The sequence below is a fragment of the Procambarus clarkii genome, chromosome 37 (genome assembly GCF_040958095.1).
Source record: "Procambarus clarkii isolate CNS0578487 chromosome 37, FALCON_Pclarkii_2.0, whole genome shotgun sequence".
NCBI classification, from domain to species: domain Eukaryota; kingdom Metazoa; phylum Arthropoda; class Malacostraca; order Decapoda; family Cambaridae; genus Procambarus; species Procambarus clarkii.
This window is the reverse complement of record NC_091186.1, coordinates 36575827-36635826: the sequence shown is the minus strand read 5'-3', so window position 1 is coordinate 36635826 and position 60000 is coordinate 36575827. Positions and strand designations below refer to the sequence as shown.

General features: G+C 40.0%; 1 protein-coding gene across 2 annotated transcripts; it reads right to left on the bottom strand.

Annotated features, from left to right (window-relative positions):
- Positions 1-28311: 28311 nt before the first annotated feature.
- Positions 28312-36929, bottom strand: LOC123748724 (uncharacterized). 2 transcript variants are annotated; one of them, XR_011230718.1, is made up of 7 exons: positions 36413-36929; positions 32306-34315; positions 31857-31946; positions 31634-31751; positions 31126-31268; positions 30919-31034; positions 30300-30322 (listed from the first exon to the last, which is right to left on the bottom strand). XR_011230718.1 is itself a non-coding variant. In XM_069337392.1 (5 exons), exons 1-5 carry the CDS (start codon positions 31070-31072, stop codon positions 28842-28844), a joined length of 735 nt encoding a protein of 244 aa, XP_069193493.1. In that variant the 5' UTR covers positions 31073-31120; the 3' UTR covers positions 28312-28841. The 2 variants fall into 2 exon arrangements, 1 of the variants encoding a protein (XP_069193493.1); XM_069337392.1 differs by lacking the exons at positions 31126-31268; positions 31634-31751; positions 31857-31946; positions 32306-34315; positions 36413-36929 and adding exons at positions 28312-29128; positions 29454-29573; positions 30017-30103 and having other exon boundaries at positions 30236-30322; positions 30919-31120.
- Positions 36930-60000: the final 23071 nt, after the last annotated feature.

The window sequence follows — 60000 nt, the reverse complement described above, 5'->3', positions numbered from 1 at the left end:
GGCCTATTAGGCAAATTGGGCCTTGCATAGTAAGCCGAGAAGTACGTTCTGGCTACTAGGTGCGACATATGTTTATATATATGTGTATATATATATATATATACTGTCTCCACTCGACTATCTGGACTATATGGGAAGGACCCCCAGCCGGATTATCACATGTTCCGGATAATAGTACTTTTTCACCTCGAGTCCAAAAGGGACCCTTTTTCACCTCGAGTCCAAAAGGGACCATTTCCGACAATTTTTATACCACACGCATGATTTGAATTGACACACTAATTAGTGTGTGGGGCTGGTGCATGGGTGGTTAGCTGCCTAGCTGGTAGGTTGGCAGGGAAAGTGGGTGGGCCGGCAGGTGGGTTTTGGATGAGTGGATGGCAGGTAGATGGGCTTGGTGGGTGAACAGGTTCGAGCAGGCAGGTGGGTGGGTGAGCAGGAAGGTGGGTGAATAGGTGGGTGGGTGAGCAGGCAGGTGGGTGAATAGGTGGGTGGGTGAGCAGGCAGGTGGGTGAATAGGTGGGTGGGTGAGCAGGCAGGTGGGTGAGTGGGCAAGCAGGCAGGTGGGTGGGTGCATTGACAGATGGGTAAGTGGGCGTGCAGGCATGTGGGTAAACAGGTGGGTGGGCAGGGAAGTGGGTGAACAGGTGGGTGGGTGGGTTAAGTAGGCAGGTGGGTGTGCAGGTAGGTGGGTGAACAGGTGGGTGGATGGATTGGTAGGTGAGTAAGAGGGTAAACAGGTGGGTGGGCAGGGAAGTGGGTGAACAGGTGGGTAAGTGGGCATGCAGGCAGGTGGGTGGGCAGGGAAGTGGGTAAATAGGTGGGTGGGTGAACAGGTGGGTAAATTGGTGTGCAGGCACGTGGGTAAACAGGTGGGTGGGCAGGGAAGTGGGTGAACAGGTGGGTGGGCAGGGAAGTGGGTGAACAGGTGGGTAAGTGGGCATGCAGGCAGGTGGGTGGGCAGGGAAGTGGGTGAACAGGTGGGTAAGTGGGTGTGCAGGCAGGTGGGTGAGCTGGAACAAAGACAGATGACACTGTGATCTGCCTGGTCAACCCCCTCCCCCACCTCACGCCCGCCTTCCAGTCTCCCCTCCACATGTGTTGACAGACACCTGGGTGTTGACACGCTGTACGATGACTTAACATATGCGTTCTGTTAAATCCCATTTTATTTTATTGTAAATATTTAAATGAATAAATAGCAAACCAAATACTGTACTGTACTGTTCATCTATTATAGTGTTATTTAATTAATATTTGTAACTAGCTCTCCATAGCAATAAAAAAAACAATATAATTCTTACAACACCGCCAACGCCGGTCTTCCTTCGTTAGGCTTAAGTGAGTCCCATACACACCACAATAGTTTTTCCTCCTTCCGTGACCAACTCCCTTCCTCCCTTCCTGACCAACTCCCTTCCTCCCTTCCTGACCAACTCCCTTCCTCCCTTCCTGACCAACCCACTTCCTCCCTTCCTGACCAACTCCCTTCCTCCCTTCCTGACCAACTCCCTCCCTCCCTCCCTGACCAACTCCCTTCCTCCCTCCCTCCCTGACCAACTCCCTTCCTCCCTCCCTCCCTCCCTGACCAACTCCCTTCCTCCCTCCCTGACCAACTCCCTTCCTCCCTCCCTCCCTCCCTGACCAACTCCCTTCCTCCCTTCCTGACCAACTCCCTCCCTCCCTCCCTGACCAACTCCCTTCCTCCCTCCGTCCCTGACCAACTCCCTTCCTCCCTCCGTCCCTGACCAACTCCCTTCCTCCCTCCCTCCCTCCCTGACCAACTCCCTTCCTCCCTCCCTCCCTCCCTGACCAACTCCCTTCCTCCCTCCCTGACCAACTCCCTTCCTCCCTCCCTGACCAATTCGCTTCCTCCCTGACCAACTCCCTTCCTCCCTACCTCCCTGACCAACTCCCTTCCTCCCTCCCTGACCAACTCCCTCCCTCCCTTCCTGACCAACTCCCTCCCTCCCTTCCTGACCAACTCCCTCCCTCCCTGACCAACTCCCCTCCTGACCAACTCCCTCCCTCCCTCCCTGACCAACTCCCTTCCTCCCTCCCTCCCTGACCAACTCCCTTCCTCCCTCCCTCCCTGACCAACTCCCTTCCTCCCTCCCTCCCTCCCTGACCAACTCCCTTCCTCCCTCCCTCCCTCCCTGACCAACTCCCTTCCTCCCTCCCTGACCAACTGCCTTTCTCCCTCCCTCCCTCCCTCCCTGACCAACTCTTTTCCTCCCTCCCTCCCTCCCTCCCTGACCAACTCCCTTCCTGACCAACTCCCTTCCTCCCTTCCTGACCAACTCCCTCCCTCCCTTCCTGACCAACTCCCTTCCTCCCTCCCTGACCAACTCCCTTCCTCCCTGACCAACTCCCTTCCTCCCTGACCAACTCCCTTCCTGACCAACTCCCTCCCTCCCTTCCTGACCAACTCCCTTCCTCCATCCCTGACCAACTCCCTCCCTCCGTTCCTGACCGTATTCCCCCATGTGGTCCCTCCCAACGCTCCCCCCTCTCCCGACACCACCCACCCACCCTACCCCCTCCAACACCATGGCCTTGAGCCACAGCTGTACGGGATTAATAGGTACGGCCTACCGGCTCAGATTTTTAACCGGCCAAACCGGCTTTTATCCGGCTCCCATGGACATTTTGGCCGGATATTGAGATAACTTTATCCGTTCACGATTTTGGCCGTATAAGGGCGTTTTCCGGATGTTTGAATCCCGGATAATCGCGGGGTTACAGTATATATATATATATATATATATATATATATATATATATATATATATATATATATATGTATGTATGTATGTATGTTAAATATGACCGAAAAAGTGAGATTAATAATTCTAACACCAATTTTCTCAGTTGTGTGTGTAAACTAAAGTCTTTGAAAATGTAATAAGTTATTACGAAACGCGTTCAAGTGTCGCGTCAGACTAGAAATAAAAAGGAATTTTGGAGAATTGATTTTTCCAATTACCATCAACAGTAAAAAGAAACATTAGAAATATTGAGAAAATTCGTGTTAGAATTATTAATCTCACTTTTTCGGTCATATTTAACAACATATGTTTACAAGAAAGATTGCTACAAATGTATACTTATATATTATATATATATATATATATATATATATATATATATATATATATATATATATATATATATATAATATATATATATGCGAGCAAGCCTCAATGGTCCCCAGGCATATATCCATCCGAAAACTCACACCACAGAAGTGACTCGATCCCATACTGACAGGAGCACTATGCATCTGGTGTACAGGACACCTTAACCACTCAACCATCACGACCGTTCAAAAGATGATGGTAGCCGAAGCTATTTACCCCACCTTCCCAACTGTGTCCAATGGATATATGGGACACCGATACACCAAAATAAATACATATATATATATATATATATATATATATATATATATATATATATATATATATATTGTGATGGGAAAGTGTTGGAGTGTTGATGTTCGGCAGTCCTCCAATGGCAGGTGTCAAAGCCTGGTCACACTTTAAACAAATTATAGACTGCTTGCCTGTTGTCTGTGATAAGTTAGAGGGAGGAACACGTAAAACACAAAATATGAACAATGAAACTTTAATATATTTAAACATAAATGAAAATAAAGAGAAATCTCGGGAAGTTAAATTACAGTTAAATAATAAAGAAAATGTAAAGACAATGTGAAATACAAAATACAATGTTAAAATGGTGCTGAGAATATCGGCTATGGCTGAAACCTCCCTTCGTATACGAGCTAATGAGCGAGTATGCCAGAGAGAGATGTCAACCTTAAGAGCACAAGGAATATTCTGAAGTGGGTTGCTGGTCAGGCTCAGACGTCGATTCGTGTAGAGGGCGCTGAGGTGCTGTGTGCAGGTGCGCGGCTCGCGAGTCGCCAATCAGAAGCAGGCAAGCTGGTGAAGGGTAGTTAGCTGGTTTGATGACGAGCCGGCGCGTGGAGGGTGTGTGGAGTAGGGGGATCTTGGATACGTTTTGCCTCCTGGTCAAAACGTTTTGTGCTACTGGTGACGTATCTTGAATGTAGCATCTTATACTTGTGTTTTTTGCGTAACTTAAAGTAGGGAAGAGCAGGCTCAATCTCTCTAGAAAGAGATTACCGTCACAATATATATATATATATATATATATATATATATATATATATATATATATATATATATATAGTTATATATATATATATATATATATATATATATATATATATATATATATATATATAGTTATATATATATATATATATATATATATATATATATATATATATATATATATATATATAGTTATATATATATATATATATATATATATATATATATATATATATATATATATATATATAGTTATATATATATATATATATATATATATATATATATATATATGCAAACAAGCCTGAATGGTCCCCAGGACTATATACAACTGAAAACTCACACCCCAGAAGTGACTCGAACCCATACTCCCACAACTGGTATGTACAGGGACGCCTTAATCCGCTTGACCATCACGACCGGACATAAGGAAGTGATAGCCGAGGCTATATGAACCACTTCCCCGCCGGCACTCGGATGGTAATCTTGGGCATAGCATTTTATCAAATCACCTCATTCTTTGGGGCACACGTGAGGAACACAAATGCAAACAAGCCTGAATGGTCCCCAGGACTATATACAACTGAAAACTCACACCCCAGAAGTGACTCGAACCCATACTCCCACAACTGGTATGTACAGGGACGCCTTAATCCGCTTGACCATCACGACCGGACATAAGGAAGTGATAGCCGAGGCTATATGAACCACTTCCCCGCCGGCACTCGGATGGTAATCTTGGGCATAGCATTTTATCAAATCACCTCATTCTTTGGGGCACACGTGAGGAACACAAATGCAAACAAGCCTGAATGGTCCCCAGGACTATATACAACTGAAAACTCACACCCCAGAAGTGACTCGAACCCATACTCCCACAACTGGTATGTACAGGGACGCCTTAATCCGCTTGACCATCACGACCGGACATAAGGAAGTGATAGCCGAGGCTATATGAACCACTTCCCCGCCGGCACTCGGATGGTAATCTTGGGCATAGCATTTTATCAAATCACCTCATTCTTTGGGGCACACGTGAGGAACACAAATGCAAACAAGCCTGAATGGTCCCCAGGACTATATACAACTGAAAACTCACACCCCAGAAGTGACTCGAACCCATACTCCCACAACTGTGCCCCAAAGAATGAGGTGATTTGATAAAATGCTATGCCCAAGATTACCATCCGAGTGCCGGCGGGGAAGTGGTTCATATAGCCTCGGCTATCACTTCCTTATGTCCGGTCGTGATGGTCAAGCGGATTAAGGCGTCCCTGTACATACCAGTTGTGGGAGTATGGGTTCGAGTCACTTCTGGGGTGTGAGTTTTCAGTTGTATATAGTCCTGGGGACCATTCAGGCTTGTTTGCATTTGTGTTCCTCACGTGTGCCCCAAAGAATGAGGTGATTTGATAAAATGCTATGCCCAAGATTACCATCCGAGTGCCGGCGGGGAAGTGGTTCATATAGCCTCGGCTATCACTTCCTTATGTCCGGTCGTGATGGTCAAGCGGATTAAGGCGTCCCTGTACATACCAGTTGTGGGAGTATGGGTTCGAGTCACTTCTGGGGTGTGAGTTTTCAGTTGTATATAGTCCTGGGGACCATTCAGGCTTGTTTGCATTTGTGTTCCTCACGTGTGCCCCAAAGAATGAGGTGATTTGATAAAATGCTATGCCCAAGATTACCATCCGAGTGCCGGCGGGGAAGTGGTTCATATAGCCTCGGCTATCACTTCCTTATGTCCGGTCGTGATGGTCAAGCGGATTAAGGCGTCCCTGTACATACCAGTTGTGGGAGTATGGGTTCGAGTCACTTCTGGGGTGTGAGTTTTCAGTTGTATATAGTCCTGGGGACCATTCAGGCTTGTTTGCATTTGTGTTCCTCACGTGTGCCCCAAAGAATGAGGTGATTTGATAAAATGCTATGCCCAAGATTACCATCCGAGTGCCGGCGGGGAAGTGGTTCATATAGCCTCGGCTATCACTTCCTTATGTCCGGTCGTGATGGTCAAGCGGATTAAGGCGTCCCTGTACATACCAGTTGTGGGAGTATGGGTTCGAGTCACTTCTGGGGTGTGAGTTTTCAGTTATATATATATATATATATATATATATATATATATATATATATATATATATAGTTATATATATATATATATATATATATATATATATATATATATATATATGCGAACAAGCCTGAATGGTCCCCAGGACATCTTGGGCATAGCATTTTACCAAGTTTTCAGTTGCATATTGTCCTGGGGACCATTCAGGCTTGTTCGCATTTGTGTTCCTCACGTGTGCCCCAAAGAATGAGGTGATTTGGTAAAATGCTATGCCCAAGATTACTATCCGAGTGCCGGCGGTGGGGTGGTTCAAATAGCCTCGGCTATCACCTCATTATGTCCGGTCGTGATGGTCAAGTGGATTAAGGCGTCTTGTACATACCAGTTGCGTTGCTCCTAGGAGTATGGGTTCGAGTCACTTCTGGGGTGTGAGTTTTCAGTTTTATATATATATATATATATATATATATATATATATATATATATATATATATATATATATATATATATATATATATATATATATATATATATATATATTGCCCTCTGCAATTACATCCATTCTTTCCTTCAATACCCATTATTTCGTGTTCTGGCTTGTGTTGAAAGTTTGTTTTCACCTCATCCAAAACTGTTGTAACATATCACCTCACCCAAATGCAGGTATAAAAAATCGAAGATGTTTAAGCTCTAAACAAGCCCGGTCAAAGTTCATGCAAACAGACTCCTAGAATGCCCAAATGTCACAACGGCGGAAAGATGCAAGCACAACAATATCGAAACGAGACAGGTTCTTGTAACAATAAAAGGACCTCACATCAACACTCTGAGTGCTGGAATCTATGGTCAATTCAGGCTGAGACTGTACAACCCAGAACCCATGCGCTGTTACAGGTGTCAGCGCTTTGGCCACCACAAAGATGGCTGCAGAGGCCTGGAACGATGTGTATGTAGCGAGCTCCATAATGCCGACATATGCAAGAATCTGCACAAAGAAGGCAGACAAACGAAAGCAAAATGCCCGAACTATGCCCGAAACGCATTGCGTAATAGTGGCTTTAGGCATTGTATGTACTAGCTCTATCTATATATCAATCCATTAATGTAACATCACTTGTATGTATGTACCTTACCTGAATAAACATATTTATTTATTATTTTATTTAACTGCGGGGATACACATCACGCCTGGAACAAACGATGTCCAGAAAGGGTAAAAATAATACTAGCTTTCGGATCAACCCAGCAACCCAAAGTAACAACTTCGAGACCCCAATCGACCAGACCCTCGGTAAAAAGCCAGTGGTACACCCCTCGGCAAGTCCGAATAAATGAAGATCAGCAACAGTCTGGCGCGCCGGGTCCTTCTGGTCTGGGCAAGGACGGGGCCTCCAACAACTGGAGGGGGCAGGGGGGCGCTGCTCCACTGGGAGACAGCAACAGAATGGATCGGGGCGGCAGGACGAACATACCTGCCGTTGCCTCCAAGCCCTCCCAAGCAGAAATGATGATCCCTACATCAAATGCCCCAGTAGCTGGATGTAGCAAAGACGCTTCAACCCAACCAAGAGTCTCCTCACCCACCAAGAAGAAAGTCTCCACTCCAGCCAAGAAGACACAAACGGTCGGGAAAACCAGTACTATAAAAACCATGGACTCAATGATTCCACTATAACGGAAAAATGGACAATCTCAAAATTATACAATGGAATATTCAAGGATTCAAAAGCAAAGCACAAACACTCAGAGCAGTGCTTCTCAAGGATAGCATTGATATTGTTCTACTCCAAGAAACAATCACCAGGACTGGCAGATTAATCAATATTCCAGAATATCAAGGATTCCACTGCCCCATGGCACAAGGTGGCACCAGAGGCATTTCAATTCTGGTAAGAAATCATATCAATGCCACGGCAATCACAGACCTGCCCAACTGTGGCGAGAACGTCGAAATTATGGGAGTCAAGCTCACTATGAGGAACTCAACGCTGTCCATCTTCAATGTATACAAGAGCCAGAGAGAACATGACATGGATCTCTCAACAATCTTTGAAATAGCAGTCACTACACTTACTATCATCTCTGGTGACTTCAACGCTCATAGTGACTTACTTCTTGATTCACCAAGAACCGACGCCAACGGAAGACATATTGAACATCTTTTGGATGAAGTGCCAGAAATCAGTCTGCTTAATTCGACGGAACCAACCCACACTGGTGGGGGAAAGTTGGATCTCACGTTTGTTTCCACCAGTATTTATGAGTTGTGTCATTGGTCAGTGGATCATGTTCTGACTAGTGACCACTGTGCTACAAAAACAGTTATTAATATAGCACTACCTCCTAGACCTCCAGCTCCCGAGCCCGGATGGGACTTTATCAAGGCAGATTGGACGAAGTTTCAGGAAGCTCTCGAAACTTTGCACCAAAACTACACTCCTCCTGACAACATGGAAGAAATGGAAAAAAAATTAGTAAATGCAATACATAGAGCAGCAAATCACGCCATCCCCAAGAGGAAAACAATTACTCAACAACACAAGGACCATTGGTATTACTGTGATAGGATCAAAGAGCTATATAACAGACTAAATCGTGCACGAAAGAATTTCAGAAGAGATAGAACCGAAGCTAATCTAGGACTTCTTAGAGCTGTCCGAGATCATGTGCACGAAGAAACAGCAAAAATCAGAGAAGAAAAATGGCTCGAGTGGTGTGCCAAGCTAAATCGGCATACGTCGATGTGGGCGACATCTGGAGGCAGATCAACAAGGCCAAAGGAAAATCGCCTCCTGCTCCGCCGCACCATGTTCATCCAGAGCAAGAAGCAGAAAGGCTAGCAAATCTGTTTGCTTCAAGAGCCAGTTCCACTCAACTTCCTCAAGCAACTCTGACTCACCAACAAAGACTTCAAGCAGCAAGATGGAAAAAAATAGATGATGCTTTAGCCTTACCTGTCGAACTAGACCAACCTTTCAATCTGAAAGAACTCAGAAGTTCTACAAAGAAAACTAAAAATACAGCTCCAGGCGAGGACAAAATCACTTACAACATGCTAGCCAAGCTAGGAGAAAAGGGTGAAGAAGCCTTCTTGAATCTCATCAACAGAGTATGGGTGACAAGAACCCGACCACTCTGTTGGAACAGTGCAATTATAGTTCCCATTCCAAAACCTAAAGACCCAGGAAATCCAAGACAACATCTCATTAACAAGCTGTCTGGCCAAAACTGCAGAAAGAATGGCCCTTAATCGAATTGAATGGAAAGCCAATCCACTACACCAAAATATGTTTGCTTACAGAAAAGGTGTTGGAACCACAGAATGTCTTACCTCCCTCCTGGATCAAATCAATGACAAACCTGGAATCCTTATTTTTCTAGACCTTGAAAAAGCCTTCGAGTTAGCCAGTGCTCCAGCTACACTGAGCTGCCTCGTGGATAAAGAAATCAAAGGACACGCTCTTGCCTTTGCCAAAGGAAGCCTGCTTAACCGAGAAGCTAAAGTCGAATTCCAAGGAAAAACATCGACTTCAAAGAGGCTGGAAAATGGAACTCCGCAGGGAGGAATACTAAGCCCCTTCCTCTTCAACTGTCTCATGGAACAATTCATGAAGCTCAAGCTACCAAAAGCCAAACTTCTTAACTATGCAGACGACTTTGTGGTCATCATCAGTGGCAAAGGTGCAAGGAACCATGCACAAAAATGCCTAGATATTATCAGCAGGGAAGCGGAACGCATAGCAGTGAAAATAAACAGCAATAAAACAAAAGCAATGGCCGTTAAAATGAGAACTCAAGACATCAGACTGGCAATACAAGGACAAGAAATTGAGTGGGTTACCTCTTTTCAATACCTAGGAGTCATAATAGACAACAAGTTGAAATTCACTCAAGAAATTGAATATCTTCGGCAACGCTGTAAAGCCAGAAACTCAGCTTTGCGCTCTCTGACCAGTCTTAGAGAGGGTGCATCTCTACCAGTACTCAAAATGTACTACGTTCAAGCAGTTAGGTCACTCATCGACTATGCTGCTCCTGCTCTTACATCCCTCAGTGATAACCAATGGGAGAAACTGGAAGTGTCTCAAAATGATACTCTGAGAACAATGCTTGGAGCACCTATATGGACGCATAGAGAGAACCTTAGAATGGAAACAAATTTAGCAGCATTAGAAAACAGGATGAAACAAAGGATAGCCACCATAATAGGAAAACTTACTGGAACAACCGCCAGGCTGTCAATCAAAGAGAGCATACAGAGATCCTTTCAGAAAAACCTACAGTATAGAACAAGCTCATGGATGGATAATGTGGTCAAGATTTTAGAGAAAATGGACCTGAAATGGACCATTAAAAACAAAGGGGAAGATAGACCATATCAACACTTTCGAAAACCTCCTCCATGGGAAGAATCAAATCTAAAGATAATCATTGAAAGATTACCAGTTAAAAAATCAGCATGTGACCCGCAGAGGCTCAAGGAAGTAATAGAACAACAAATGGAAACTATCTCTAGACCTACAACGACTCACATCTTCACAGACGGATCAGTTGATCAAGAAAGAGGTTCTGCTGAGGCAGCAGTTTACACTACCAACCATGAAGCTTACTGGAGCATGAATAGTGGGTGCTCAACATTGCAAACAGAATTATATGCCCTGAAGGAGGCAATAAACTATGCAATTGAGAATAATTTACATGATGTCATCATTCATACAGACTCTAAATCTTCGCTCCAGGCGTTGTTATCCAGTCAGCACAGAGATAATATACAACTCCTCACAGAAATTCAACGTATGGGAAAAGATGCCCATAACCGAGGGCTGTCAATCACCCTAAACTGGATACCAAGTCACATTGGCATAGATGGTAATGAAAAGGCAGACTCACTAGCAAAAACTGCCACTGCTCTACCTGTTGTACAGGTTCAAATACCTCCAAGTTTCTCACAGATTAAGGAGCAAATCATGAAGAAAATATTCTCAGCCATCAAGAGTCGCCACAGAGCCAAAGTAGCGAAAGGAAGATCCACTGCGATATGGTACGAACAAGCCACTGGTTACTCTTTCAAGCATGGCAAAAAGATATCCAGAGACATTGCAGTAGCCATACACAGACTCAGACTTGGTTACAAGTGCTGCTGGGAGGTAATGAACCCAATAGTTAAAGAGTGTCACATCTGTGAAACTGAGGCAGAGGCGCCACTATTGCACTACTTACTGGAATGTGAAGGCACTGAAGCCCTGCGCATCAAACTCAACATTAATCCAACGACAGCAGCTGCATTAGATGCACATTCCACCGCGACTACAATGATTAGAAAAGCTGTTGAGGAATGGGACTCATTAGTGAACATTCTGCATCTACATCCGCCACCAAGATAATGTTAATAAAACAAGATTAAAACCAGTGCACTAAAACATAAGCGATAAATAAGCAGGGAAAAAGGAGAAGTCCTCTCCTCCATTTTAAACTTAGACCCAAATATCACAGGAAAAAGGTTATCATGTATAACCAAACTCAATTACGGGCTCACCATAGCCCGTGCTACATGGACACTTCGTCTTGAGTAGCTAAATCTTTAACAACAACAACAACCTTACCTTACCTTACCTTACCTGACCTTACCTCACCTCACCTTACCTTACCTTACCTTACCTTACCTTACCTTACCTTACCTTACCTTACCTTATGTTACCTCACTTTACCTTACCTTACCTCACCTCACCTTACCTTACGTTACCTCACCTTACCTTACCTTACCTTACCTTACCTTACCTTACCTTACCTTACCTTACCTCACCTTACCTTACGTTACCTCACCTTACCTTACCTCACCTCACCTTACCTTACCTCACCTTACCTTACCTTACCTTACCTTACCTTACCTCACCTCACCTTACCTCACCTTACCTTACATTACCTCACCTCACCTTACCTTACCTTACCTTACCTTACCTTACCTTACCTTACCTCACCTCACCTTACCTTATCTTACGTTACCTCACCTTACCTTACCTTACCTCACCTCACCTTACCTTACCTTACCTTACCTTACCTTACCTTACCTTACCTTACCTTACCTTACTTTACCTCACCTTACCTGACCTTACCTCACCTTACCTTACCTTACCTTACCTTACCTCACCTTACCTTACCTTACCTTACTTTACCTCACCTTACCTCACCTTACCTTACCTCACCTTAACTTACCTTACCTCACCTTACCTTACCTCACATCCTCACAGATATTTTTCCCGTAGTGATTTTCTCTCATCACGCCTCATGAATCAGTTGAAGATGTATGATGAAGTGGATGAATGTATGACTGTTGAGTTCTTCATTAAGCAGGAAGAGTCGTGGCCAGACTGGGAGGTCGGACCCGGTGTTCACGCGGTCACCAGTTGGACCCGGTGTTCACGCGGTCACCAGTTGGACCCGGTGTTCACGCGGTCACCAGTTGGACCCGGTGTTCACGCGGTCACCAGTTGGACCCGGTGTTCACGCGGTCACCAGTTGGACCCGGTGTTCACGCGGTCACCAGTTGGACCCGGTGTTCACGCGGTCACCAGTTGGACCCGGTGTTCACGCGGTCACCAGTTGGACCCGGTGTTCACGCGGTCACCAGTTGGACCCGGTGTTCACGCGGTCACCAGTTGGACCCGGTGTTCACGCGGTCACCAGTTGGACCCGGTGTTCACGCGGTCACCAGTTGGACCCGGTGTTCACGCGGTCACCAGTTGGACCCGGTGTTCACGCGGTCACCAGTTGGACCCGGTGTTCACGCGGTCACCAGTTGGACCCGGTGTTCACGCGGTCACCAGTTGGACCCGGTGTTCACGCGGTCACCAGTTGGACCCGGTGTTCACGCGGTCACCAGTTCCAACTCCTTGAATCCTTCCTTCTTTTTTTTCATATATTGCCTAAAAAATACTTTAATTGGAATTATTGGGTTCTATTTTTTCATCTATTTAATCCCCTTTAATATTTATTCACTTTTTATAGATCTATTCCAGCACCTTTTACATATCTATTTATCACATTTAAATTAATTCTTTAATCATCATGTACCTATTATTCCATTCACATTTTTACATACCTAGTCACTTGTATTTATACACTTAACCATCTTCAATAACTATTTATTTGCATATATTTAATTTATTCTTTCCCGTTTTATTTGTTTAATTATTTAATATTTATCTATTTATAACTTTGTTATTTTTCAATCACCTTTTATCTATCTTTTCAATCTCTTATCATTTGTAATTGACATATTAGCAATGAACAATTTATATGGTGCAAGAACACAACGTTTAACGCTTGATGGTAAAACGAGTTGAGTGTTGCATCACATTGCTAACGTCTTATGAGTGTTGAAACACAGCAATAGCATGTTGTGAGTGATGCAGCGATGCAACACAGGAATAACGTGTTGTGAGTGTTACAACACATAAATGACATTTTGTGAGTAGTGCAACACAGAAATGACGTTCTGTAAGTGTTGCACGCATAAATTATAGATTGGGAGTGTTGTGTTACGTCATTGCAACACAAGATTAGCGTGTTGTGAGAGTTACACCACACAAATAACCCGTTGTGCGTGTTGCAACTCAGGGGTGACATGTTGTGACTGTTGCACCACAGAACAGAAGTGTTGTGAATAATGCAACGCAGAAATAAAGTGTTAGAAACGCTGCAACACAGGAATAATGTGTTGTGAGTGTTGCAATACAGGAATAATTACTCGTGAGTGTTGCAGCGGACAGAAATAACGTCTTGTGTATGTTGCGTGCAACGGACAGGTAAAAAGTGTTGCGAGAGTTGCAACACAGAAATAATGTGGTTTGAGTGATGAAACACAGGGATATTTTGTTGTGAGAAATGCAGCATTGCAACACAGGGGTAATACGTGGTGAGTAAGTGCAGCATTGCAACACATAAATAACGTGATGCATCACTCACGGTATAGTTTTTTGTTGCAACATTCACAACAAATATGTTATCCCTGTGTTGCAACATACACATTATTTCTGTTTTGCAACAATAACACCCCATTCTTGTGTTGCAACACTTACAACAACTCATTCCTGTATTGCAACACCCACCACAACTCATTCCTGTATTACAACGTACAGCACGCTATTCCAAGGCTTTACAAAGCTTACAACATGTGTGAGTCCATTAGTGTTATGTATGAATATTTTTTGTTTGTGTTCAAGTAGATTTCCGTTCATACCATCTCCTTCTGCATTCATGAATTAGTCTCTACAATCAATATAAAAATATGATCACTAATATGATGAAACCCGTAACATATTGAGAAGTATATACATATACTTACTATATACATAAAAGGAATATTCATGTATTTACAATAAATATAACCATAATGCCTTAACTATTACTATAATATTACCATAATTACCGTAGCTAATTATTATATTTATACATAAGTTAGTGGAAACACCTAATTTCTCTGTCATAAAATTTATATTCATTGAAGTCTTCAGTGTAGAAAAGTAACTTGAAGGACATTTTGTTTAAGGTTTACGGCAAATATTTTAATGTTATGAGTTTAAACACACTATAAAGTCAAGTTCCATCGATCTGTTGCTTCTTTCTTTCAACACTTCCATAAAATAAAAGTAAAATATAAATCAAACATTTATACTCCAAATACACTGTTTAAATTTTTATCTAATCATACAGATAAAATTCCTACCATGTGACTATTACTAAAGAAACTAATTTAAAAGTAAAAAATTGGCTTTAGTTATCGGTAATAATTAACGCTGATAACTAGGGTGACCACATCTAGGTGAGCTCTTCTAGGTGAGCACATCAATGCCTTTAAAAAATCTATCCCAAAAATTATTAATTTATTAAATATATATTAAGTGTAAAAACACCTTGATATACCTTAAAGAATTCAAGAGAAAAACTATATACAGTTTCCTTTGTGTAAATAGATACAGATCTTTGCTGTGTATAAAATATGTTTATGTTCGATCCCCGAAGTGGAAGTGGTTGGGCAGCGTTCCTTCACTCCGTCCTCACATCCCAGCTCATCCTTATGTCCCTTCCAAGTGTTATATAGGCCTACTGGCCTAGCGCTTTCACCTCATAATTCCCTTGCCTTACCTTACATCTTTTCCTCAGATTTTGTTCCTCACAGATTTTAGCTTCTCAGACCTCAATGTCAATTGAAGATGTACTCACCTAATTATAGTTATGATGGCTGGGGTTGAGCTTCGGCTCTTTGGTCCCGCCTCTCAACTGTCAATCAACAGGTGTACAGGTTCCTGAGCCTATTGGGCTCCATCATATCTACACTTGAAACTGTGTATGGAGTCAGCCTCCACCACATCACTTCCTAATGCATTCCATTTATTAACAACTCTGACACTTTAAATTATTTCTAATATCTTTATGGCTCATTTGAGCACTCAATTTCCACCTGTGTCAACTTGTGCTTGTGTCCCTTGTGTTAAATACTCTGTCTTTGTCTACCCTATCAATTCCTTAGAGGATCTTGTATGAAATGATCATGTCCCAGGTAACTCTCCTGTTTTTCAGCGAGGTTAGGTTTAATTCCCATTGTCTCTCCTCATTGCTCATGCCACTCAGTTCGGGCGCTATAGTCTGGTGGCAAACCTCTGAACCTACTCCAATTTAGTTTTATTCTTGACTGGAAATGGACTCCATGCTGGAGCTGCATACTCTAAGATTGGTCTGAAATACGTGGTATACAAGGTTCTGAACGATTCCTTACACAAGTTTCAAAAGGCCGATTTTATGTTGGACAGCCTGGCATTTGCCGCTGATGGTATCCTCTTGATGTGGGTTTCGGAGGACAGGTCTGGCGTGATATCAATCCCCAGGTCTTTCCCTCTCTGTGATTCTAGAAGAATTTCATCTCCCAAATGATACCGTGTATCTGGCGACCTGCTCCCTACACCTATCTTCATTACATTACATTTGCAAGGGTTAAACTTTAACAACCATTTGTTAGACCATTCTTTCAGTTTGTCCAGGTCTTCTTGAAGCCTCATACTGATCTCCTCTGTCTTAATCCTACTCATAATTTTGGCGTCGTCAGCAAACATTGAGAGAAATGAGCCTATACCCTCTGGCAGATCATTTACGTATATCAGAAACAGGATAGGTCCGAGTACAGAGCCCTGTGGGACACCGCTTGTGACTTCACACCAATCTGAGGTCTCACCTCAGATTGGCAGATTCATCTCATCAACTTCATCATGTGTGATGAAATGGATGCATCTATCCACGAAGGTCCAAGTGGTTTTGCACCATTTTTCCACTTCATACTATCGCTTCTTGCAGGGTCGGCGTTCGATCCCCGATGGTGCAAGTGGTTGAGCACCGTTCCTTCACTCCGTCCTCACATCCCAGCCCATCCTAATGTCCCTTCCAAGTGTTATATATTCATACTGGCCTGGCGCTTTCACCTCATCATTTCCTTACCTTACCTTACATCCTCTTCTCATAAAGATTAATTTTCCTTCCCGACTTTCTCCTTCTCACGCCTCAGTTGTCAGTTGATGATGTATGATGAAGTGGATGAATGTATGACTGTTGAGTTCTTCATTAAGCAGGAAGAGTCGTGGCCAGACTGGGAGGTCGGACCCGGTGTTCACGCGGTCACCAGTTGGACCCGGTGTTCACGAGGTCACCAGTTGGACCCGGTGTTCACGAGGTCACCAGTTGGACCCGGTGTTCACGCGGTCACCAGTTGGACCCGGTGTTCACGCGGTCACCAGTTGGACCCGGTGTTCACGCGGTCACCAGTTGGACCCGGTGTTCACGAGGTCACCAGTTGGACCCGGTGTTCACGCGGTCACCAGTTGGACCCGGTGTTCACGCGGTCACCAGTTGGACCCGGTGTTCACGCGGTCACCAGTTGGACCCGGTGTTCACGTGGTCACCAGTTGGACCCGGTGTTCACGCGGTCACCAGTTGGACCCGGTGTTCACGCGGTCACCAGTTGGACCCGGTGTTCACGCGGTCACCAGTTGGACCCGGTGTTCACGCGGTCACCAGTTGGACCCGGTGTTCACGTGGTCACCAGTTGGACCCGGTGTTCACGCGGTCACCAGTTGGACCCGGTGTTCACGCGGTCACCAGTTGGACCCGGTGTTCACGCGGTCACCAGTTGGACCCGGTGTTCACGCTGTCACCAGTTGGACCCGGTGTTCACGCTGTCACCAGTTGGACCCGGTGTTCACGCTGTCACCAGTCGGACCCGGTGTTCACGCTGTCACCAGTTGGACCCGGTGTTCACGCGGTCACCAGTTGGACCCGGTGTTCACGTGGTCACCAGTTGGACCCGGTGTTCACGCGGTCACCAGTTGGACCCGGTGTTCACGCGGTCACCAGTTGGACCCGGTGTTCACGCGGCCACCAGTTGGACCCGGTGTTCACGCGGTCACCAGTTGGACCCGGTGTTCACGTGGTCACCAGTTGGACCCGGTGTTCACGCGGTCACCAGTTGGACCCGGTGTTCACGCGGCCACCAGTTGGACCCGGTGTTCACGCGGTCACCAGTTGGACCCGGTGTTCACGCGGTCACCAGTTCCAACTCTATATATGACATGTTAGCTTCCGTTTTTCCATATATTACGCAGATAAAACTTTAGTTTTACTCTAAAACTGTTTTCATCTATTTAATCAAATTTTACAAATTCAATCACGTTTTATTTACGAATTCTAGTAACTTTTATATATATTATAAAATCTGTTATTATTATAGCATTACGAAACAGTTAAAACTTGGGGTGAGTGTTGCAACACAGCAACAACGTGTTGTGAGTGTTGCAACACAGCAACAACGTAGTGTGAGTGTTGCAACACAGCAACAACGTAGTGTGAGTATTGCAACACAGCAACAACGTAGTGTGAGTGTTGCAACACAGCAACAACGTAGTGTGAGTATTGCAACACAGCAACAACGTAGTGTGAGTGTTGCAACACAGCAACAACGTGTTGTGAGTGTTGCAACACACCAACAACGTAGTGTGAGTGTTGCAACACAGCAACAACGTGTTGTGAGTGTTGCAACACAGCAACAACGTAGTGTGAGTGTTGCAACACAGCAACAACGTGTTGTGAGTATTGCAACACAGCAACAACGTAGTGTGAGTGTTGCAACACAGCAACAACGTAGTGTGAGTGTTGCAACACAGCAACAACGTGTTGTGAGTGTTGCAACACAGCAACAACGTGTTGTGAGTGTTGCAACACAGCAACAACGTGTTGTGAGTGATGCAACACAGCAACAACGTGTTGTGAGTGTTGCAACACAGTAACAACGTAGTGTGAGTGTTGCAACACAGTAACAACGTAGTGTGAGTGTTGCAACACAGTAACAACGTAGTGTGAGTGTTGCAACACAGTAACAACGTAGTGTGAGTGTTGCAACACAGCAACAACGTAGTGTGAGTGTTGCAACACAGTAACAACGTAGTGTGAGTGTTGCAACACAGTAACAACGTAGTGTGAGTGTTGCAACACAGCAACAACGTGTTGTGAGTGATGCAACACAGCAACAACGTGTTGTGAGTGTTGCAACACAGTAACAACGTAGTGTGAGTGTTGCAACACAGTAACAACGTAGTGTGAGTGATGCAACACAGCAACAACGTGTTGTGAGTGTTGCAACACAACAACAACGTAGTGTGAGTGTTGCAACACAGCAACAACGTAGTGTGAGTGTTGCAACACACCAACAACGTAGTGTGAGTGTTGCAACACAGCAACAACGTAGTGTGAGTGTAGCAACACAGCAACAACGTAGTGTGAGTGTTGCAACACAGCAACAACGTAGTGTGAGTGATGCGAAAATAAATAGCGTGTTGTAAGCCTTGCAACTCAGAAATGACATACTGTGAATATGTCAAGAAAATACCATATTGCGATTGTTATAACGCAGAACAATGTGTTGTGAGTACTGCAACATAGTAATAACATGTTATAGGTGTTATAGGTATATGTGCAACGTTACAACACAGGAATAACGTGTTGTGAGTGTTTCACCAGTCAGGAATACCTTATTGCAACCACAGAATTTCCATAATATCAGTGAGTGTTCCAAAATGTTTTCTTATGTGTTGCAACACTCACAACTCCTCATTTCTGTGTTGCAACACTCACAACTCCTCATTTCTGTGTTGCAACACTCAAAAATCGCCATTCACATATGTTGCAAAACACACAACATGTGCATATGCATTCGTTTATGCTAAATAAAAGACAAATCTTAACCTAATGTATTCGTCATATATACTGATGTATACCTGTCTTCTCTAATCTTTCAACTGGGGTTCCTACCTTGCGATCATTACTAAAACAAACATGAACAGTTCAAAATCAGCTTAAGGTATCAGTAATACTTAAGTAATAAACAAGATGAAAGACTGATTATTAGAGTGAGAACAACTAAATGAGCACATGAAGGTACTCACCTATTTGTGCTTGCGGTAGTGTACAGGTGCCTGAGCCTATTGGGCTCTATCATATCTACACTTGAAACTGTGTATGGAGTTTGCCTCCACCAAATTACTTCCTAATGTATTCCATTTGTCAACCACTCTGACACTAAATAATCACTACACACGACCGTGGTATGATATGTGATCACGTCTAGGTGAGCACATCCAGGTGAGCACATCTAGGTGATCATCTATGCCTATAAACAGTAAGATTATAGGCATAGTTGATGTGCTCACCTAGATGTGCTCACCTGTATGTGCTCACCTGTATGTGCTCACCTGGATGTGCTCACCTAGATGTGCTCACCAGTATGTGCTCACCTAGATGTGCTCACCTGTATGTGCTCACCTAGATGTGCTCACCTAGATGTGCTCACCTAGATGTTCCTACCTGTATGTGCTCACCTAGATGTTCCTACCTGTATGTGCTCACCTAGATGTGCTCACCTAGATGTTCCTACCTGTATGTGCTCACCTAGATGTTCCTACCTGTATGTGCTCACCTAGATGTGCTCACCTAGATGTGCTCACCTAGATGTTCCTACCTGTATGTGCTCACCTAGATGTGCTCACCTAGATGTTCCTACCTGTATGTGCTCACCTAGATGTGCTCACCTAGATGTGCTCACCTAGATGTGCTCGCCTAGATGTGCTCACCTAGATGTGCTCACCTGGATGTGCTCACCTAGATGTGCTCACCTAGATGTGCTCACCTAGATGTTCCTACCTGTATGTGCTCACCTAGATGTGCTCACCTAGATGTGCTCACCTAGATGTTCCTACCTGTATGTGCTCACCTAGATGTGCTCACCTAGATGTGCTCACCTAGATGTGCTCGCCTAGATGTGCTCACCTAGATGTGCTCACCTGGATGTGCTCACCTAGATGTGCTCACCTAGATGTGCTCACCTAGATGTGCTCACCTAGATGTGCTCACCTAGATGTGCTCACCTGGATGTGCTCACCTAGATGTGCTCACCAGTATGTGCTCACCTAAATGTGCTCACCAGTATGTGCTCACCTAGATGTGCTCACCTGTATGTGCTCACCTAGATGTGCTCACCTAGATGTTCCTACCTGTATGTGCTCACCTAGATGTGCTCACCTAGATGTTCCTACCTGTATGTGCTCACCTAGATGTGCTCACCTAGATGTGCTCACCTAGATGTTCCTACCTGTATGTGCTCACCTAGATGTGCTCACCTAGATGTTCCTACCTGTATGTGCTCACCTAGATGTGCTCACCTAGATGTGCTCACCTAGATGTTCCTACCTGTATGTGCTCACCTAGATGTGCTCACCTAGATGTTCCTACCTGTATGTGCTCACCTAGATGTGCTCACCTAGATGTGCTCACCTAGATGTTCCTACCTGTATGTGCTCACCTAGATGTGCTCACCTAGATGTTCCTACCTGTATGTGCTCACCTAGATGTGCTCACCTAGATGTGCTCACCTAGATGTTCCTTCCTGTATGTGCTCACCTAGATGTGCTCACCTAGATGTTCCTACCTGTATGTGCTCACCTAGATGTGCTCACCTAGATGTGCTCACCTAGATGTGCTCGCCTAGATGTGCTCACCTAGATGTGCTCACCTGGATGTGCTCACCTAGATGTGCTCACCTAGATGTGCTCACCTAGATGTGCTCACCTAGATGTGTTCACCTGGATGTGCTCACCTAGATGTGCTCACCTAGATGTGCTCACCTAGATGTGCTTACCTAGATGTGCTCACCTAGATGTGCTCACCTAGATGTGCTCACCTAGATGTGCTCACCTAGATGTGCTCACCTAGGTGTGCTCACCTAGGTGTGCTCACCTGGATGTGCTCACCTAGATGTGCTCACCTAGATGTGTTCACCTAGATGTGCTCACCTAGATGTGCTCACCTGTATGTGCTCACCTGGATGTGCTCACCTGTATGTGCTCACCTGGATGTGCTCACATAGATGTGCTCACATAGATGTGCTCACCTGTATGTGCTCACCTAGATGTGCTCACCTAGATGTTCCTACCTGTATGTGCTCACCTAGATGTGCTCACCTAGATATGCTCCCCCTAGATGTGCTCACCTAGATGTGCTTGTTACGTACCCCTATAAGATACGTAAGTAAATAAATTAATATGTACATTTATAATTGTGTATAAATTACAAGCATGTATATTGATATACTTATATGTTCTATGCAAACGTACATTCATGTTACAGTGTTGGCGTTAGGCCCAACGTATCGTGGGAATGATTGTTTTATTTCTTTGTGTGCTCAGTTTTCCCACGGGAACTAATGATTTATATGTGATCATATGTGGGTAACAGAGGTGAATAATAATTGAGTGAACTGTATCTGGCAAATTGTCGTGGGATCGTCCGTTGCTGGGTGTGCATGCCATTATTCCCTTCTGTATGCATATTTTAATTACTATGTAAAGAAATAATTACTTTACTTTTGTATATCAATATGTATTAATTATTCATTAAGTTAGTTTAAGATTACTCTTGTCACAATGTATTGCTCCATTGTTGAAATAATAAATATTGTAATTTTGGCAAATTGTTCGCGGGGCAAGGCAATGTGTTTTGACTCTCACGTTATATTATTCAGTAGCTGATCCGGAACCAGGGAGATAACATCTAGTTGGAGTTAAGTTATACATTTTTGTTCTGTCATAGCCATACATATAATAATTTTTTAATTTAATGTCTGGAAGATACAGTGATATTTTTAATGTGATATATTGTGACCAAATAATCATCTGTTTGCTATTGAGATTTATTTAATATATCTTTATATAAGATTTTGTCTCTATTCTTCAGTCCTAAGGAAGATTTATTATTGTGCTCATTACTTATCAAGGGGTTATACTGGTGATTCGCTATTGAGAACAGCAGTTGTCTCGTATCCCTAGACGTAATTAAAGCTTGGCTGCTGTAGGGTCACGAGCCGTAACGTACGATAGGTAACAAAGAGTTATGGGGGCCTGTGCCGGGAAATATTGTTCCCACTTTAACTTAACTATGCTAATCTAACTTTGCCTTCCTAGGTACCAGTGTGTCAAGTGTCTGTGTTTCTTAAGAACTATTCCTTGTGCCAAGCAAGCTTTCCTGTGTGTCAAGTAACAACGTTTCACGATTTTGAGGTAAGTCATCCTATATATTTTGTTTGTGCAGTGAGGCCAAGCGAATTTTCAGTGTGGTGACAATTTTACAGTGAAGTGTAGTGCAGTGCCATTGTTTTTAATTATTGTTGTGAATCAAGTGCCAAGTGTTAGTAACGATGGAGGAGAAAGTTGCAGCGTTGTTGGCTCACCCAGACTTTGAAGGGATTCAGAACCTTAAAAAGACTGAGTTAATACAAATGGCAAATCAGTTGGATTTGACCGCCAACAATAGAATGGTTAAAGCCCAAATATTGAAAGTCATTGTGACGCATTTTGTTGAGAATGAGGAGTTAGATGAAGAAATTCTAGAGGAGTTAAGAGAGGAGTCGAGTGATCAGATGACGTTAAAGCGTCTTGAGTTAGAAGCGCAAATAGCCAATGCTAAGCTTGAAGCTCAAAAGGAACAGAAAATATTAGAGGCTGAAGCTCGTCAAAGAGAGATTGAAGCTCAACAGCAACAGCAAATATTAGAGGCTGAAGCTCAGCAAAGGGAGCTTGAGACTAGGCGTTTAGAAATTGCGGCACAGTTGCAAATAGAAGCCACAAAGAAGCAACAAGCCGAGGAACAAACTAGGCAATTAGAGATTCAAAAACAAATGGCTGACACTAACTTCAGGCTTGAATCACAGCGTATGGCAGCTGGGCATGGAAATACTAGTAATGTTTCAATAAATAGTGATAATAATCCCATCAGGATGAATAAGTATATAGAGTTACCCAAGTTCAATGAGGAGGATCCTGAGGTTTTCTTTGCACATTTTTATAAAATTGCCATCAGTATGAACTGGCCAAGGGATCAGTGGGTAGCCATTATGCAGTCTCAATTTAAGGGGCGTAGTCAGGAGGTTTTCACATCCCTACCTGACGCTCATAGTTTTGATTATGAATTTGTAAAGAAAAGCATCCTAAATGCATACCAGTTAAATCCAGAGGCACACAGGCAAAAGTTCAGAAACCTAAGGAGGATAAGGGATCAGACAATAGCAGATTTTACTCGTCAGAAGACGAATTTTTGCAACAGATGGTTAAAGTCACTTGCAGTCACTGATTTTGATGCTCTAAAGAATCTTCTTATAATGGAAGAAGTATTGTCATGTCTCCCAGACCAGTTGTCTACTTTTATGGCAGAACAAAAGAATGTAACAGATATTTATGAGCTGTCAAAGCTCGCGGATGAGCATGAGTTGTTGACTAAGGCCCCGTTTACGGCCACTTCACCTAAATCTAGTCGTAGAGTAAATTTTAATGCTCACCGAACTCCTTATCAGTATAAGTCTCCTCCTGGTGCGACAGTTACTCCCGTGAACTCTTCTCTTACTAACCCTAAGATGGTTACTCCATTGCCAGGATCATCTAAGCCTAGTAATGCTAATTCTAAACCGGCAGTTGGTTCTACCAGTGTGTCCACTGTCAAGCATTGTACCCATTGTAAGAGAAGGGGGCATGTGATTTCTTCATGTTTTAGTTTGCATCCTGAACTACGGCCAACTGGTCTTATTATGAGTAAAGGATTGCAACCTATTAATTCTTCATGTATTACAGTCAGTCCCAATTGGATGGCTGAATTCAAACCCTATATTTCCACAGGTACCTTATTATGTAATAATGGTAGACATAAGACTGTTCAATTACTCCGTGATACTGGAGCTTCACAGTCTCTTATTACCCAGAATGTACTTGCTGATGTTGACACCCGAGATCTGGGTGAAGTTGTGCTTCTCCAAGGAATTGCCGGTAGTGTGCAACCAGTGTCCTTATTGCAAGTTAACCTTGATTCTAACTATACTTCAGGATGGTGTAATGTTGGTGTAAGTAAACAACTGCCCATTCCTGGGGTAGACATTATTCTAGGTAATGATTTTGGCAACCAAATGGTTGCAGGGCCCAAGTGTCCCATCATGTTAACTAAACCCCATAATGTATTAGCTCAACCAGAAGCAGATGATGATATTATTTACCCTGCTTGTGTTGTAACTAGATCAATGGGACAAACAGGTGAGAGTAATCCTGTCTTTACTGAGGTTGCTGTTCCCAAGACCAGGACCCCTTCAGTAAAGGAGTGGGAGGTGGATCTTGAGGATTCCTTTATGACTCGACTGGATGATGAGAGTGAGGCCGTAGTAGAAGCCCCGCCGAACCTAAATCACAAGGAAAGTGAAGGTGAGGAGGCTGAACTATCTGTACCTTGCCCGCTTGTCTCCAGTGCGCCAGTTGTCGAGAGTGAGGCCGAAGTAGCTATGACTCCATTTTATTCTGATCAATCGGGAAAAGAGATCAAGCTACTAGGTTCTTGCCCGCTCGCTGCTGAGTCTGAGTCATTGCCCTTAAGTGTTGTACAGACTACTGATCCTAGTTTAAGTAAGTGTATTTCTGAGGCTCCTGATAATGTTGATGCATTGGAGGAAGGGACGGGTTTCTTCTTCAAGGATCGACTTCTGATGAGAAGGTGGAGACCCAAGGGAACTCCCTCTTCAGATGATTGTGAGATTAGAACCCAACTCCCCAGCAAACATTTTCACGTTTTTAAAACGTTCTAAAAACGACATTTCATTGTTTTCAGCACGTTTATAATTACGTTTTAAAAATGTTTTTTGAGAATTTTTTTATACGACCTTAGAACGTAAATAAATAACATTTAAAAAAACCTTTTTATAATCTTTTAATTACCTACATTAAAACATTTAGGGTAAATCAGGGTATAATAATTTTTTAAATTATATCTGAAATAGAAAGGGAGAGAAAGAAAGAAGACATATCTGAGAAAGAAATGGACATCCTATATATGTACGTGTAAATTACAAATAAATAGGGTACAAAAAGAGAATTAAAATATTATATTTATTTAAGATTGAGTAATACAACAAAATATATGTAATAGCTCGAAATATATAGACTATATCTATAATAGAATATAAAAGTAAAAATCTATATAAGCAATATGTGAACACAATAGATTTCGTGATCAAGCAGCCTGTGATTCATGTCATGCTGAGTGAGATCAGCCTGACGTTACAAGCAGTTATTGTTACTTAAAACTAAAACAAGTAAAATTTCCCGAGTATACATATAACATTATAATTTTTCTGTGACTAAAAATAAAAATCTATAAATCAAAAGTTTAGGACTAATTAACTAAAAATAAAAATCTACAAGTGAATGTAAACACAGTCAAGTATAATATTCATGTAGAAAGAGAGAGAAAGAGAAAAAGAAAGAGAAAGAAAGAAAGAAAGAAAACAAAGGAGAAAGAAAGAAAGAGAAAGAAAAAGAAAGATAGAAAGAAAAGAGACAAAATATATATTATTCAAGAGAACTTGACAATTAAGCACCTTCAAACAATTCATCATCAAGCAGGCTGTGATTCATGTCATGCTGAGATCAGTCTGACGTCACAAGCAGTTATTGTTACTTAAAACTAAAACAAGTAAAATTTCCTGAGTATACACTATATACTATATAACATAACACTATAGTTTTTCTATGACTAAAAATACAAATTATAAATCATTTATTCAAATGTTAGCACCATGCAAGAAGAGAGGAGACAGAACAAAATTAAGGCAAGGGGAGAGAAGACAATAGAAACAACAGAGAGGGGAGAGAGAAATGAGAGAACATTGAAGAGAACGGGAAGAGAAAGACAAGATAAGAAAAAGATACAAGATAAAAACGACGCAAGTGAATTTCACAAATGTAAAAAGTAAAGGAAGAGAGAAGCTAGAAGAGACAGAAAACGAGAGGTGTTAGAAGAGAGGAGGAAAGGAGAGATAAAAAGAGACAAGAAAAACAGGAGAGAAACGTAAAAGAAATTAAAAAAAAAGGGACATTTGTGAGGAGAGAAAATAAAGAGACCAGAGAAGACCATATATCAAGAGTGAGGATAAACACTTAATTGTGAATTTTCTTAGTAGACATCCTCTGCCTCTTGTTGCCCCTCTTGTATACGAATCGTACTTGCAAGTTTTCCCTGAAAAGATATTAACAAAATTAATTAATATTTATTTGTTTATATAAATTACACACACACAAATATATATATATATATATATATATATATATATATATATATATATATATATATATATATATATATATATATATATATATGTATATATGTATATATATATATATATGTATATATATGCGGAAAATCCACAGAGAAATATGAAATGAGGTGAACGTTTCGGCTTTGTTAAAGCCTTTGTCAACACCAGACTGATTGAGTCTGGTGTTGACAAAGGCTTTAACAAAGCCGAAACGTTCACCTCATTTCATATTTCTCTGTGGATTTTCCGCATAAAATGATCAGTGTTTTGTGATCGTCAATTGCATGTATATATATATATATATGAGGGAAGGGGATGTTCCCTCCATGCTGGATATTATATTTACCAGGAAAGAGGAGAGATTTATCATTCAGTACCTCCCTCCCTTGGGTAAAAGTGACCATGTCTTTTTGGGACTAAAGTATGCAATGCATTATAATCTGGAAGAAAATGAGCTTGAAGCAGTTGAAGAAGTTTAGCATCAGGGCTTAATTGAAATAGGAGTTCTCCAAAACTCATTTTCGTACTTTTAAGGTGAAGAAAAGAAGTGATTTACTATAGAGTGTATTACACTTATTTATATAATTTGCACGACGTTTCGAACCTCCATGGTTCATTCTCAAGTGAACAGATCTTACAATACTCTTAGAGAGTTCTCTTAGAGTTAGTTCTCTTAGAGAGAACAACAAGAGAAATGTTTCTAACAAGAGAAATGTTGAACAAGAATACTTGCATAATAGACAAAACCCAAGATGCAAGAAGATTACAAATTCTTGAGGCAATTCACATAAGAATAGAGCGACCTACCATGAACACCCAAATCACGGAACTATTTACTCTACCTACCATGAGAGTAAGGACAAGACAAGAACATATCGATGCCAACACAGAAGACAATGTCCAACATAACATGCCAATTACACTGGATTAATCTTTGTTTAGATAGGAGATGCCTCGTATGGGCCAATAAGCCTTCTGCAGCCTCTATGTTTCACCTCACATTTATCCCTTATGTATCCCCCCATGTTTTCACCTTCATTGTATTATCACCTGACCCAGTGCGGGTATAAAATCAACTAGTATTGTAAGATCTGTTCACTTGAGAATGAACCATGGAGGTTCGAAACGTCGTGCAAATTATATAAATAAGTGTAATACACTCTATAGTAAATCACTTCTTTTCTTCACCTTAAAAGTACGAAAATGAGTTTTGGAGAACTCCTATTTCAATTAAGCCCTGATGCTAAGAAAATAGTTAGAGGGATAGAAGCCCTAAACCAGAAAATAATAAATACAGAATATGCGGTCATATTCAATGAAACATATATATATATATATATATATATATATATATATATATATATATATATATATATATATATATATATATATATATCATAACTTATGATAAGGCATCTTATCATAAATAACATCTCAACAAAAATCACATCATTCTAGGAGGTGATTTCAATATTGACCTGGGTCTACAAAATAACCCTCTAGTTGACTATTTCCATAACAGCATGTAATCCTCTATGATAATCCCCACAATCACCAAGCACTAGACCAAAGTTCTCAAGTCAAGCCTAGCCTCGGGCCGGGCTTGGGGAGTAGAAGAACTCCCAGTCCCCCATCAAGCAGATAAGTGTGTGTGTTATGAAGAGATACATCTCAACGACTAACAAAATTAGCAAGAGAAATATAGTCGTTGAAATGTAAGCCTCATCCTAACCATACACTCAAGACCTTGAGAAAGCACTCAGGAGAGTGTGAAAGACTCTGTGTTAATATTACATAATTTACAAATACATAAGTGTTATATTTTATCCTATCCTATATAAACAAGATTATATCATTATTCTTATTATTTAGCAATTTTATCTTTTCTGCATGAACTATCAAAAAATTTTAATTAGAAAATTAGCAAATATCTGTAATATTTAAGATGAAAAATTGAAGGAAACATTACTGTTAAAATACCACTTACAAATTTTGTTCTGAAACTCGATTCCGCTAACTTCCTATTGAGAACATTAAGATCACCTTCTGCAGCAATAGGATTTGGTATTAGATCTTCTATGATCTTGTCTGTTTCTTTTGTAGTCAAAGTTGCTTTCAATATCTTCACATCACTTTTCAGTTCATTCACATCACTTTTCAGTTCATTCACTTCAGTGTATATGGCCTGCAACATGTTACCTGGAAATTTATACAGTATATAGAAAGTGTACATGCTATTATATTACATATCTTGAATGTACATTTAAAATAAAAGCATTATAAAGTATATTTTAAAATAACTGACACTGAGAAAGCACCCAAAAAGTAGGCTATGACTGATGTGATAGATAATGGGATAATTTCTTAGTAATTATGAAACTGCTTATATAATTGGAAGCAAATTCAGCAATCTAACCTGCTCAGTTTGCAGTCTACTTGAACATGAAACTTATGCCTATCACCCATAGGGTACATATAGGTTATATAGGCTACATAATAAATTAATTAAACTTTCAAAACTTACTCATATTCTGCATCATTTCTTTCAAACTCCCATCGTTCTTGTCTGGTGACTTTGGGTCGAATAAATTCCTTGACCTTGGAGTCCTAACGACTGAAGTACTTGGCGTGACCAGCTCATTGTCTTAAAGATTGCAAGATTTAGCTATTAAAATCTAACTACTGTACTGTATAATCAACAAATTTCATGAGCTTTTACTACTGCATACTAATATTATAAGTTATACTATATGTCTACATCACATTTAAACTACCCAACATCAGAAAGAGGGTGAGCCAACATCAGAGAGAGGGGGGGGGGGGTTATCATGAGAGAGAGGAGGGCCAACATGAGAAGAGAAGAAAAAAGAAAAGAAAGAAAGAAATAAAGAAAAAGAAAGAAAAGAAAGATAGAGAGACATACAGAGACAGACAGACACATACACACAGAATAAGAAGAGGTGACAGAACAAAATTAACAAAACAAATTTCAACATGAGAAAAGGGAGGTCAACATGAGAGAGAGAATGAGGGTCAACATGAGAGAGTGGGTCAACATGATATATATTTTAAATAATTACTTATTACCTTCATGAAGAAATACTGATGGCGTCAACGGTGTATTGTGAAGTGTAGTCTTCACTGGAGACTGCTTTTGTAGGACTGTTCTATTAGCTGAAAAGGAGTTATGTTTATTTCAAACACTTTTTAACCAAATAATATTTTTAAGACTTTAATATAGTTTGAACTAACATGAGAGAGGTGGGGGTCAACATGAAATACACATTTTAAAAATTAACTTATTACCTTCATGAAGAAATACTGATGGCGTCAACGGTGTATTGTGAAGTGTAGTCTTCACTGGAGACGGCTTTTGTAGGACTGTTCTATTAGCTGAAAAGGAGTTATGCTTATTTCAAACACTTGTTAACCAAAATATATTTTTAAGACTTTAATATAGTTTGAACTAACATGAGAGAGGTGGGGGTCAATATGAGATACATATTTTAAAAATTAACTTAAGGTAAGGGACAAATTAACACGTAAGGTAAAGGTAAGATAAAGGACAAATTAACACGTAAGGGACAAACAAAAAGAAAAGTAATAACAAACCTGCTTGTTTCTAGTGACTAGATCAAAGGAAAACCAAAATTTCCCTGAACTGTGACAAGTGAAAAGCACCTGCTAGACAAAGTGGGAAAAGTTCACTAGACCCCATATGCACATAAAAGAATAATATACTTAATATTAAACAATTAGAAATAAACACATATTTCTATACAGAAATTCCAGATAAGCATAAAAATTACTCAAAGCTTCTAGTACTTCCAGAAGGAATTAAACAAAACAAAAAAAAAAAAAAAACAGCAAGAACTAAGTTTAGAGCAGTTTTTAGTTTTTTTTAAACCAAAAGCATAAATAACCAAACAAAGGAAGCATGGTTAAATATCAATTTAGAACTTTTAATGTTATTTACTACTAATCCTTACATTCACTTAATATACCAGAATAATATGGTATTTGCAGAGGACTTATTTCTTTTGAAGGTGTATTCTCATATGAAGATGGCGAACAATCTTCTTGGATTGAGACGAGTGATGATTGCCTGAAATTATTTAAATTGCTTAATGTATTGAATGGCATTTTTCAAGTTGCAAATTTTTTTTAAATTACTGTAGTAGGTTATCAATGCTTACGTTTGTTATTCTCGGAATTCTCTTCTTCATATTTGAAGCATGGTTTCCTTTTCGTTGTCGAGGATAGCCCATATCGTCTTCAGTTTCGACATTTGAAGTGTCTTCCGCAGCTAAGCATCTTCGTTTTGCAACGTCAAAATCATCTGTAATAATTGAATATAATTAGTAATATATCAGCGAGATATATATTTATCGTTACCTAGTAGAGTAGTGAACACTAAGAAATAACTTAAATCAGCTTCCTAAAGAGATGTTTAATAAAACGACGTACATGATTTGGAACTTATAACTGGGGCACAAAAGTCTTAAGTAGCTATGAGGAAACCCATCTTGTGATTAAAATATAATTATCAAAACAGCATTTACCTGTTTAAAAATCCATGCAATGTAATGGGAATGCAAATAGGCAATTATAATGCTGTTTTTGTCTGCAGTGTTAAAGTTATGGTGAATGAATGAATAGGTGTCTTGTATCTTAAATCTTAATAATTATAAATTTAATACCTACCAGTTGTTGATAGGATTGTTGATACGACATGCACTCGCCAATTTGTCGTGTCTGGCTTTTCGTGCTTTTGGGCACTAACTGTATGCCTGCTCTGTGGCCACCAGCACAATATTTTTTCCTGAAAAGTCGAAATAAACTGTTACATGCTAATTTTAGCACTAATTTGGAATATTTTTAAAGCAACTCAATATATGCAATTTTTTAGTTTCAAAGTAATGCTTACATCATCAGATTTTTCAATCCAGGTTGTGGAGATGATACCCACACTACGATCATTGAAGCCTACCACTGCATACCGCTTTTCAGATGTCATCTACAAAATTGAAAAATCTTATTAAGGGTTGTTCTCCCAAAAAAAAGAAATTAGCATAAAGTTGGTAATAGATTTACTTGATTGTGTCAATCATAGATTAGCCACATTTGTAAATGATTTTCGGTTGGTATAAACAGTAGCTGCCATGTATGGACTAAAAGGCTTAATACAGTTTTATCTCTTAATGTGCTCTCAAAATATTAATAATTTTCATGAAATACAGGGTAATGGGATTTTTAAACAGGTAAATATTGGTCAAAAGATAATAGCTTTAATAAAAACAAAATTGTGAATCTCATTAACTTACAATATTAGTTCAAACTATTATTAAAGCATGGATACAGTATTTAAATACGTACTTGTCATAAGTCATGTAGTATTGACAGAAAAGTATTTGCGCTTTCTGTCTCGATCATCATACCTGTGCGGTTTAGTTTTCTTGCTGGAATCACCTTCATGGATGAATTCCTAGTAAGAACCTTAAATGCTCCAATTAATTTGGAGTTACAAGGTTTCTCAAAGAGAGGTATACTTCTCGAATATACCCTGCAAAGGAACATGCTGTCTCCATTTTCATCGGTGTCACTGACAGTGTCCAAAACTTGGCAGCAAGTTTCATTATTCAGCAAATAGGCATTGTTTGGTGCCTTGGTATATATTTTATGTTCTGTATTTGGTGTATAAATCCTTTGAGCATGCTGCATCTCTTTCAGCCTCTTTGCAATTTGAACAAGAGGGTTTTTACTTGATCGAACCATATTCTTAACCTGCTGCAGGTAATTTTCAAATGGAAATGCTGAACATCTGTCCAAACTACCAAACTCTTTGGCATCAGAGGATATGTGTGTTAGGCAGTGTACATTGTACACTAAAAAATCCTTACCATACAGCTCACGAGCCTTTAACACAAAGTACAGCAAAAGATCATGTGCATATTGGCTGTAATTTAACTGAATCAATTTAGGTGATACAAGAATAGAAATGGCTACACTCAGAGTCAGGAAATGGTCATACAATTCTTTGGGTAAGATTCCCTTCAGTACAATCTTACCGGTGTAGAGAAGGAGTTGCCTGTATTCAGTCGCTTTCCATCTATCAACCTCTGAAAGACTTCGAGGTTTACGTGCAAAGTGCATAGGCACAAATTGTGTTAGTTGAATTAGACGCTGACTAATTTCATCAACTTGGCGAGCACATAATTTTACGTTTTTATTTCGTATCCAGGCAAGAAGTAACCTTTTCATAACCCCAAGACATATCTGATGCATATAGTCTATGGGAAAAGTACTCACCATATTTATATTTAAGTCACAGAATGGTGATCTACCATGGTGATGTTGAGAATTAGATTGATTACGAAAATCTTCATCTGTTCTGAGTTGTAAATTTTTCACTTGTTGATAACTCATTCTTCCATTCCAAACACCCTCTTGGGTACATCTATCACACCCAAAGTAGCCAGAGTGGAGTTTGATTGCCTTCACCATTGCTTTTGCTGGGGCATCACATATGACTCCTTTTAGTTTTACTGGCAATGTTTTGTCATCATTTTTAAATCCATAGTGCATAATTTTTTTCAAATCCTGAATGAATTCATTTAAAAAATCTAAATCACTAGTTTAGAGCTTCCGTATGTGAGGACTACTGGGAAAACTCTTATAGGTTTGACATTATTGATAGCACAAAGAACAGGCCATAAACTTTCATTTTTACTTCTAAATATTGGCAAACCATCAATGTTGCAAATTAAAGATATTTCTGCCAAATCTCTTATTGTTGATTTAGGATACAGCCTTAAAGTTTTCAACATTTCCTCCTCTAACCCCAAGTAGATATACATCATGCCTGATTTAGTCTCAGTAGGTATATGTTTAACTGTATTCAGTAACGAACGAGCTGTTTTTGGCAAGTCAGCATGTCCCTGTTTTCTCAATTTTTTTAATAAATTATCAATGGCATTGTGTGTTATGCCATATTTATTAACCCATACTAACAATACATCTGATAATGATTTATCATCCTCATCACCACTGCTCTCTGACTCTGATGATATTGGGTCATGCTCATCAATCATGTCCCAAGTCCAATCTCTCTCTCTCTGACTTTCCAGAGATGATGCATCTTCATTGGCTCCACGACCAATATTAGGTTCTGAATTAGATGACAAAGCAGCATGGTCATCGTCTATGCTGTTTGTTGTAACATTGGCCAAAGGATCCTGATTCAACAACTGAATCTCAACCTCATCACTATTTTCATTTTTGCCACGCTGGGACGCCTGTTCTTTTAGGCGTCGCTTTTTGGCCCGTGACATACGCTGCCATCTTGTGTGGTATTCTCTTCTTCTTTCTATAATGTGTGCATACATTCTGAAGGAGAAAGGCCAAGTGCTACATTACCAATTACTATTACAAGATTATTAGTAAAGTACTGTACTGCAAAAAGCAAATAAAATGGGGTAAACTAAACTTTGAAAACAAATAATAATTAAAACAGGTAAATTAGTAAAATAACAAAGGCTTAAGCAGACATGACTCTGCTTAAGCCATGTAAAGCAGACAGATAAGATGGCAATATATAAGGGGAAAAAATTAAAAAGCTAGGATATAAAACTAATTGAGATCAAAAGCATAAATTACTATAGGGGAAAAAATAACAAATGACTTCATAAAAAAAATTATCCAATTGCCAACAGCAACTTGGTAGTACGAGTCTAAGTCTAAGAAACAAACAAAATTTAAATGCTGTTATCTGCAATGAAACAATACATACTATTGCACGTACCGAAACATTGATGAATGTAAAAAATAGAGGTGTGAAAAAAGGAGGTGTTATACCAAAACAGATGCAGAACTAGGAAACAGGATTTCTTCAACAGAAATTTTGAAATTGTTCACAATTTTTGTTAGACCAAAGTTGGAGTATGCAGCAGTTGTATGGTGCCCATATCTTAAGAAGCATATCAACAAACTGGAAACGGTGCAGAGACATGCCACTAACTGGCATTAACTAAATGCCAAAAAATATGCCAAATATACTACATAAATATACATACTACACATGCACAATAATTGTCCTGGGACCTCTGATATTCATAATATATATATATATATATATATATATATATATATATATATATATATATATATATATATATATATATATATATATATATATATATATAATATATATATATATATATATATATATATATATATATATATATATATATATATATATATATATATAGGGCCATCAACACACCTCCAGCTAGGGCCACCAACACACCTCCAGGGCCATCAACACGCCTCCAGGGCCATCAACACAACACCACCATCAACACACCTCCAGCCAGGGCCACCAACACACCTCCAGGGCCACCAACACACCTCCAGGGCCACCAACACACCTCCAGGGCCATCAACACGCCTCCAGGGCCATCAACACAACACCACCATCAACACACCTCCAGCCAGGGCCACCAACACACCTCCAGGGCCACCAACACACCTCCAGGGCCACCAACACACCTCCAGGGCCACCAACACACCTCCAGGGCCACCAACACACCTCCAGGGCCATCAACACGCCTCCAGGGCCATCAACACAACACCACCATCAACACACCTCCAGCCAGGGCCACCAACACACCTCCAGGGCCACCAACACACCTCCAGGGCCACCAACACGTCTCCAGGGCCACCAACACGTCTCCAGGGCCATCAACACACCTCCAGGGCCACCAACACACCTCCAGGGCCATCAACACACCTCCAGGGCCACCAACACACCTCCAGGGCCATCAACACACCTCCAGGGCCACCAACACACCTCCAGGGCCACCAACACACCTCCAGGGCCATCAACACGCCTCCAGGGCCATCAACACAACACCACCATCAACACACCTCCAGCCAGGGCCACCAACACACCTCCAGGGCCACCAACACACCTCCAGGGCCACCAACACACCTCCAGGGCCATCAACACACCTCCAGGGCCACCAACACACCTCCAGGGCTACCAACACACCTCCAGGGCCATCAACACGCCTCCAGGGCCACCAACACACCTCCAGGGCCACCAACACACCTCCAGGGCCACCAACACACCTCCAGGGCCATCAACACGCCTCCAGGGCCATCAACACAACACCACCATCAACACACCTCCAGCCAGGGCCACCAACACACCTCCAGGGCCACCAACACACCTCCAGGGCCACCAACACACCTCCAGGGCCACCAACACGTCTCCAGGGCCATCAACACACCTCCAGGGCCACCAACACGCCTCCAGGGCCATCAACTCAACACCACCATCAACACACCTCTAGCCAGGGCCATCAACACAACACCACCATCAACACACCTCCAGCCAGGGCCATCAACACACCATCCAGCCTACCACCACAAGCTTATATATATACTACACATGTCTAAGAGCAAATAAAAGAAAACAGTTACCTTAACTATTGAAGATGCAGCAGGATTTTGTGGATAAGCCAACAGCAGTCCCTCTCGACACGGTTTTAAAATGGCGGCGACTACCACAACATGCAACGAGCCTAAAGAATGTCCAGCGCTAGCATTATCTAAACGCTATTATATATTATCAAGCAATACGGAAATCTAAAATAAAAAAAATGATACAAATAATTGTATTAAATATTTATTTGCAATTACAATACCTCGGGAATATATTTTTGCGTTAGCAAAACATATTAAGTTTGTATTTAGTTTAACTCAAATTAAAAAATTCTTTACAAATTCATTCATGTTTTTATTCATGTTGTTCATGTTTTTATGTTAAAATGTTTTTGTTGATTTGTTTGTATATTTTCATAAGTAAAGCATGCTTACCGTCTTATTCCAAGTTTTATGATAACTTTACAAGGTTTAAAACATAAAGTTCAATATATATTCTGGTTTTCACACAGGAATTATACGTTAATATAACATCATAATAACGTAATGATGTCGTGTAAATAACGTTATACTGACGTCATATAAATGTTATATTTATGTTATAAGAACGTAAATTGGATAGCTTTACAGAAAGTAAACAAAAAAAACTAAATGTTGACTGAAAATTATTTATTCTTAAATATAAAGCATGAAAACATTATAATTCCATAGCATTTACTATTATTTTTAAATTTTTACATAAATCTTAAAAAATTGTGTCTCAAGAATATATGATTTTAGTTATATCCTTTGGTTTTAAGAACGTCAGATATACGTATTTATGTCAAAAGTTACAGTATTACCTTTGTGGGACCATTTAAAAACGTCCACAAACGTTCTGTGTTTGCTGGGAATTCACAGTTTTGTGAATTTCCTTGACCTCCTGAACGTTTAATTTCGCCTCGATGGACTCGATTCTCTGCCCAAGATTTTGGAGTAACTCACCAACTTTTCTTAGTTCAGCCCACACCTCCTTGGCCATATTATTATGACCCTCTTTCTGAGCCACAGTAGCCACTTCACTCACCGTTACATTGTCAATGCCGGAGTCCTGAGTGGTGGCGTGGCTGCTTGTTGCTTGAGCCTGACGAAGTAAAGGAGACTCCTTTACCCACGGAGTCTGTTTTGCTGTGCTCCCGATGTCTGGGTAAGAGCTCTTGCTTGCTCTGTAACATTCACCGGCCGGATAACACCCATACTCGGCCTCTTGCTACACACAGCTGAGCTGGCATTGTGAACGCCTCCACAGTTGCAGCATCTGGGAACTATTTACTCACCCAGATTAAGTCTGTTTCTACATACATTAGAGAGGTGAGACTTTCTGCAGAAACGACATCGTGGATCATTTTGACAGCTCCAGGATTTATGCCCCCATCTGCAGCATTTCAGGCATATTATGGGCTCTTCTACATACTTTGCTACATGCCTGTAGCCAACCCCGGTGATGAACACTTTCTCGGGAACTTCACCTCTCACTAAAGCCACCACCTGACTCCTAGCTTCACCTTTAATAAGGTGACGCTTGGCCCACACAAATCGTTGGCCGTCGAGGATGAATTCGGGGTTCAGAATCTGAGGGTATTTATAGATAATTACCTTCGTCAGCTTCTCGTTCCCCTCCGGTATTTCCATAACAATTCCATCGTATCCTTGCTGGGTAAGATACTCCACTGCCTCCATAGAACCTACCGTTAAGTAAGGTCTGTTTACACCTTCCTTCAGCAGGGGCTCGAACTTGCGGTGTTCTCTTCCAAGTGTGACTGCCCACAGCAGCTTCTGATGATAGGCCAGCGTGCATGAGGCAGGGAAGAGAAGCCTCCTCCGCTGACCCTCACCTTCCTCACATCGTTCCGTCCGTTTGTCGACATCAGTCTCGGCGTCGTTCTTCATTCTCTTGTCGTTTCCGTTAAGTGTACCATTACTGTCAACACTACGCCTTGCATCCTGTCTTCTCCGTTTCTTCTGTTGCCTTGTTAGAACGTCTTGATACTCACCCTCCTCGACTGACTGGCTGCTTTCTGAGTCCATGTTAATATTGCCGTGGGAAGTAGCCAGTTCTTCTGGTAACTGAGTCTCCATCGGTGGTGGGGAGGCCTGTGGTTGTGCTGGCCTCCACCCCTCACACACACACACACACTAAATATATGAATCAGCAAAATTATAAATTAAATATGCAATCTGGTATGCACATGACTTGAAACTGGAGTTATGTAAATTAATTGGATCAGGTAAAGCATAGTAAATTTTTTTCCTGAAACTGAGAGATGTAAATTTCATGAAAATAATTACACAAGTATACAACACTCAACATGTAGTACAATATGATACTTAATAATGGATAAAATGTAGAAAATTTACACAAAAGAATTAACATGTAATGCAGAACATGTAGCAATAAGGCATCAAGAATTTAAAACAAATTAACTTTCTGTAAATGTGTAAATAATAATAATAATAATAATAATCACTGTGGAAAGAATACAAGAATATTCTGCAATGTTATAGCAACTGCTGTAATTAGCTTATAATAAAGTTATAGAGTACAGTACTATAAACACATACTGTAACATTTAATATAAAATTTGCTAAAGGAAACTTCAGATTAAGGTCTGGGGAAAACATAAAATTTGTCTATAATGCACTTCAACTGCTGAAAAAAAAACAATATTATTTATACTTAATACACTGCACCAGAATGTACTTGGAATCACTTAACATAACATTACTAATGAACAATGGAACTTGTAGCTCCAAACACCACAAAAAGGAATTGAGTGAGGAATGGGCAGCTAATTCCTCTTATCAAGTCACTGGAGGAAAGAATATTTGATATACAGGGTTATTTCCTTATTAAATCGCAATTATTGTATAGCACAGTGTGTACCAGCTATAGTTTACTTAGCTTCGGGCTGTGGTATCTTCAGAACAACTTTGGCTATCGTGGAAAACAATCCACGAGGAGTCGTGTGGGGAGAGGTGAGTGGCGGCGTTGTTTACATCCGGAGGCGATCCTGGCGTCGGTTTCCTGAACCTGGGCTGACGTCATGGACTGGCGTGACGTCATGGGCTGCCGTGACGTCATGGGAAGACGAGGGCGAGATTACAGAAACGAAGAGTACAGATGAATGTTGCATTGTAGAAAATACTCCATCCAGTGAGCAGTACACTTCACTTCAAAAGGCGCTGGAGTTGACACTCGGCGGTGTTAACAGTAGCTAGGGAGCACCAACTAAAATCTGGGCGGGTAGATATCTCTGAAGTTACACAGTTTATGTAATTGACAAATTTCAACATTCTCTGTGATTCTTGTATGACAGAAAACGAGATACATTTATGGGGTGACTCTGCTGGTTATAGCTTCGCTTTTAACTTAAACTGGTTGAGAGAGGTACAGTCTTTAACATGGTTGGGAAGGTCATTCCACATTCTGGGCCCCTTGATTTGTAGAGCATTTCTAGTTTGATTAAGTCGTACTCTAGGAATATCAAAACTGTATTTATTTCTGGTGTGATGCTCATGGGTTCTGATACAACCTTCTATGAAGCTTTTGAGATCAGGATTGGCATTATAGTTTAGCGTTTTATATATGTATAATACACATGAGAGAATGTGCAGTGACTTAATGTCTAACATATTCAGAGATTTAAGTAGGGGTACCGAGTGATGTCTGGGGCCAGAATTGGATATTGTCCTAATAGCAGCTTTGTGTTGAGTAATTAGAGGACGTAAGTGATTTTGGGTAGTAGAGCCCCAAGCACAAATACCATAGTTGAGATATGGATAGATAAGGGAGTAATAGAGAGTCACCAGGGCAGGGCGTGGTACATAATATCTGATCTTAGAAAGAATGCCCACAGTTTTTGAAACTTTTTTTGATATGTTTAGAATGTGTCCCTGGAAATTAAGCTTGTGGTCAATGAGAATGCCAAGGAATTTGCTATCTAATTTGTTACAAATTTGGGTATTGTTTATTTTGAGATTTATTTGATTAGAGGATTTATTGCCAAACAGAATATAAAAGTTTTGTAAATGTTAAGGGTGAGTTTGTTGGCAGTTAGCCACAGATGGACTTTATTTAGCTCAGTATTTACAGTGGCATTTAGAGCAAGGGGATCAAGGGGATCAAGGGTTTTACTTATTTATTTCTTTATTTATTTATTTATTTATTTATTTATTTACTTATTTATTTATTTATTTATTTATTTATTTATTTATTATTTATTTATTTATTTATTTATTTATTTATTTATTTATTTATTTATTTATTTATATTCAAGAAGGCACATTGGGTTTTTGGGAGTACATAGCATTGTGTTTACATTCTTGTGAAGCCACTAGAAGCAAAGCGTTTTGGGCAGGTCCTTAATCAATAAATAAATAAATAAATAAATAAATAAATTACCAAACCCCTCCTCCTTTACCCCTCCTTACCAAACAAGTAACTGATAAAAGAAAAAATAACCCATGGCTCACAAGTGGCATAATTAAATCAATCAACAAAATACATGAATACGAAAAGAAATTTAGGAGCGGCCTAGTTTCAATGGAAGTAATTAAAAGGTACTCGTCAGTGCTTACCAGTATCATAAGAAAAGCAAAACTTTCATATTATGAGACTAGATTCAAAGAAGCAAAAGGCAACATGAAAAGCACATGGAATACCATCTCTAACATCCTGGGAACTAAACAACACTCCCACAATCAGATAACACTCTCTAAGAATGGCCTTACACTGTCATCTGACTTAGAAATGGCGAATGAATTTAATAGCTTCTTTTCATCGATTGGTGCTAACCTTGCAAGTAAAATTCCACAGACTCAGACACATATCAACACATATCTCTCAGGCAGCTATCCAAACTCTCTTCTCCTCTCACCAGTCAGCCCGTCAGATGTTGTGTCCATCATACACTCACTAAAAACCAAAGCTGGGAACATCAGTGAAATCCCATCCATTGTATACAAGAGCGCCTCCCATGCCCTTGCACCACCTATAGCTCTGCTGTTCAACAAATCCCTTGAGTGTCATACCTTCCCTGATATCCTTAAAAAAGCAAGAGTAACGCCAGTTCATAAAGGAGGTAATCCGTCAGACATTAACAACTATAGACCAATATCGAACCTACCCATACTATCAAAAATATTTGAAAAAATTATCTACAAACAGCTCTACTCCTATCTCGTAAAATTCAACATTCTTAGCCCCTGTCAGTTTGGATTCCGCTCTCAAAAGAGTACCAACGATGCAATTATTAGTCTCCTTGATATAATTTACTCAGCTCTTGACAAAAATGAGTTTCCAATTGGACTCTTCATTGACCTGAGAAAGGCCTTTGATACTGTTAATCACGATTACCTCTTAAGTAAACTCCATCATTATGGAATCCGAGGCCATGCACTGGACTATATCCAATCCTATCTTAGTGATAGACACCAATGTGTAGCCATCAATAATATAATCTCTCCCATTCTACCAATAACTGTTGGAGTGCCACAGGGCAGCATCTTGGGACCTCTTCTTTTTCTTATATACATTAATGATCTGCCTAATGTCTCTAACATTCTGAAACCTATTTTGTTTGCTGATGATACTACCCTCATCTACTCCAACCCCAACCCACATACACTAAATGGTGTTGTTAATAATGAACTAAAAAAAGTCCACTTATGGATTTCAACCAACAAACTAACACTTAACATAGAAAAGACCTACTACATCCTATTCAGAAACAAATCTACAAATGCAATTCAGCTTCAGATTGACAATGTAAACATTAGCAACAAAAATGATGGAAAGTTTCTTGGCATATTCCTAGACAAGAGACTCAACTTCAGTACCCACATACAACACATCCTACCCTACCCATCAACATTGGTGTTCCCCAGGGCAGCATACTTGGCCCTCTCCTCTTTCTCATCTACATTAATGACCTTCCAAATGCCTCCCAACACCTGAAACCAATTCTATTTGCTGACGACACAACCTTCTTTTACTCCAGTCCTGATCCCCTTGCTCTAAATGCCACAGTAAATACTGAGCTAAATAAAGTCCATCTGTGGCTAACTGCCAACAAACTCACCCTTAACATTGACAAAACTTTCTATATTCTGTTTGGCAATAAATCCTCTAATCAAATAAATCTCAAAATAAACAATACCCAAATTTGTAACAAATTAGATGGCAAATTCCTTGGCATTCTCATTGACCACAAGCTGAATTTCCAGGGACACATTCTAAACATATCAAAAAAAGTTTCAAAAACTGTGGGCATTCTTTCTAAGATCAGATATTATGTACCACGCCCTGCCCTAGTGACTCTCTATTACTCCCTTATCTATCCATATCTCAACTATGGTATTTGTGCTTGGGGCTCTACTACCCAAAATCACTTACGTCCTCTAATTACTCAACACAAAGCTGCTATTAGGACAATATCCAATTCTGGCCCCAGACATCACTCGGTACCCCTACTCAAATCTCTGAATATGTTAGACATTAAGTCACTGCACATTCTCTCATGTGTATTATACATATATAAAACGCTAAACTATAATGCCAATACTGATCTCAAAAGCTTCATAGAAGGTTGTAACAGAACCCATGAGCACCACACCAGAAATAAATACAGTTTTGATATTCATAAAGTACGACTTAATCAAACTAGAAATGCTCTACAAATCAAGGGGCCCAGAATGTGGAATGACCTTCCCAACCATGTTAAAGACTGTACCTCTCTCAACCAGTTTAAGTTAAAAACGAAGCTATACCTAATAAATTCCCTGTAACCTACCTTACCTTTCTATTGTCAACCAATGTCTGTTTTTCTTTAAAGAGCGCTGTTTGTCGACATAATTGTATTTGTGCTGCTTTTTCATCTATGTTTTCATTTCTTGTTTTCATTCTACTCATTATGCTCAATTAATATTAAGCTTGTCATTTAAGTTTATCATGCCCGAAACGCTTTGCGTAATAGTGGCTTTAGGCATTGTATGTACTAGCTCTACCTATAAGTCAACCAATCCTTGTAAAAATTTATTGTATGTATGTACCTTACCTAAATAAAATTGTATTGTATTGTATTGTATTGTACATAACTAAGAAAGTCTCTAAAACAGTTGGTATACTTTCCAAAATCAGATATTATGTTCCTAACTCTGCTCTCATCTCTCTATATTATGCACTAATCTATCCCTATCTCAACTATGGTATCTGTGCATGGGGTTCAACCACTGCAAACCACCTCAAGTCCATCATCACCCAGCAAAAATCTGCTATCAGAATAATATCAAATTCTGCTTTCAGACAACACACAGCCCCCTTGTTTAACTCCCTAAACATGCTAAACATAATCTCACTCCACAAATTCTCTTGTGTCAACTACATTTACAAAACCCTGTTCTTAAATGCAAATCCTTGTCTGAAACTCTTCTTGGACAGATGTAATAGGACCCATTATCACCACACCAGAAATAAATATCTCTTTGATATCCCCAGAGTTAAACTTAATCTGTGTAAACACTCTATGCAAATAAAGGGACCCAGTTTATGGAACTCACTCCCTACTGAATTGAAAAGCTGTCCAACTTTTACATCATTCAAAATCAATACTAAAAAGTACCTAATTTCATCTTCATAGTTTTTCACTTTTTGCCTTAAAATTGCACTGTATCAATTGCTACCCAATCTCCCAATCTTTATGTTCCCAATTTATACATCTTTACCATTGTGATCATTGCTGTTTTCTTATATGTGCTGCCAATCTGTTGTATGGTGTTTATAAATCTCGAACGCTCATCCGCTCCTGACGACCCTGCTCCCCCTCCAACTTTATCAGCTGCTCCTTGAGCCCACAACATCCCTAACATGATGTAACAACCCCAGAAGGCAGCTAAGTACCCAGTGACCTAAATGTGACCGAAATATTCGACAAAACCTAACCTACTACCTCATCTCGACCTCATTAGTGTTGCTCCCTGGAGGAAGCTAACCTGACGTTTGCTGCTGCCATATCAACAAGTCTACCCCATCTGCTGTATACATCTCTGCTGCTACCATGCTAAACAATTCTAAGCTCGGCAAGGCCGTAAAGAATGATAGCACACCTATCAGGATGAACCCAACCAGCCAAGCTAGCAACAGGAATAATGCGGCTGTCTCCCCCTTAGGGGCTACCGGGGGGAGTACCGACCCTCCCTGCGTCAACAATAACAAACCTTCCCAGCTGATTGAAGCGTCGTCACTGACTCGAGCCTTACAACAGTTATGTAACCATATGGAGCAACTTAAACGAGCTGCCTCCCCATGTACTGACTTTAAGCGTCCCGCTGATAATCCATGGCTCAGATTATTGACTCAAATACATGATGACCAAAAGTCTATAATCCGAGAGCAGTCGGACCTGATAATGAAGCTTCAGAGTGATGCTTTGGCAATGCACAAGGCTAACCAAGATCTGTCTGCCAGAGTCGGCTACCTCGAACATGAATTAAGCTCTCTTCGGATCTCGGTTACTAACTTTAAACCAGCAGAAACCTCTAAGAAGCAAGAAGAGATGTTACAAAAGTTAGAGAACCACTTTAACTCCCTACAACAGCAACAAACTGCAACCCAAGACGAATCAGACCAACTTAAGCTCCTTGATTCTGTCATCATCTCATCACAGGATTTTCCCCATGAAACTGACAGAGAAGACTGTACTGCCATCGTGATCCAGGAATTGCGTACTAAGTTGAATTATTCAATCGAAGCAAGAGACATTAAGTCAGCTTATAGAGTGAGTACCAAATCATCTGGTGCAAACAACAGAAGGATACGCGTGAAGTTGGATAGCTGCTCCCGCAAGTCAGACCTTATCACTGCTGCAGTCGCTAGGAAATCCAAGGTTTATGTGAACGAATGTCTTACCAGATTCAGACAAAATCTCTTATTTAAACTACGTGGAATTCGCAATAGATCCACTGCTATTAAACATTGTTTTGTGCGCGATGGTAAAATAATAGCTAGGAAGACTGACTCTGGAAAAACTTATGTCATAACCACTGAAGCACACCTCACTTCTTTCCTGGATGACTGTGGGATATCAGCTGAATAACCAGAACATAATTTGTAGTCTCACATACAACCAAAGTGTACTTAAGCTCTGCCTTTCCTTTCCAAAGGTGTTTATTTTTATTTTTATTTTAATTTTTACTTTATTTTTTGTTTGTCATCTTTGCCTGTTTTATACTCTTAATTATTTGTTCTTAGTTAATCCCCTTGTCACTAAACCTAGGGCTTTTTATTACCCTGTTAATTAACCATTACTAAGCTAATTATCTTCAAGATCATTTTTTTATGATTATTATTTTTCTTATTATTTTTTATTTTACATTTATATTGTCAGTCTCTACTGATTTTTTGTGTTTTATTTTATGTAACTTCTGTGTCCTCCCTGGCTATCTATTGGATCTTTATTTTACTTCTAAATTGTTACTATTTTATTGTATCTGCTCTTATTCTTGTGTTTTGCTTTATCGTGTATCTTGTATCGTGATCCCTCTGCATCTCTATGCACACTGATATTGATCCTGATCAAAATCTTCTGTCTCATATCTATACCAACCAGCACATTGATCATCATTATTGTAAGTATTTCACAGCACACCAGGCTAAAAACAAACTCCAAAATAGCACCTATCTATCAGTTTATAACCAAAATGTTAGATCACTTGGTAAACATTTTGACGATTTAAATGCACTACTCACAGCACTAGGTACTAACCTATCGTTCATTATTTTAACAGAAACTTGGCTAAATAAAGACTATACCCAACTCTACAACTTAGCTGGTTATAAAGCCATTCATAACTGTAGGCCTAATAAAAAAGGTGGTGGCACAGCTATATATTACCGAGATACATTTATCTGCAACAGTGTTATTAGTGACAGAGATGACTACTGTGAATATACTTTTGCTCAGTTTACAATTAAATCCCTTAAATCCTCTTTGACTATTGGAGCCATCTATAGATTTCCTAATACTAACATAGCTTCTTTCTCAGACAACCTAAGGAATCTTATTATAAACAACAATCTCAACAAAAACCACATCATTCTGGGAGGAGACTTTAATATTGACCTGGGTCAACAAAACTGCTCTCAAGTTGACTATTTCCTTAACAGCATGAACTCCTGTATGCTAATCCCCACTATCACCAAACCTACCCGAGTCACTCAAACATCAGCCACTACCTTGGACCACATATGGACAAACATAACAGCTCCCCTTGTATCTGGTATAATCTACGACAGAACAACTGACCACTATCCTACCTTTCTCATAGCGAACATGGACATAACACCACCAAAAAGCAAGAAATTTTCATTTAGGCTACACAGTGAATCAGCTTTAGACAATCTTACAGAGGCACTTCACAATATTAACTGGGATTCTGAATTCAATAATACCCATGATATAAATTCATTAGCTAACCTCTTCCTCTCCAAAACTCTAAGCCTCTACAACCTTCATTGTCCCCTTCTTACAAAGCAAGTAACTGACAAAAGATTAAACAATCCATGGCTCACAAATGGCATTCTCAACTCAATCAACAAGAAACATGAATATGAAAAGAAAGTTAGGATTGGCCTAGTTTCAAAGGAAGTAGCTAAAAGGTACTCATCAATGCTTACCAGTATCATAAGAAAGGCAAAACTTGCATATTATGTGAATAGATTCAATGAAGCAAAAGGCAACATGAAAAACACTTGGAAAACTATCTCTAGTATCCTAGGAACTAAACAACACTCACATAACCAAATAAAACTCTACAAGGATGGGGATATACCGTCAACTGATTTAGAAATGGCAAATGAATTTAATAGTTTCTTTTCATCGGTTGGTGCTAATCTTGCCAGTAAAATCCCACAGACTCAGACACATATTAACACATATCTCTCAGGCAGCTATCCAAACTCTCTTCTCCTTTCACCAATCAGCCCGGCAGATGTTGTGTCCATCATACACTCTCTAAAAACCAAGGCAGGGAACACCAGTGAAATTCCGTCCATTGTGTACAAGAGAGCCTCCCATGCCCTTGCCCCACCCATAGCACTACTGTTCAACAAATCTATAGAGTGTCACACCTTCCCTGATATCCTCAAAAAAGCAAGAGTAACGCCAGTCCATAAAGGAGGCAATCCGGCGGACATAAACAATTATAGACCAATATCAAATCTACCCATTCTATCAAAAATATTTGAAAAAATTATTTACAAACAGCTCTATTCCTACCTCGTAAAATTCGACATACTCAGCCCCTGCCAGTTTGGCTTCCGGTCCCAAAAGAGTACCAATGATGCAATCATTAGTCTCCTTGACATTATCTACTCAGCCCTTGACAAAAATGAGTTTCCGATTGGACTCTTCATTGACCTAAGAAAAGCCTTTGATACTGTTAATCACAACTACCTCTTATTTAAACTCCAGCATTATGGAATCCGAGGCCTTGCCCTTGACTACATCCGATCCTATCTTAGTGACAGACACCAATATGTAACCATCAATGATACAACTTCTTCCACTCTACCAATTACCGTTGGAGTGCCACAGGGCAGCATCTTAGGACCTCTTCTATTTCTTATATATATAAACGATCTGCCTAATGTCTCTAATATTCTCAAACCTATATTGTTTGCTGACGATACTACCCTTATCTACTCAAACCTCAACCCACATACACTAAATAATGTTGTGAATAATGAATTAAAAAAAGTCCACTTATGGATGTCAACGAACAAACTAACATTAAACATCGAAAAGACTTACTACATCTTATTTGGAAGCAAATCATCAAATGCAATTCAGCTACAGATAGACAACATTAACATCAGTAATAAAAATGATGGCAAGTTTCTTGGCCTATTCCTAGACAAGAGACTCAACTTCAGCACCCACATTCAACACATAACTAAGAAAGTCTCTAAGACAGTTGGTATACTCTCCAAAATCAGATATTATGTTCCTAACTCTGCTCTCCTCTCACTATATTATGCACTAATCTACCCCTATCTTAATTATGGTATCTGTGCATGGGGGTCTACCACTGCAAACCACCTTAAGCCCATCATCACACAGCAAAAATCTGCTATCAGAATAATAACTAACTCTGCTTTCAGACAACACTCAGCTCCCTTGTTTAAATCTCTAAACTTGCTAAATATTAACTCCCTCCACACATTCTCTTGTGTCAACTACATTTACAAAACCCTGTTCTTAAATGCAAACCATGCTCTGAAACTCTCCCTGGACAGATGTAATAGGACCCATTATCACCACACCAGAAATAAATATCTCTTTGATATCCCCAGGGTCAAACTTAATCTGTGTAAACACTCTATGCAAATTAAGGGACCTAGTCTATGGAACTCACTCCCTAGTGAATTGAAAAACTGTAAAACTTTTGCCTTATTTAAAAGCAAAACCAAAAAGTACCTAACTTCATCTATTTAGTTTCCTACACTGAGCTTTAAATTTGCTCTGTACCTAGTGGTACCCAATCTCCTAATTTTTATGTAATATCAAACAACCTTATCATTGTGTTCATTGCTGTCTTCTTTTATGTGCTAGCCATATGCTGTATTGTGACTACCAATTTTTGTCAACTACCATTCAAGCTGTCATTGCAATCAATCTTATATTGTTTCTGCTGTATTGTGCCTACCAATTTGTTGTCAACTACCATTTTAAGCTGTCATTGCAATCAATCATAGCTACCTATGTGCTTTAATATACTGTACCTATAATTTTCTCTCATCTTTTTTTTTTTCATTCCATGTAATCTGTTATCATTTTTTTGTCTATAAATTTTGCAAGTATTTACCTCCTTAAAATTTTCTTAGATTAAGGACCTGCCCGAAACGCTGCGCGTGCTAGTGGCTTTACAAGACTGTAATTACCATATTTGTATCCTCACATTCCTTATGTACATTCTTGTATATGCATAAATAAATAAATAAATAAAGTTTATCTGTATCTTTTGCTACCCAGTCTCCCAATCTTTATGTACCCAATCTGAACATCTTTACCATTGTGATCATTGCTGTCTTATATGTGCTGTCAATCTGCTGTATGGTGTCTATTAACCTTGTTTAAATTACTAATCAAGCTGTCAATGTAATCAATCAGAGCTTTAATATAACAATGTGCTTTAATATACCTACTTATCTCTCTCATCTCATTTTTCTCTTGTAATGTATCTTTATCATTTATCAATTCTGATTGAAATTACCTACTTAAAATTATCTGCTAGATTAAGGACCTGCCCGAAACGCTGTGCGTACTAGTCAGATTCAGATTCAGATGTTTATTCAGGTAAGGTATATACATACAAGTGATGTTACATTAATGGATTGATATATAGATAGAGCTAGTACATACAATGCCTAAAGCCACTATTACGCAATGCGTTTCGGGCAAGAAAAACATTAATATCTAGAACTTAATACTAATTGAGCATAAAGAATAAAAGATGTTGAGAACAAATACAAATAAAGATAAAAAAAAAGGGGGAACATGACTGAAAAAGCAGCACAAATACAATAGGTTGACAAACAGTGTTGATTAAAAAAAAAGAAAAAAAAAAGAAAATAACAGAAAATAGTGGCTTTACAAGAATGTAAATACTGTACTATCCAATGTATTCTCACAAACCCAATGTACCTTCTTGTATATATATAAATAAATAAATAAATAAATAAATAAATAAATAAATAAATAAATAAATAAATAAATAAATAAATAAATAAATAAATAAATAAATAAATTTTTATTCAGGTAAGGTACATACATACAAGGTAAGATACAAAGTTGATGGATTTATAGATAGAGCTAGTACATACAATGCCTAAAGCCACTATTACGCAAAGCGTTTCGGGCATAAAAAACTTAAATGACTAAAGCTTAATACTAATTGAGCATAAAGAGTAAAATGAAAACATGAAATGAAAACATAGCTGAAAAAGCAGCACAAATACAATTCTGTCGACAAACAGCGCTCTTTAAAAAAAAAAAAAAAAACACATTGGTTGACAATAGAGGGGTAAGGTAGGTTACAGGGAATTTATTAGGTATAGCTTCGTCTTTATCTTAAACTGGTTGAGAGAGGTACAGTCTTTAACATGGTTGGGAAGGTCAATCCACAATCTGGGTCCTTTGATTTGTAGAGCATTTCTAGTTTGATTAAGTCGTACTCTAGGAATATCAAAACTGTATTTATTTCTGGTGTGGTGCTCATGGGTTCTGTTACAACCTTCTATGAAGCTTTTGAGGTCAGGATTGGCATTACAGTTCAGCGTTTTATATATGTATAATACACATGAGAGAATGTGCAGTGACTTAATGTCTAACATATTCAGAGATTTGAGTAGGGGTACCGAGTGATGTCTGGGGCCAGAGTTGGATATTGTCCTAATAGCAGCTTTGTGTTGAGTAATTAGAGGACGTAAATGATTTTTGGTAGTAGAGCCCCAAGCACAAATACCATAGTTGAGATATGGATAGATAAGGGAGTAATAGAGAGTCACCAGGGCAGGGCGGGGTACATAATATCTGATCTTAGAAAGAATGCCAACAGTTTTTGGAACTTTTTTTGATATATTTAGAATGTGTCCCTGGAAATTCAGCTTGTGGTCAATGAGAATGCCAAGGAATTTGCCATCTAATTTGTTACAAATTTGGGTATTGTTTATTTTGAGATTTATTTGATTAGAGGATTTATTGCCAAACAGAATATAGAAAGTTTTGTCAATGTTAAGGGTGAGTTTGTTGGCAGTTTGCCAAAGCTGGACTTTATTTAGCTCAGTATTTACTGTGGCATTTAGAGCAAGGGGGTCAGGACTGGAGTAAATGAAGGTTGTGTCGTCAGTAAATAGAATTGGTTTGAGGTGTTGGGAGGCATTTGGAAGGTCATTAATGTAGATGAGAAAGAGGAGAGGGCCAAGTATGCTGCCCTGAGGAACACCAATGTTGATGGGAAGGGTGGGAGAAATTGAATTATTCACAGAAACATACTGGAGCCTGTCAGTAAGGTAGGATTTGAGGTATTGCAGGGAGTGTCCTCTGACTCCATAATGATGTAATTTAAGAAGAAGGTTTTGGTGGATGACAGTGTCAAAAGCTTTACGCAGGTCCACAAATAACCCAACAGGGAACTCATTTTTATCAAGAGCTGTATGAATCGAGTTAAGCATACTAATAAGTGCATCGTTAGTGCTTTTTTTGGGTCTGAAGCCATATTGGCAAGGGCTAAGTATATTGTGTTTGGCTAGATACGAGTAAAGCTGCTTATAGATTAGTTTTTCAAAATTTTTTGACAAGTTTGGCAGGATTGATATAGGTCTGTAGTTGTTAACATCTGTGAGATCACCACATTTGTGGACAGGCGTCACTCTCGCTTTTTTCAGAATATCTGGAAAGGTTTGGAGTTCAAGTGACTTGTTGAAGAGCAATGCAATAGCAGGGGCTAAAGATCTGGAGGCTTTTTTGTAAATTAAAGTTGGTATCTCCTCAAGGGCACTAGACTTGGTTTTAAGGGAAAGGATTATCTCATTGACGTCAGTGGAATTAATAGGCGTTAGGTACAGAGACTGTGGATAGTTACCTGTAAGATAGTCCTTAACGTCAGTACTGGAAGATGGAATATCATTAGCAAGGGATGAACCAATGGAAGAGAAGAACCTATTGAACTCAATAGCAGAATCAGAGGCTGAAAGCTGACCATCGTTATTGGACAGGAGTGTTGGTTTGTTATTTAAAATCTTCTTTGATCCCAATATTTGTGAAATTGTGCTCCAAAGTTTTTTTAATGTTGCTCTTTATTTGTGTAAATTTATCTTCGTAGTATTTAGTTTTGGCTCGTCTAATTATCTTAGATAGCAATAACAAGTAATTCTTTACATTAATTTCAGTGGGAGACACAGTTCATCTGCCAGTTCTTTTATAACTTTGGGTTTAATTTCGTTTACACCTGGGACTTTTGAGTCGTTGACCCAATGTACCTTCTTGTATATATAAAATAAATAAATACATAAATACTGCCCGAAACGCTTTGCGTAATAGTGGCTTTAGGCATTGTATGTACTAGCTCTATCTATAAAGCCAACAAACTTTGTAAAATCTCTTTATGTATGTACCTTACCTAAATAAAAATTATTATTATTATTATTATTATTATAAATTTACGATGCTTACTGTTTGAGACATTTATTTTTGCTATATTTCGTATATGACAAGTGAAATTCAGTTCCTTGTCAATGTGAACACCAAAAATAATTTTCCAACTATTCTGCTTTCAATTTGGGTATTGTTAATTGTTAGTTTAATATGATCCATAGCAAGTCATTGAGTGCTCCTCGTACAACAGGTGTCAAGGTCACTAACCAGCAGAGTCACCCCATAAATGTATCTCGTTTTCTGTCATACCAGAATCACAGAGAATGTTGAAATTTGTCAATTACATAAACTGTGTAACTTCAGAGATATCTACCCGCCCAGATTTTAGTTGGTGCTCCCTAGCTACTGTTAACACCGCCGAGTGTCAACTCCAGCGCCTTTTGAAGTGAAGTGTACTGCTCACTGGATGGAGTATTTTCTACAATGCAACATTCATCTGTACTCTTCGTTTCTGTAATCTCGCCCTCGTCTTCCCATGACGTCACGGCAGCCCATGACGTCACGCCAGTCCATGACGTCAGCCCAGGTTCAGGAAACCGACGCCAGGATCGCCTCCGGATGTAAACAACGCCGCCACTCACCTCTCCCCACACGACTCCTCGTGGATTGTTTTCCACGATAGCCAAAGTTGTTCTGAAGATACCACAGCCCGAAGCTAAGTAAACTATAGCTGGTACACACTGTGCTATACAATAATTGCGATTTAATAAGGAAATAACCCTGTATATCAAATATTCTTTCCTCCAGTGACTTGATAAGAGGAATTAGCTGCCCATTCCTCACTCAATTCCTTTTTGTGGTGTTTGGAGCTACAAGTTCCATTGTTCATTAGTAATGTTATGTTAAGTGATTCCAAGTACATTCTGGTGCAGTGTATTAAGTATAAATAATATTGTTTTTTTTTCAGCAGTTGAAGTGCATTATAGACAAATTTTATGTTTTCCCCAGACCTTAATCTGAAGTTTCCTTTAGCAAATTTTATATTAAATGTTACAGTATGTGTTTATAGTACTGTACTCTATAACTTTATTATAAGCTAATTACAGCAGTTGCTATAACATTGCAGAATATTCTTGTATTCTTTCCACAGTGATTATTATTATTATTATTATTATTTACACATTTACAGAAAGTTAATTTGTTTTAAATTCTTGATGCCTTATTGCTACATGTTCTGCATTACATGTTAATTCTTTTGTGTAAATTTTCTACATTTTATCCATTATTAAGTATCATATTGTACTACATGTTGAGTGTTGTATACTTGTGTAATTATTTTCATGAAATTTACATCTCTCAGTTTCAGGAAAAAAATTTACTATGCTTTACCTGATCCAATTAATTTACATAACTCCAGTTTCAAGTCATGTGCATACCAGATTGCATATTTAATTTATAATTTTGCTGATTCATATATTTAGTGTGTGTGTGTGTGTGAGGGGTGGAGGCCAGCACAACCACAGGCCTCCCCACCACCGATGGAGACTCAGTTACCAGAAGAACTGGCTACTTCCCACGGCAATATTAACATGGACTCAGAAAGCAGCCAGTCAGTCGAGGAGGGTGAGTATCAAGACGTTCTAACAAGGCAACAGAAGAAACGGAGAAGACAGGATGCAAGGCGTAGTGTTGACAGTAATGGTACACTTAACGGAAACGACAAGAGAATGAAGAACGACGCCGAGACTGATGTCGACAAACGGACGGAACGATGTGAGGAAGGTGAGGGTCAGCGGAGGAGGCTTCTCTTCCCTGCCTCATGCACGCTGGCCTATCATCAGAAGCTGCTGTGGGCAGTCACACTTGGAAGAGAACACCGCAAGTTCGAGCCCCTGCTGAAGGAAGGTGTAAACAGACCTTACTTAACGGTAGGTTCTATGGAGGCAGTGGAGTATCTTACCCAGCAAGGATACGATGGAATTGTTATGGAAATACCGGAGGGGAACGAGAAGCTGACGAAGGTAATTATCTATAAATACCCTCAGATTCTGAACCCCGAATTCATCCTCGACGGCCAACGATTTGTGTGGGCCAAGCGTCACCTTATTAAAGGTGAAGCTAGGAGTCAGGTGGTGGCTTTAGTGAGAGGTGAAGTTCCCGAGAAAGTGTTCATCACCGGGGTTGGCTACAGGCATGTAGCAAAGTATGTAGAAGAGCCCATAATATGCCTGAAATGCTGCAGATGGGGGCATAAATCCTGGAGCTGTCAAAATGATCCACGATGTCGTTTCTGCGGAAAGTCTCACCTCTCTAATGTATGTAGAAACAGACTTAATCTGGGTGAGAAAATAGTTCCCAGATGCTGCAACTGTGGAGGCGTTCACAATGCCAGCTCAGCTGTGTGTAGCAAGAGGCCGAGTATGGGTGTTATCCGGCCGGTGAATGTTACAGAGCAAGCAAGAGCTCTTACCCAGACACCGGGAGCACAGCAAAACAGTCTGCCCCAAACAGCACCAGTGAACCGGACGAATGCGTGGGTAAAGGAGTCTCCTTTACTTCGTCAGGCTCAAGCAACAAGCAGCCACGCCACCACTCAGGACTCCGGCATTGACAATGTAACGGTGAGTGAAGTGGCTACTGTGGCTCAGAAAGAGGGTCATAATAATATGGCCAAGGAGGTGTGGGCTGAACTAAGAAAAGTTGGTGAGTTACTCCAAAATCTTGGGCAGAGAATCGAGTCCATCGAGGCGAAATTAAACGTTCAGGAGGTCAAGGAAATTCACAAAACTGTGAAAGAAAATCAGGATATAATGGTTGAGGGCAATAATGAAATATTGAGTGCTGAAATGAAAGAAAGTGAAGTGTGTGTGAATGATGATAGTCGTAGTGAAAGGAAGAACCCTATAATTACACATAAAATGAAGGAATCATTTGGGCAATAATGGACGTCTCAGGGCTGAAAAAATCTCTTGAGAATCGCAATGTCGCTTTTACTGGTGAACTTGGGAGGAGGTGGGAGATGTTATGCCAGGTATGGCTATCATTTAGTGAATTTATAGGGGATGACTTAGGCAGTGAATTGATTAATAATGGATCACCCTAGACTGAAAGTTTTGTCATGGAATGTTAATGGTTTAAGAAACAGGGTTACAGATGTTCATTGTTATGTGATGGGAAATGATATTGATGTTGTAGCTCTCCAAGAGACAGGGGATAGGAATGAAGGCTTATTGAAATTAAATGGTTATAAAGGGTTTCACCTCTTCGCCGCAAATAACATCAGAGGCACGTCAATTTATGTAAAGAACTCCATACCAGCAGAGTTAGTAGAACCGCCATCAAAAACGCAAGGTATAGAGAGTGTCTTTGTTAAATTATCATTAAGGGAAGGGGAATTTATTGTAGTTAATTTGTATGTATCCAGGAACTGCTTCGACGCCAACTATCTACCTGACTGCATTTATACTGATCCTTCACTGGTCATTGGGGACCTTAATGCTCGGCACACAAGCCTTGGGACAGTGGGTAGCATTAGTACTAATGGGGTCAAGTGGTTACAGTTTCTACAAGATCATCCAGATACCTGTCTCTTGGGAAACAATGAACCAACTCACATCAGGGGAGGACGGCTTGACTATGCCTGCGTTTTAAACTCTCAGGGGATTATGGGGGAGGCTCGGGTTGTTCGGGAACTACTTAGTGACCACTTTGCCTTGAACGTTGAATTACCACTGGGGAAAAAACAAGTCCACTTTCAAAGGAAAAGGCTAAATATTAATAAAGATATGAAAAATTATTTTATTCAAAATATGGGAGATTGGTATCAACAATACACGCCGCTCTGCGTTGATAGTTTTTACGAGGATATGGTCGAGAACATAGAGAAATTAGTACAGAGGGAAAATAACGGGGGCAGGGGAAGCAAGACGCATGGACCTAAGAAATTTAAATATTCCAATGATCAGCAAGTCAAGGGGTGGGAGAGAATGCTACGGAGTGCACATAAAGAATGGATAAAAAATGGAATGAGGGATGAAGAGAAAAATACAATGTTGGAAGTGGCTAGGGAATGCAGTCAGGTGAGGAAGGAGGCGCGGGACAGATACTGGCAAGACTTTGCTCAGTCCATTGGTAATACTAAGAACCTTAAAGACATATGGAGAGCAGTAAATAAAGTCAGGGGTTGTAAGACCAAATTCATTGCTCACTCAGATCCAGGGAAGGTTGCTAATGAGTTAGTAGATAAATGGGCTAGTGCTGCTGGTATGGAGTCCTTACCTGCAGACACGAGAATCACATTAAATATTAGAAATGGAGTAACTTTATGTGCCTTAAATACAAGATCTATAGCGTGCACTGAGATAACTCACGATGAGCTACTGGATGCTATAAAAAGTGGCAGCTCTACTGCTCCTGGGAAAGATGGAGTAACGTATGACATTCTTAATTATTTAGCCGGTATGAAACCTAGTCCCTTACTTGATTTGTTTAATATGAGTTATAGAGAGGGAAAGTTACCAAGAAAATGGAAAGAGGCTGTCATCATTCCTATCCCTAAGTCAAACGGTGGCTACAGACCTGTCTCCTTAATATCCTGCTTTTGTAAAATGATGGAAAGGATTTTGTTAAATAGGCTACTCTACCTTGTAGGTGATAACATGTCCAGTAATCTCTTTGGTTTTATCAAAGGCAAAAGTACTGCGGATTGTCTCTTAAAGTGTTTGTCTAATGTGGATGACAATTGTAGAGTTTTTGTTGATCTACAAGGAGCATTTGATAAAGCCAATGGGGAAGTAATCTTATACGAATTAGCCAATCTGGGAATAACAGGGAGATTGTTACACTGGATAAGGGATTATCTACAAGGCAGAAAAGGTCAGGTGGATTATCAGGGATGCATGTCTGAGGAACGGAGGTTTCAGTTAGGTACCCCACAAGGGGGAGTATTAAGTCCCACCTTATTCAATGTATTAATGAACAGATTAGCATCAGAAATGTATCCTCCAGGGGTCACGACGATCATATATGCTGATGACATTCTTATACAAGGCACTTCCGGGAACAAAATTCAAACTGCTCTTAACATACTTGGTACAACCTGTCACAAGTTAGGCTTAGTTATAAATGCAGATAAAACCAAATATGAGTATAGGAAACGAAGAAATATAACACTTACTCTAAATGGTGTGGAACTGAGCCGTGTTCAGAAGTACAAGTATCTGGGCATGTATGTTGGATACACATGTGAGAGTAAAAATGCTGAAATAAATCATATCAGCACCTTATGTAAAGCCCGTCTGCATCCTCTGAAAGCACTGGCTTTTTCTGGTAAAGGTGTTGGGGTACCTATCTTACGGATGTTATACATAAGCACTGTTCGGTCCCTGATAGACTACGCAGCACCCGTTTTGTCTTACACAGGCCAAGGCAGAATTCAAAAAATAGAGCTGATACAGAACGAGGCTATGAGGATTATTCTTGGATGTCAAAGAAATGCAATGATTGAAATAATGAGAATGGAATTAAATTTACAGAGTGTGTGTGATAGAGTCCGTGACATTAACACTAGAGTAGCTATTCGTTTCATGCGGAGAAAAGGAGGGGATAAGCTGTTTGAGAGCGTTCAGACCTGCTTGAGTGACGTACACACTTCCAGGAAACTGAGGGAGACACGCTACACGAGGGGATTAGCTCATGACCTCAGGGAATACGATGTACTTGACTGCTGTAAACCCTCTCGACAGGGTAATATGTCTGCTCCCTGGAAAGTACAGAAAATAGATGTCGAAATTGTACCCCTCAATGTGAAAAAGATTCATCATGAACCGGGACAATTACGGTGTATGTATGGAAGCATGATATCCCGGTTACCAAGAGGCAACAGTTTACATGTATATTGCGACGGGTCGGTGGCGGAGGATGGCAGGGCAGGGTGTGGTGTCCTAATAAGGGATTATACGGAGTTTGGGACTGTGGACAGGAAAATTGAACTCCGGTTAGTAATTATATATCATCCACACAAGCTGAACTGCAGGCCATTCTGGCGTGTTTGGAGGAAGTACGTCATGACGACAAAAATGTTTTTGTATTTGTCGATAGCCGAGGAGCACTGGAGTCCTTAAACAGTCGAAACCCAGTCTTCATGTCTATAGTTGAGGATTGTAAGAGAAGAATAGCTGAGATACAGCTGAAAGGTCATAGTGTGAAATTCATGTGGATTCCATCTCATGTTGGAATAGTGCTCAACGAGGTGGCGGATGACTTGGCCAAACGTGCCACATCAAAACCACAAATTGACATTGAATGTGAATTCACAATGAGACAAATAAGAAGCAAAATCAGAAATATTCAGGCACAGGCAGGAGTGGAGAGGAGAGGGATAATGTATGAGAGAAGTCTAACCATGCAACACTACATGTATGTGAGTCAAAACACCCTTTTCACTTATGGTAAAAGGAGAAATGCTTGGAGTGACTCTGTGTACATGCGGCTCAGGCTTGGGTACAAATATTACTGGGAATATGGGATAGGCGTTCATGATAATGACACGAAGTGTAAACTATGTGGTATGTTAAGGTCTCACACCCTTGCCCATTATGTTCTTGATTGTCCGTTGATTAATGTATATAGAAACACTGAGATAAGGACTGTTCCTGAGCAAATAGCCTGGATGTGTCACAAAGGAAAGGTTGATGATATTCTTGAGAGATATAAGAATTTTGCACCAAGACTGTAATATTTTGTTGAATTATCCGTATAACTAGGTCATAAAAGTATTTGTGTACGTCTGATACCATACCACTTGTGAAGGAGGAAATGTACATGTTTATCTCTCAGAATGTTTGGTAACAGGTTTATTGTTTGTGATGTGTGTCTATGTATGTACTAACACGTTGTACTGAACGGGGTGAGAATAGCTTGAGCTACCTCATCCCTTTGTGTGTATTTTACCTCAATAAACTTATTTCAATTTCAATTTCAATTTCAGAGATATCTAAGTCAATATGTGGATTTATTCCGTGATAGCGTGACAATTATAGACCAAGTAACATAAATAAGTTAAAATACAAGCCTAACCCAGCAAACATTTTCACGTTTTTAAAACATTCTAAAAACGACATTTCATTGTTTTCAGCACGTTTATAATTACGTTTTAAAAATGTTTTTTGAGAATTTTTATATACGACCTTAGAACATAAATAAATAACATTTAAAAAAACCTTTTTATAATCTTTTAATTACCTACATTAAAACGTTTAGGGTAAATCAGGGTATAATAATTTTTTAAATATCTGAAATAGAAAGGGAGACAAAGAAAGAAGACATATCTGAGAAAGAAATGGACATCCTATATATGTACGTGTAAATTACAAATAGGGTACAAAAAGAGAATTAAAATATTATATTTATTTAAGATTGAGTAATACAACAAAATAT

Coding starts and splice junctions, on each gene's coding strand:
- LOC123748724 (XM_069337392.1), bottom strand. CDS start 31,072: ATGCCATTCAATACATTAAGCAATTTAAATAATTTCAGGCAATCATCA. Junction 30,104..30,235: donor ATCAGTATTTCTTCATGAAG/GTAATAAGTTAA, acceptor ACTCCTTTTCAG/CTAATAGAACAGTCCTACAA. Junction 29,574..30,016: donor ATCAGTATTTCTTCATGAAG/GTAATAAGTAAT, acceptor GCAATCTTTAAG/ACAATGAGCTGGTCACGCCA.